At 56.4% G+C, this 55,225-nt stretch overlaps 1 protein-coding gene across 3 annotated transcripts; it reads left to right on the forward strand.

Moving 5' to 3' along the window:
- Positions 1–16,141: 16,141 nt before the first annotated feature.
- Positions 16,142–54,659, forward strand: VSTM2L (V-set and transmembrane domain containing 2 like). 3 transcript variants are annotated; one of them, XM_086702169.1, is made up of 5 exons: positions 16,142–16,519; positions 25,369–25,467; positions 41,708–41,877; positions 43,199–43,249; positions 52,787–53,232. In XM_086702169.1, the coding sequence occupies exons 1-5, from the start codon at positions 16,399–16,401 to the stop codon at positions 52,925–52,927; spliced, it is 582 nt and encodes a 193-aa protein (XP_086558295.1). In that variant the 5' UTR covers positions 16,142–16,398; the 3' UTR covers positions 52,928–53,232. The 3 variants fall into 3 exon arrangements, with proteins under 3 accessions (XP_086558295.1, XP_086558294.1, XP_025788297.1); XM_086702168.1 differs by lacking the exon at positions 52,787–53,232 and adding an exon at positions 53,244–54,659 and having other exon boundaries at positions 16,150–16,519; XM_025932512.2 differs by lacking the exons at positions 25,369–25,467; positions 52,787–53,232 and adding an exon at positions 53,244–54,659 and having other exon boundaries at positions 16,156–16,519.
- The last annotated feature ends 566 nt before the right edge of the window (positions 54,660–55,225 follow it).

Genomic DNA, 55,225 nt, shown 5'->3' on the forward strand with positions numbered 1-55,225 from the left:
GCCGTCTAGACCTGCGACAAGCTGATTCGTAGAAAGTACTTGACCAACCATTAAGTGCCGACCAGCGGTCAAACCATCATCGCTGACATCCTTATGTTTCCGTATCTTCTCATCCTTTTCTTACTAGACCGTAGGCCGATTCGTCTTTATTTATACCTTCCAGAATGAATGAGCAAACCCAGGACGGCGTCAGTCCTTCCGTCAGCACACGCCCGCACCAAGGTCCTTTAAGAGCAAAGAGTGAGCAGTGTGCCCGCATACAACAGGTGCTCGCTAAGGGACTGGGGTGTGGAACCAAAGTGCCCCGGGGTGGACCTGATCAACTGTGCAGCCACTGCTTACGGCCTCACTGATGCTCCCTCGCCCCAGGCCTCTGTCCATGTGTTCCTGCCCTGTGACCTGCCTCACTCTCCGCTCTGAGGATTCTAGCCCGGGCCCAGACGCCTCCCTCCCCCGGGGCAGGAGCACAGGTCCTGTTCTCAGGGGCTCCCAGCCTCCTGGGAGAGACAGAGGCAGATACACCCCTCGTCGACCAGAGCATGACAAGAGAGGTCCTGAGAGCCCCACGCACCCTGCCCTCAGCCGTGAGCCCCCCCCTTCCTCGTGCAGCCCCTCTCTGCACTCTCTAGGCCCCCCGTGAGGCTTCTTCTCCAGACCTGCCCTGTGAGCGGCCTGACGGTAGAGGGCTGCTTTTCCCCCATTTCTGCACTGAGTGCCTAGCACGACACCCAGTGGGGAGCCCCTGCAACATTTCCTCAGCAAATCTTTTCTGAGCACCTGCCACGTGCCCGGGCCCCACGCGCGGCTGTGGGGATAGAGAACGAGCAAGGCTCCTTGTCCTGCAAACCAGCAGGGCGGCTCCAGACGGCACTGGGAGCCATGCAGAAAATAAAAGAGAGGGACTGGAAGGAAGGGTAGCTACTCTGGTCTGGATGGCCAGGGAAGACCTTTCTGAGGAGGTAATGCTGGAGTTGAGACAGGATGGACAAGCAGAGCAGCTGCCAATGGAATGGGAATAGGATTCTAGGCAGAAGGAATAGCGAGTGCAAAGGCCCTGGGGCAGGAGTGTGATTTACATATTTAAGGAACAGCCAGGTGCCTTGTGAGTGGGGAGAAGGAGGAGATGAGTTGGCTGAGGTGGGCAGGGGGCAGGCTATTCTAGGCCTTGTTAGCCACAGTGAGGAATTTGGACTTTCTTCCACCCACAGTGGGAAGCCATTGGAGGGTTTTAAGCAGAGGAGGGAACCGATCACAGGGAGTGTGCATGGAATATAACGACTGAGTCAAGGAGGGAGGGAGGGGATGGGTGGAGACGCCACCACGGATGCAGCACGATGTGCTGTCCTTATTCTCAAGTCCCTTCTGGCCCACTGGAGGGGCCGACACCTAGCCCGGGCCCATGGTGGTCAGAGCAACAGACACAAAAGTGAGTCAGGGTGGGGAGCGGTGGTTCTGGGAGCATCTGAACTGATTTATGTCTTGGGAGTCCCTGCGGCTTCCGGGAGGAGGCGGCCACGGCCCAGGGATGAACAGACAAGCGGAACTTCACCAGGTAAGAAGATGGGAGGGACTCCCAGGAGAGGCGACCAGAGGGGCAGAGGCAGGAAAGAGCCGGGCTCTGAGCTGGGGGCCGTACAGACCCAAATCCAATCGTCACTACAACCCTGTGAAGGCCAGGCTGCCATCCCCATTTTATACACGAGAAAACCAAGGCTTGGAAACCGGAAGAGGCTGGATGGTCACACAACTATCCTGGGTAAGAGCAGAGTCTTGACCTCGAAGCCCAAGAGTGGTCAGCAAAACGTATCCCAACATTCTTGTGGGTGCCGGGAGTCCACATGGCAGACAGGAGAGAGGATACTGTCAAAGACACACACACAGACACACGTACACACACACACACACACAGGGCATTGCTGAGCAGTTCCTTCTTCCTGGGGTATCACGGAGGACATCATGGAGGAGGTGGCATTTAACTCAACCATGAAGGGTGGTGAGCTTTTGAGGGGCGGAGAGTTGGTCAGGGGAGGAGGTTGCAGAGGGAGGAGGCTGGCAAAGGCCCGGAGGGAGGAAGCACACTGAGCAAGTGCTGGGTGAGTAGGCAGGGGAGGAAGGAGAGAAGGCAGTAGAAAAAGGGGGCCGGGAGATGGGCAGGAGTCAGAGTGGGAATGCTCAAATGCCAAGGCCAAGCGTTTGTACTCTGTTTGGAAGGCCCAGAGGGGTCCCGGAAGGACTCTGAACCTTTAAGAGGCAGGTCGCACGGACGAGTCTGAAAGCCCCTCCTGTTTCGTGTGTGAAGGATGGAAGGGGGTAGGTCAGGAGGCTGCAAGGTCAGGAGCGGGGGCTGGTGCTGTGGTCCAGGCAAGCCTTGGTGGTGGCTTCAAGCAGGGCTCTGGCCTCGAGGGCGGGGAGGAGAGGGCATATTTGAATGCTATTATGGAGTCAGAGTGGGTTGGACTCGGTTGAGGAGGGGATTGCCTCCCCGGGAGGGTCAGTTAGCTTGGTCACCTTGCCTGGCCAGAGACCAAAGGCATTCCTTCACCCGTTGGTCCACCTCTGTGAGCACCTGTCCACCCACCCACCACTCATCCCTCCTCCCATCCAGCCCGCATCAGTGTCCTCCTTGGGCCGGTCCCTCTCTGTGTTTGGGTCTAGGGGATGGGAACGCCCGCCCTGGTCCCTGACTCTCTGGAGCACTTAGCGGTCTAACGTCCACTGTGGCAAGAGGCCGTCCCAACCCGGCATGCGGCACACGTGTAATCAGGGAGACAAAGCGCAGCGGAGGGGGTGGGGGGACCAGAGGGAGGATGGGGACTCAGCACAACCCAGCCCCACCTCCGGACGGTGAGTTGGCAATGTCCTCATCCCAAATAAAGGACGGCACATTATTAGCGCTATTAATTATCATTAATCTAATTAAATGGCAATTACAATTAAGAACACAGTGATAAAAATGCCACCTTGGATTGAAATGCATCCATGAATGATCTTCCACGAGCTCCGCCCACTCCCCACTGCAGGTGACCGGCCGGCCGACCCTCGGGATTCAGAGGGTTCGCAAAGTCCCACTCCCCTTGTTGTACAAATGGGAAAACTGAGGCCCGGGAAGGGGACATGACAGACGCTGGGTCACCCCCCCCAAGTCTGTAGCAAAGGCAAATTCAAGCCAAGGAGCCCAATACCAGCCCGCCTCCCAACTCACACCATCCCTAACAGCCTTTTTTTTTTCCCTAGGAAAAACAGCTGTCAGAGGCAGCCATCCTGTTACCGATTAAACAAGGCAAATTCTATCGGAACAGAATCAGAGACACCCCTGGACACCTAATTACACAGTCTGGAACGAGAAACACGGGCAGGGAAATAGGAATATGAACAAACAGTGCGGCAGGCAGCAGCGTGCCCTCCCCTTCGCCAGACGCTGTCATCTCCCTGAGGCCTCCAGACAGGAGGACAGGACGCATCTCCTGACTCTTGAGGAAGGTCCGTGCTCCTAGGATGGGGCTCCCCAGCTGTAGTGAGCCAGGCAGAGCCCCCCGCCCCCACGCGTGGCGGCCAGCCAGGGCTCCATGACAAAAGGACGTGCGGGCTGGAGCCCGTGGAGAACAGGTGTCATTCCAGGTCACCAGCCTGGCCAGGTGGCAGTTGGGGCAGTGAGATGGGGCAGGGCTGGGCTGGAGCCACACTGGGCTCCGCTTCCCCGCTGGAGGGCTGTCCCAGCAGGTCTTGTCCAGGGGCAGTGCTAGGCGCGGGGCCTGGGCCTGGCCGTCCCCCTACCGTGAGAACCTGCGATTTTAGATTCAGCAGGATGGTGAGCAGGTGAGCACAGGGTACCTCTCTGATTCGATCTCCAGGTCCCCCACGTCGACAGGCACCAGGGGAGACACGAGTGACCGGCTGAATTCAGCATTCGTTCCGCCGTGTTCATTGAGCATCCCCCCACCCGGCGTTAACTCTGGGCTCGCGGAGACAGGCATGAACAGAACAGAGATCGCTGCTCTCGAGGAACTCGTGCGTGGGGGGCCCCCGACACGGAGCAAGGCAGACCAATTAGAGGAAGAGAACTAAATGGCATCGCTTCAGACGGAAATAAGTGAGGTGACGAAAACAAACAAGGGGATGGAAGAAAGAGCAAATTAGAGAGTGGGGTGGGGGGGCTTCTTGACCTAAGATGGTTCTCCCTGGAAGGCCTCTTTCGGGGATGTTCGCGCTGAGACTTGAACAGTGAGCAGGGGCCAGCCAAGGGCAGAGCTGGAGGAACATTCCAGGTGAGTGCAAGCCGGCGGAACCAATGGCTGAGTATGTGGGCGAGGGAGTGGGAGCAGAAGGGGGTGGGCTGTGTGGAGACGAGCCTGGAGCTGGCAGCTGTCCCCTTGCTCTCCGCTGCAGGGGGCTGTGACCTGAGGGCTCACGGGCTCCTCTGAGTCCCTCCATACCACACCATGCACTCAGTGTGGGGCGTCCTTCCCGCCTGCCTGCCGACCCCTCCCCGCCCCCAGCTCCGCCCACACCACCCCCACGAGGGACCTCTTCTAAGGTGACTTTGCTCATTATTTATTGTTAGTATTATTGGTGTGCCATTAATAATCATCACCCCTCACCTTCCTCCCGGCTTTAGTCTTTCCACCACTGGTTTCCGCCCTCAGCATTGGCCAAGGAGCCAAAAACAAGTCCCTGGGCTTTCCGAGTTCCAGGTTGTCCATCTCTGAATGGAGAACGTGACACCGACCCATGACTCGGGGCTCTGCCTCTTCGAGGCCTTGGAATCTGATTCCGGCCTCCATGCCTTGCGACCTGGAATAAGCACTGCCTGCCCTGGGCCTCCTTTTCCACCCCCGGCGGGGACAGGGACAGTACCTCGTATCCCTCCACCGTGTTGCTTCCCACGCACTGGCCGCTGACTTCACACAGGCAGCCGTGCACAGCGGAGTTAGTGCAATGACCTCGACCACCCGCTTCACAGGCACAGAAACTGGGCCTAGGAGGGGTCATGTGGCTTGGCCAAGGCCACGCGGCCAGTAAGTGGTGCAGCGGGATTTAAACTCAGGGCCCGGCTGAGGTTAGACAGGAGTGGGGTTTCAACCCGAATTGGCTGCTTCCGGTGGCTGTGTTTGTGGTTATGTAAGAACATGTCTTTATTTTAGAAAATGCACCACTGAAACCTTCGCAGGTGCTGGCTTATCACATACTTGCAACTTTCCCGTAAGTTGAAGATGAGTTCAAGTTTTTAAAGATGTAAAACGTCCCAACTGTTGAAACGAAAACCAAACAAACAAAGCCTGTGATCCTTCCGCTGGCTCAGTGTAACTGATGGGGACGCTTTTTGTATTCACTGCCGCCTGCAGGGAGGGTGATGTTATTTTACCCCTGACTTTGCAAACGGAAACAGAAGCACAGAGTTGTCTAGTCATTCTCGGGGGCCACACAGCAAGTGGCAGTGTGCCTGCCCACCTAGTGGGGTGGGAAGACCAGAGACAAGGAAACATGCAGGAGGCTGGGTGGCCTGGCAGAAAGGGGTGCTAGATGGCAGGGCACTGGGCCAAGTGGCACCCCCCACCCCTGCCCTTTAAAGTCCTCAGCCCTCACTGGAAGGGGAGGGGAGGGGAGCCCGGCTCCCACCCCCGGGTCAAGGGCTGATTGATCTTCCACGGTCCCCGGAGCCAGTGCCCACGTCCGCACCTCGAGCTGCTGCGTGTTTTCTTGTCTCTGATTGTAAACAGATTTGACTAAAGAGGTAAATTAGAAGTTAATTAGAGGGAACATGATTGATGAGGCAGTTTGCCGTGATTGGGAGGCGTGGAAAGGAGGGGGCTCCCTGCACGGAGGTGAGGGAGGAGGGGTGCAGGAGGAAACAGTCACCGGCCCATGAATGTTGGGCGGGGTGGGGCACCCAGCAAGGTGAGGGGCTTGCTCAAGGCTGCCCTTTCTCTTAGGCTCCGGGGTCAAGACCAGGATGCCCCGGGCACGAGCGTCCGGGTGAGTACCCCACAGCACCCTGCCACTGGGGACCAAGCGCTTGTTGGACTCTGGGGATGAAGCAGCCAACCTGCCCTGTGTTTGGCCAGAACTTCTACCCTGGCTCGCAGGCCGGGCTGGGCAACGTGCTGGTGCTTGTCAGACACGGACGTGGCTCCAGGCCCTGCGCATCCTCTCAAAACCTTGCTCTTCCTCCGTTTTCTAGATTAAGCACCCTGAGAGATTCAGAGAGCTGAAGCAACTTGCCCGAGGTCACACAGCTAATAAGAACGGAGCTGAGACTGACCTCCGGAGCCTGTGCCTTTCTGAATTCCAGGCTGGGTGCCCAGTCATGGGTCCAGCTGCCCAGGCGGCTCCTCCCGATGGCACCCCTGCTTACACGCCTCCAGCGGTGGGGAGCTCACTTTCTCCCAAGGCAGCCTGCCGGCGGCAGGACAGCTCTGGCTGGGGGAACGTTTGTCCTTGCGTGGACCTAGTCTAACTACTTCCAGGACTCTGCCCCCTGCCTCCCTCCTTCACATCCCCACACAGAGACCCCCGGAGCAGGGGAGGGGAGCCTTCGAGGCCTCGCGCCATGCCCTCGTTCTCCTGGGGAAACTGAGGCCCAGAGGGGGACCGAAACACCAGTGACACAGGGACCTGATGTCACGGCAGGGCCCGCACTCCCCCATGTCTGAAATACAGCCATCAAGCCCCGTCGGTACCCACATCCTCTACTCCCCAGGCCACTACAGATCTTCATCCATCCATCCACTATTTCCCTCCCTTCTTCATTCAGCGAGATTTCTGTGGCCCTACTATGTGCCGGTCTTAGAGGATGTGGAAACAAGGAAGATCCGACGTTCCCCGGGAGGTGCTCACCGCCCAATCACTGTGGCTGCAAAGGAGAGGGCGAGGGGCTGGGAGAGCCCTGAGGGGGAGAGTCGGCCCCTCCAGGAACTGGCACGGAGCAGAGCTCTGGAAGAGATGCCAGCAGGTTCCAGGCGGAGGGAAGTGTGGTGAGAGGGGGCGTGGTGCATTCCAGAAACCGCCAGAAGGCCAAATGGCTGGAAGCGAGAGTGAGGGGGAGCTAGTGGGAGGCGAGGTCACATGAGGAAGCTGTTTGGATTTTATTCTAAGCAGTCGAAACCATCTAGGGCTCTGTGTGGGGGAGGATGATGGGATTTGCATTTGGAAAAGCGCTCCTTTCTGGTGGGGTGTGGGTGGGCACAGGGGACACAGGAGGCTGGTGAGAGATGGGCGCCCACCCGCGAGCATGGAGAGCTTGGATGGTGGGAGATGTTCGGTGGGCAGGGCTTAGGGACGGATTCGATCTCTGGGCGCAGGATGGGTGGGGGCTGGGGGTGGGGCACGCCTGAGACAGGGAAGCCTAGAGCAGGGCAAGACTTGAGCGGACGAGCCGAACTTTGGGGGGAGGCAGGTTGGGTGTGAGGGGCCGCTCAAGAGGAGGTGTGGCGTGGACAGGGCGACGCCTGGGTCAGGGCTGGTGAGGGCCACAACCAGATGTGTCAGTCCTCCCGATGCTGACCGTGTGCAGTCTGCAGGCCCGTCCCATCCTGATGCGCCCTTCCCTGGTCAGCGGGTCAGCGTCCCTCCTAAAAGAGGCAGAGGAGTCTGGGGCAGGGACACGGGACACTGGAGCTGGAGAGAGCAGAACAGGGCAAACCATCTCCTCCCTTGTTCTAGACTATATGCCCCTGTTCATGCTACCAGTGGGCGCACGGCCTGGCCAATGGCCTCGGCCCTACTGTTGTCAGTGGAGCTGGAAGCCTCAAGGCCCACCCTGACTCTCAACTTCCCTCACGCCTCCGACTTCTCCAGACCTGAATCGGAGTCCACCTGGGGAACATCCACTGAATCAGACCAGTCACCCAGGAAGTTGGGCTATAGCCAGAGGGTGGCAAATGATTCACTTCTGCCATTCCTGAGCCTGTGCCTGCCATGCGTCAGTGTGTGGTGGGTGTTTAACTCGTACAACAACGCTTTGGGATAAACTCGGTTTTTATTCCCATTTTACAGATGAGGACACAGAGGCTCAGAGTGGGAAGGGCTCCGGGTCACACAACCCAGAGGAGGTAGAGTCGGGATCCAAACCCAGACCACAGCATGCACTCAGGGCAGTCAGCCAGCTGCCTCTTTGACGATCAGCTGGGCCTTCCCACCTCGTGAGGTGGAGTAGGGTTGGGAGAGAGCCCCTGCTCAGAGGCAGTGGGGCCTCGCACACCCCACCCAGTTGAGGGGGAACAGGAGCACCGGAGGAAGCAATGACGACTCTAGAAACTACCTGACTAGCTCCTGGCTTTCAGACTCCAGGGACCAGGGAGGCAGGAGCAGGGAGATGCTGAGGCCAAGGCTGAGCTGGGGCCCAAAGGTCACACACACACCTGACCTTTGGCCAGAGGTGGCCTCCTTGGGGGCATAAGCCTTCCAGCTCCACCCCCGTCAACGGTGGGGCTTCTGGTTCCTCTGGCTGAGAGTGCCCAGTGGGACACAGAGTGAAGGGCTATGATGGAAGGGGTGCGGCCCCATGACCCAGGCCTATGGATGCCTGTCCCTGGGATGTGTGGCCTCCGGAGTCTGTCCTTCCCTGGGCCCCAGTTTTCCTACCTGTACCATGAACTAGTGCAGTAAGATGGGATCCATAGATTATCCTAGAGGGAGTGAAGACAATTGATGGCTAACATTTACTGAGCCTCTCCTGTGTGCCAGGGGCTGAACAAGGATCTCTCACGCATCTCTGACTTAGTTTTGTGAAACCCAGTAAGACAGGGATCGTAATCTCCACGTTAGAGGTGAGGAAACTGAAGCTCAGAATCGTTGAGTAGGTTTCCGAGGACCACACAGCAGGGATGGGGTGGGACCGGGTTCAAGCCCGCCTCTGTCCGGCTTCAAGCGAGGACAGCGATCCTTCTGCGCCGCACGGTCATGCGCACGTGCGTGAACATGGGTGCCCAGCCAGGGCCAGACCTGCCGGAGTTTGGGGCAGGCCATATTGGGGGAAAGGCATGGACAGAAGCGTGGGGAGAAAACATGCACGCAGCCCTGGAAACTCTCTTCCCTCCGAAGGGGCCTGCCATTCTTAGTCTGGTTTCTCGTGAGGGGTGGGAGAGCTTCAGCCCCAGGGTCATGGGCTTTGCTCCTGGAAGGCTGCTTTCCTTTGGGGGCTGGGGAGGCTCCGAAAGCCCCCAGATGCTGTGCTGCCTTCAGGATCACAGCTGGAGATGTTGCCGGATTAGAGAGGAATTTATCCCCTCCTTGAGCTGCCGTGGCAGGATGTACTGGCCTCGGCGAGTGTTGAAACACAACTATCCAGCATCTCCATCCAGATCTGCCCATAGATCATGAATACAAGAGACCCAGGGTGCCCGCTGGGGCTTCTACTCCAGCAGGGACCCCTGGGAAGACCCCTCTGCTCTGACCCAGGCCCAGCAGTCTGGGTCAAGTTGGTCATGTCTTGTGCTCACCTCCGTCCTTGCGTGAAATTTCACCATTCGAGTGTCATTCCTTTGGTGTAATGTTACAGTTCTGGTTTTAAAAAGAATCTGCTTCCGTGAGAACATTAGCCGGGGTCTCTGAAGATCTGTGTTGGAAACCTCGTCACCCAAATTGAGAGGTGCCGTGTACAAAATACACACCAGATTCTGATGCCTTGGTACGAAACAGGAATGGAAAATATCACACGAACCATGTTTTATGTTGATTACGTGTTGAAGTGACGGTATTTTTAGTATGTACGTGTTATTGAACTGATTTCACCTGTTTCTCTTTACCTGTGTGTGTGTGTGTGTGTGTGTGTGTGTGTGGCTACTAGAAAATTTAAAAATACACATGCAGCTTGCACTTGATTTCTATTGGAGAGGGTTGGTCTAGCTAATTAGTCACAGCCACGGAATATTTAGACTGGAGTTAACCATGCCATTAAAGTCATTTCAGGATTTTCAGAAACACTGCTACAAGCAGAGTCTTGAATTGGCAGAGTCTTGAATTGACTCTGCTGTCCTGTTGTGTTTAATAAGCACCCGGTTTGCAGGGTGAAGGGCCCGAGGAACCCCGCCTCTCTGATGCAATTAATTGCCTTTGATGGAGATTATCACTAGGCTCCTTGCTGGGACAACACAGATGCACACCACATGTACATCTTACGGGCCTTGGTAGAGCACAGTTTACAGGCTTGGGTTAAAATTTGAGGTTAAAATGCAAGGGTTCTTTGGAACTCAGAGAGGTGCCCTTAGGCAATGACGTGAAGGAAAAGACCCCTCCTGGAGTCAGGGAACCTGGGTCCTTGGCCCGGCTCTTCCATTTCCTCCCTGTGAGATCTTAGGCTTGTCACCACCCCTCTCCGGGCCTCAGTCCCCCTGTCCATATAATGGGAGCAATGCCGGTTGATCCTTAGGACCCTTCTCCATTAGAAAACGGTGTTATTTTAAATCTGGGTTTTAGAGGATGTGTTCACGCTACGCGGCTCACCCAGGCTGGAATCCAGAAGAAAAACCTCCGAGGGGCCCCGTGGGTCTTCATGAGGCTGCTCAGCCTGGCAGCGCCCGGGGCTGGCTGGCTGGCTGACCTGCCCCTGAAGGTTCTGGATCTGTGCAGCTGGGAACCTGGGTCTGCATCAGGGGTGGGGCACGTGGACAGAGGCATCAGAACCTGGAGGTTCACACGACAGGGATGTGGCCTGACTGTAGAGGCCACTCCTGGCTCCTGCTTTGCTTGTGGGGGAGTGGATTAAAGCATCGTCTGAAGAGAGGAGCACCCCAGACCTGGGTGGGAGTCGCCATTTGGCTCCCTGTGCGGCCCACCGGCTGAGAGCTGGGACAGGTGGCTTCCTCGGCCCACGAGGCTGGCTGGGCCCAATTCAAGGGACAGGAGAGGAAGAGCCCCTGTCCTTTCACCCTGCCGGAGTCCTCACTGTGGCCCACTGGGTGCCTGCATGAGACATACCAGGGTGCTTTGCAGGGGAGCAGATTCCCAGACACCTGTTCTGGGAACAGGTGGGGTGGGGCCTGGGCCTCTGCAGGCACAACCATACTCCTCAGAGATGTTAGTCCGCTAACGTCTCATAACTTTGTGTCTAGCTGGGCACTGGGATCACCTGGGGAATTTTTCAAAAGCCTAATACCTAGGCCTCACCCCCAGACCGATTGTGTCAGAATCTCTGGGGTGAGGCCTCAGCATTAATATTTTTCAGTGCTCCCCAAGTCATCCCTGCTGTGTATTCAAGGGGTACCCCAGCCCCAAATCAGTTCTAAGAGCCTCAAGATGGATGTTTAGGGAAAGGGGGCGGGGCGGGGGGGGGAACTTGTGAGGCTCAGAGAGGGGAAGTAACTTGCCCAAGGTCACACAGCAAGGTGATGGAAAAGCCAATCCTGGAACAGGCCTCTTTCCTGAGCCTGGGCCAGGGCCCATTTCTCTCCTGAGGCTCCATCCCCTTTTATAAACCAGAGCCCAGGCAGGCAGTGCTCACAGAATTTCGCTTTGATAATATTGGAACCCGGTACAGTCAGGGCCACCACAGTGAGGGGCGGGAGCTTGTGATGGCGATTAGCGGAGCCGTAAGTCTTTCTCTTTATCCAAATCTTGGGCAGTAATTTAGGAAATTTAATTAAAGGGGGAGAAATGGGGACACCTGAAGCTCCTTGCCTCCTGTTATAATGAATGAAATACACCGGGCTGTAAAAGGAAATGCTGTCTGAGACGCAGCTCCGATGTTTTATTGCCAAGTTTTATTCGCCGATGTAAACGTAATCGCTGGAAACCGGAGCTCCATTAACGCACATATTTTCACACATCCGGGGCCCCACCTGCACCCCCCTCTTCCTCTAGGTTTGTTCACCCACCTCCTAGGGTCAGCCCTGGGACTTTCTGGGCATGTCTATGCCAAGTCTGGATTTCCCCGCCGGTTTCATACCCTCCCATGGCAGATAAGAGTTTAATAGAATTCCATTGCTCCTCTGAGCTCAGTAATGCATTCTGGAAATTAGGCGACTACATACTGAAACCATTGTTCCCCCTTATAAATGGGCTCCCTCAAAGCCGGTGACCGTGGGGTCTCTGATAAGCTCTCATGAAGCCGTGCTCCACATGTTATTGGTGTGTTAAAAGGCGCAACTCCGGGCTCACCATTGCTCATTGTTAGGGGCTGATACATTTAAGTAGTTTCTCCATGAATCAGGCAGCTTAGGTATTTCCCCCCTCTTGGCATTGATAGATGAGAGAAAGGAAGCCATTTAGACGGCACTATATAGGGCCCTGGCCCACACGGTGAATGATTTCCAATGCCTGGTTTAATTTATTTTTAAATGAAATTTGTTATTGATTCTGGATTAAAAGGACAAATCTTACGGCTGTTACCACTGACAGAGCCATGGTGCACAAGTGACACCTCTCAAAGGGGAGGGAGGATGGCCTCCCTGAGTCAAAGGGAGGGTGGGGACTCTCCAGGGAGCTCGGGTCAGAGGCAGGAGGCCGTGCGAGATGTCTCGCTTCGGGGGGGGGGGGGGGGGGGGCGGGGGACCTTAAGAAGATCGTCTTGCCCACCTGCAAGACCTGACGTGATGCTCACCTTTCGAGTCTCACTTGGGTGATGGGAATAGCGGTGATATTTGCCTCCTGGCATCCACGTGACCGCTGGATGCTTGTTTAATTGCCTCCAGGGATGGGACGTTTACTCCCTCCTAGAGCATTCCCTGAGTGCTCCCACCCTAGTGAATTCCTAGAGACTATTTTCTGGCATAATCTTCAGTTACCTCCTGCCTCCACCAGGCTTTTAGCGTCCACAGTGCCCGTGCCCACAGCTGACACTGGATCCATGAAGCAGGAAAGACAATATTACACAGGGGAGGAATACGGGCTGGGGATTCTTCCCGTCACATCCAGCTCTGGCCCCGCCTCCCTGTGCAACCTTGTGCCTGTCACTTCACGTCTCTGAGCTTCCGTTTGCTTATCTCCAGAAGAAGGAAGGTGATCATGCTGGCCTCAGGGTTTGTTGCATAAATTGTACGACATCGCGGATGGGAATGTGATTTGTAAAGAGCAATTTAGGTGCTGCAGGAAGTACAAATAGGACAGTATCGTGGGAGAGCCCTGAGCTGGGAGACAGAGGACCTGGCTCTGGTTCTGTCATGGTTGGCTGTGTGACCCTGAAGGAGTCACTTACCCTCTCTGGGTCTTAGTTTCCTGAGTTGCAAAGAGGGTGGTTTAACTAGATGTGCTTCGTTATTGTGCCTAAGAGCATGGGCTCTAGAATCAAATATATCATGTCTCTACAACTGCCTTGCTGGGTGACATTGGACAAGACACTTAACCTCTCTGAGCATCTATTTTTTGCCTGTAAATAATATCAATAGATGATAATAATAGTAGCCAACATGTATTACGTATTTACTACGTTCCAGGCACTGTTCTAAGGGCTTTGTAGTGTTTTTCATTTAGCCCTCACGATAATCTTGCGATGGTGGTATTATAATCTTTATTTTACAGATGAGGAAGTTCAGGCACAGAAAGGCTAAGTAACGTGTCTAAGGTCACATGGCAAGTGGCAGGATTCAAAGCTACTATCCGTACTTACGACCACACTATTCGACTCTATGGGGCCTGGTTGTTCTGAAGATTAAGTGGGATGATTAAAGTTCTTAGCACAGTTCTGGGTACACAGTGATGGACCAACAGTGGCTTGGGGACTGACAAAAGTCTTTCCTTCCTGACTTCCTTCCCTTTCCTTCCTGAGTCCTGTGGGGGACTCAGACTGGAACTTGGTCGATGGAGGACTCTGCTAGAAAGAGGGGAAGGCATGCGGGAGGAGGGGGAAGCACCGGGAAGGGAAAGGACGTAACCAAGTTCAGGCATGTTTAGGGAGAGAACATGGTGGAAATGGTACTTGGACAGAGGGCATGTGCAGGAGGGGAGGCTGGGACCTTGAATGCAAACAAGACAAGTTGGGATTTCTGTAAGAAACAAGGCCATTGGAAGAATTTTGGACAGAACCTTTCACAGCATAAGCCTTTTCAAACTCATACGATCCCCGGAGGTCTGCTCTTGAAGGAGATTTAGAGGTCACTGTGTTTAACCCTTGTTCCAGACTAGGAGGAGAAATGTTTCCTGCAGGTCAGGCAGTGGGTTAGTGGCAGAACAGCAGAGTGCCGTTGTCCCACCCTGACCTCCTTCCTTTGCAGCCCCCAAGTGGAATCTCTTGTTTTCTCTCTTCTAATCTGCTCACTCCCTGACCCTTCCCTTTGCCTGTGACCCGCTGCCTGCAATCTGTGGGTTAAGAGGAGAAAGCCCTGGGTGTGAGCCCCAGTTCTAACACCACATTGTCTTGGACAGGCGTCAGGCTGGAACTGAAAGAGCCTGGGTTTCAGTCTTGGTGCTGCTGTGCGATCTCAAAGATTCTGTTTCTTCATCTTTATAAGAGGGGCAATGGAGTCCATTTCTTTGGAAGTGAGGCTCGAGTTAATGAATGAGAAGACGCTTTTGTAGAGTCCAAGATGCCTGGCCATCCCAGATAGCCTAAGTACCATCTCTGTGTGGGAAGGAAGTGAAAAGAAGTGAGTTAATCAGACAAAACCAACCCCTTCCACTAGTGAATGTGGGCGGAAAGGAATTGGGACGAGGGCGGGGATCTGTCCGCGGTGCTGAAGGCAGCGTCCTGCGGGGGCTGTCAAGCTGGGCTGAAACACAGCATTTGTAATTGGGGGCTTCGGGGGACTGTCCATAATTTTGAATGAACTGGATTCTTGCTAGCGACCACAGGCCCCATCCAGCGTGCTGCCCGCCATAATACTGGAAAGAGGGATGCGAGGGCAGAGTAAAGATGGGTGGGGAGCTGTCACTCTGGCTCTAATCTCATTCTCAAACTTGGGGCTCTGTCCACAATTCTGGACTCATCTGTAGTCTGTGGAAAGGGGAGTGGGCTTTCGGCAGTGCCCACTCCCATTCGGCGGGCGGCGGAGCGGGAGAGGAAACCGGAAGGTCCGTCCCCGGTGTTGAATCCTCGAATCTAAGAGCCCGCCCAGCTCTCAGGTCCTTGGGGCCAAAAAAGATGGGGGTCGGGGTTGACGCTGTCCCACCCCGTGGTGCTGAAACTGCGGCGGACAGGACCATGTCGGGAACGAGGCTTGGGGAAGGACAAGGGGTGAGAGCAGGAAGGAACCCTGCCCTGGGATCAGAGACCCTTGCCTCAGACTCTCCGTGGGACCTCGGAGAAGCTATGTCTCTGATTTAATGTGCTTCCTCTTCCTTTAAATGAGGCCACCTGTCTGCCCTCGTGTCTGTACTGAAGGTGTATCCCAACAGCCCCAGTATACCCGTCAGGGACGGAACCGGAGGATCTCCTTGGATTCCTGGTCTTGGGAATGGGAGTGGCTTTGTTACCTGCCCGCCCCTCCAACATTCCATCTAGGCCCATCGGTCCGAGGAAGGGAGACTTACAGTCCAGAAGGGGGCGATCCAATCCACCGCGTAGGGCCCAGCATCTTGGAGCTAGGAGCTCCAGCAACTGGCTCGCATCACTCCCATTAGGCAGGCAGGAAAACTGAGACACAGAGAGTAACAATAGTAATAACTATTCAGATCCTACCATGAGGACGGCATTATGCTAAGAGCTTTTACGTTCACGACTTTTCATGAATCCTCACCACGACCCCTGGAGGTAGCTACTATTCCCATTTCTCGGATGAAACCTTTGAGGCTCAGACAGGGATAGGCATCCGGACATGATCACGCAGGGAGCTAAAAAGCTGCGGCAGGGCTATCACGAGGTCCCCTGTGCCTCAGCCCAGATTCCTGCCCTACCTCACCCTCACCTCCACCCCCACCGCCACCGACCCCCTGACCCTGGCACCGCCCTGCTAGCAAAGTTGGGAGTCCCTCGGAGCGCGCTGAGTCTGGCGGCAGGTGGATGGGTTTTTCTCCTCATCCCGCAGGATAGTATTTCAGGTTTTGAAGCCAGTTGTGTTATGCTTTGCGGGAACTGGGTCCCTGGGGTGGTTGCCTCCACCCCATCCCGCCGCCCGTCTGCACTCTCGGGTGGGGGGACGTTGCGGGTACCGCTTTAAAAATCCCAGCCTGGGCAAAACTTTGATGATAAATCAAGCGGCAGATCCCTCCGCCGCCGCCTCCTCTGGGCGGGCGGGAGGGAGTGGGAGGGAGGGGGTGCGGCGGCGCCGGCGCCGAGCGGAGTGGCCTTCCGCGGAAGGGAAGAGTCCCGCAGTCGGAGGCGGCCGGCTGGGCGTGCGCTCGCTACCCGCACCCGGGGCTGGACCGGAGCCGGGCGAGGGCTGGGGCCGGGGCCCGGCCAGCTTCGGCGAGCGAGAGGCAGCGGCCGGAGCTGGGCAGCCAGGCCGCATCCGGCAGGGAACGGCGGGCGCGGGGTCTGCGGTCTCCTGAGCCCCGATGTGAGGCGGCGGCGCCCCGGCCCGAGCGCGCACCATGGGGGCCCCGCTCGCCGCGGCGCTGGGCGCCCTCCACTACCTGGCACTTTTCCTGCAACTCGGAGGCGCCACGCGGCCCGCCGGCCACGCGCCCTGGGATAACCACGTCTCCGGCCACGGTGAGTTCGGTCGCCGCCCCCGCGGACTTCCCCACCAAACCCCACCCCGGGCTGCGCCGCTCCAACTTGGCCGTCCCCGGGCTGGAACCCGCGTCGGCCCCGGCGGGAGTCCCGTGGCGCCCCCTGCCGGGTCCACGGACCCGCCCTGGCACCCCGGCCGCCCCTGCAGAGGAAGGGGCACCCCGCGTGCAACCCGGATCGATCCCGCTGTAGCCGAGAGCCCCCTCCTCCCCAGCACGCTCGCGCCGATACACACACCTCCAGGACCACACGTATTCACAGCCAGGGGCACACTCACTGTTCCCACACTCACAACTCCTGCCCTCACGCATCTCCAGCCGCCTGCTCGGATCCCCCTCCTCACTCATCACCACTCACACTTATGCCCGCTGCACACACACACCGGCACCACGGTTGGGGGACTCACACCCTGCCAGCTGGCACCCAGGCTCACGCACTCTGCACAACTCTTGCCTGCCCTTCTGCCTGCAGACACACACACACACACACGCACACACACACACACACACTTGTGAACACACTTTGCTCGCCCACTCCTCTCTGCCCATCTGCCTTTCCCTTTTGTAGGTTTAACCCTGTAGCTGCCCTCATCTCCTCTTACTCCTCATCTGCCCCTTGGATCACTGGAAAAGGTCCTGGGGACAGAAGACCCCGCGTCTTGAGAACTGGTAGACCCGAGCTGCAGCTGCCCCTGCAGGGTTGGGGTCGGAGGCTTGCTGGGAGCCCCTCAAACACACTGGAATAGTTGGGATTGCTGCTTCCAGCCACAGGCGTGGATGGGGAAGAGGGATGCTAGGTGCTTCTGTCTTGTCTCTGGGGGTGGGTGGAAAGCCCCCTGCCATCCTTCTGTAGGGCACCCCCCCATCCTCAGCCTCGGCCCTGAGGATTGAAAGGTGGGAAATCAACTCAGCCACCGCGGGAGCTGGGGAGCAAGCAAGCAACCCCACACTGGTTGCCTGAGTCTGGGAAGCTCCTTTTAGCCCCAAAGGAGCCCAAGTTGGCAGTGGAGTTGTAACATCTGAGGCTGGTAGCTGGGGGGGGGGGGGGGGGGGTTCCCCTGCCCCTGTGAGCCAGGCTCCGGAATGGGGACCGGAGCATAAATGAAAATGGAGACGCTTCTTCCATCCATCCCTTCCCAGTCCAGTGGGGGCGGCTGCAGCACCAGTGCTGGGCACTGTATGCCCAGGGCCGGTGGGGAGGTCTGCACAAAGAGCAGAGAACTGTGTGATTTATTCCGAAGGAAGGAGTGAGGCGGGGGGAGTAGGTAATCAGAGGAGGCTTTGCTGGGGCCTGATGCATGAGTGGGATTGTTCCCAGGGGCACGGGCGCTTCCAAAGCCCTTCTCAGGGTCTCTGCTTTTGGGGAACCATGATTCCCTGCACCTTCTGCCTTACCACGTTTGATAGAACTGCTCTGTGTATCATCTGCGCACCCTTCACGTCCTCCATCGAATTTCTACGGACCTGGCCGGAGCGCTGGTAAATAGGGGAAGGATTATGTTGATCCTCAGTTTACAGATGGGGAAACCAAGGCTCAGAGAGGTGAAGGGACTTGCCCAAGGTCACACAGTGAGTGAGCGGTTGAGCTGGGACTGGCCACAGGGTCTGTCGGGCAAAGACAGAGCTTCTTCCAGGATATTCATCTCCCCATCAGATCCCCTCCCATTTAAAGGAAACTGGGAATCCCTCCTTCCGCTCCCCTCCTCGCGATGCTCAGTTCCTTGGCACAGTTAGAACTTATACTAGGAGGTTTTCCAAGGAAGGGTTTTCCTGCATTTGCAGTCCCGAGAGATACGAGGACTGGGGCTCTGAGGTTTATGGTCATCCTGTCCCTGGAGCATCAGACCTCAAGGATTTGGGTGCTACTCTGTCATTCCTGAGGTCCTGAGGGTCTGCCCTTTGTGTGGTAGTCTCTTCCTGCCCCCTGGTGCCGGGCGTGCTCAGGGGCACAACTCTGCCATGCCAGCTGGAATGTCACCTCTGAACCCTGGACAGCTCCCGCTAACGCCCAGAGGAGGGGCTAGACAGAAAGGACACAGCACTGACTGCTGGGGGCCCTGGCTTCTCTCACTGACCCCCCTGTGCAGTTCTGGGCAAGTGGGTCAGCCCCCTGTGGGGCTCCTTCTGTCCCTCAAGAAACAAGGAAGCCAGGCTGCTCTGCAGGGGCCAGACTGCCTTCTCCCAACATTGCCAGGTTCAAAGTCACCAAGTAGTGGATGCCGAGGAGCCCCCATGGCGGCCCCTCTGCCGGGCCAAGTGCCCGCCACCACAGGAAGGGTTTGGAGCCACTCACTTAATCACAAAAAGAAACTGTTATTAATGATAGTGAGACGCGGCGAATAAGTGGGTCATGTCTAATAAGCCATTTGTGTTCAGGAGGAGAATACCAATTTGATAAAAGCTGTGTGTGCTGAAAAAGCCCAGAAATTGCTGTTTAGCAGATTGGAGCCTGATCGTTTCATTATTCCTGGGCTCCGCATGTCCTCGGCTGATTCAGGAAATGTGGCCGGGTTAGGGAGGGGTCTCGGTGCCTGCAGGTGGGGATGGGAGGCTGGAAGTGGGGGGCTCCTCCGGAGGAGACCACGGACCCCAACCACTTGGCGGTTGCTCCCCTCTCCAGCTCAGTCCGAGCCCAGCCCAGCCGCCAGGCTGACGCCTTCCCCCCCCACCACCCGGGACTTGTCACAGGGAGAGCCCGTGGTCAGGTGGGTCCGCAAGGACATCTGTCTCGCTTCCCATCTCCCTGCTACCTGCACTCAGCCCACTTCGCAGAGGGCCTTTTAAAGGCATGAGGATCGAATGGGGGAGTGAATGGAGCATGCCTCTTAGGGAGGCACAAGGGACTGAGAGGCTGGGAGGGTGGTGGCCAGTGTTCGCCCCTAGTAGGTATTCCGTTAGTGACAACTATTTTGAATTTTCCTTATCAGAAAGGGTTAGCTCATTGCCATAAGCACAGCAGAGGTGGCGGGTGGGGGGGGGGGGAGCGAGGAGCTAGCATTTATGAGCTGCCTACTATGTGCTGTAGGTGCTACCAAACCCCTTGCCAGTGTTCACTCACCAAGGTTGACACTATTCATGCAAGGCTGGGGTTGGAGAGAGGAGAATACTGAGGTTCAGAGAGGGCCAGTGACTCGCCCAAGGTCACTGAGCCTGTATGGGGAGCGGAAGAGCTGTGCCTGCCTCCTCCGGGACGGCCTTGAGGCAGGCTCGGCCAGTCACGTGACAGGACTTCTTCCTTCTGCATAGCTGAGCCTTCCAGCTCCCCAGAGCATTGGCAAAGCAGTGGGTTCCAGCAAGAGGAACCAGCCGCTTAGACAGGTGACTGGTAGGGTCTTGCTGAGGCCACATGCAAGTTTAGAAAAAGACAGCTGGGCTGGACTCTTTCTCCAGTCCTTGTCCCAGGTCTGGGCCAGGGCAGGGGTCCTGAAGACGGGACCTCTGTGCGCATCCTGCAGAGACCTCCTGCCTTGGAATCACCGGGGAGTTTGTTAAAATGCAGATCCCAGGGTCCCCCAGACCCATTGGCCAAAATGATTGTTGATGAGACCCTGGAATCTGCATTTTAATAAGCTCCCCCCGATGATTCCTGCGCAGCTGGAGTTTGGGAGCCACTGCCTAAAGTATTCACCCACGTGGAGGGACAGGATATTGTCTTGTCCAGGGGCTGCTGGGTTGATTTGGTTTTGCAAGAGAGGGAGAGGGCCACGCTGGAGCAGGCATGTGGACCCTGAGAGGAGACCCAGGAAGCCTGATACTGAAGCAAACATCCATTCTGCCACCCCGCCCTGCCACACACACACACACACACACACACACACACGCGCACGCACGCACACACCTAGGCCAGCACCTTCAATTATTAATACACCCCAATGCAGACACAGATCCTGGCTTGGCCCGGCGCTTTGTCCATTGAGTGATTCACCGTCCTGAGGTTCTCTCTGTTGCCAGGAGGGAGCAGCGGGGTGCTGAGGGAGGGGCGGGGGCCACCGGGCCGTTTGGCAAACGGCCTGTGCACTGGAAAATGACTCTGGCATTATCTCATTCCTTACTGAACTGTTGGTATCTCCCCATCAATAAGCTGGCTAGTTTGGTGGCTGGGAGACGGAGAAAATTGAGTGCTGTCTTCCGAAGGTTATGATGTTAAAAATGTGTTCGCATTGTCTCGGGTGTTGGTGATTATTCTATCAATTACGCCCGTAAACACTCGGCCTTGGGCTGAGGGTTCCCGGCCTCCTGTGGGGAATCGGCCCTCACAAGCGGTTTTCCCCGAGTCCTTCACACCAATTGGTTTTGACACCTTGCCTATCAGCCGCTCCGGCGGCCTTTTCCCGAAGCAACGGGAGCCGCGGGCGGCCAGCAGGACAGGAATTCGGCTCATCTCCACGGTGACACGGTGACAGCAGAAGTGTTGGGGGAAGTCTCCTTGTGATAAACGAGTGGGCAGGGACAGGGGTGAGGGACAGTGGTCAGCCGCCAGGACCGGAGACGGAGGGGAGGAACAAAGCCGTGGGCAAGGGTGCATTTGCCCAAACTGCCTGGGAGGTTAGGGTTTGGCTTGGGGGTCACCTTACCCCACGCTGTGCAAATGAAGTGAGAAATATACAGAAGGAAATGTTTACTGAGTGTCATGCCAGGGCCTTGCATGGCATTGTTCCATCTGATCCCCACAAGCACCCTAAGAAGAAGGGACCTTTTCTCTGGCCCAGTGTATTTTTGAGGAAACTGAGGCCCAGTGAGGTTAACAGCCTCGCCTGAGGTCACACACCCAGCAAGTGCTGGAGCCTGGATTTGAACCCCGGAGTGTGACTCCAGACCCCCGTGTTCACAATGCTGTTGAGTTCCAGAGGCAAAGAGTTTTTGGAGACGTCCAAGGTCTGAAATCTTAAAACTTTGGTGTATTCCAAGCTGATGTAGTTTTAAACATTCAGTTGATTTTTAATTTCGTAAGGAATCCGTGTCTTTAGAAGAAAAGTCTCCTCATCCTTACAGACCACGGCAAGGGCATCCCGGGCTGGGCAAGGCTGATGCTGCCTTGCCGTGGACGGACCCAGGCCCCGCCCCTTGGGTACATAGGAGAGGCTGCAACCCTGAGGGTCACAGGGCGCCAGGGTGTGTCCTCCTCTCCCCCGCCCCGGCGAGGCGAGACTCTTCTATCAGAAAAAGGGCCGGTGATCTCACTGGGGGAAGAAATCCACCCCTCCACCAGCTGGTGACCGTGAGGTCCCTCTGGCACCTGCCGCCGGGGGAAGGGAGGCGGAGACGGGGAGCCAGAGGGGCTATCGCCCCTTCAGGTCCCCGTCCCCGCCACGGGGCCCCCTCCCCGTGCTGGAAGCCAGCAGAGGAGTCTCTGGGACTCAGCTCCCTCCAGCTGAAACCTCTCTTCAAGGACCCTCCGCAGCCTTTGGGTCCTACCTGAGAGATGGTTTTAGGCAGCACCCGGACACAACCTCTTACATTTTAATCGTTCGCATTTATTTTAATGTGGATTGGAAAAATAAAACCGGCACATCAAAACTGTGATTTCACGGATATGATCGCTTAGGACGAGGCTAACGGGCATATGAAAAAACAGTGGGTTAGTTTATAGGAAACCAGTCAGACAGGCCAGTGAGGGTGGTCCACAGGCAGATCTGTGTGTAGGAATGACTGCACTTGGGGGTTGTTGGCCCGCGGGCTGCCTCCTCCCACCTCCTACTCGGGGCTCTCATTGGGAACCTCTGGCCTGACAGAGGCCGCTGCCGGGTATTGGAGGCTTGACCATTCACTTAGTCCCTCATTCATTCAACAAAGATCAGCCGAGCACCTGCCATGCACCAGGCTCCTTTAGCCACTGGGGACGTAGCAGTGAAGGAGACAGATAAGGTTCTAGCTCAGACAACTAAACCTATAAAACATACATAGAAGTATAAATTGTGATAGGAGTTGAGAAGCAGCGATGATGTTCAGCCCAGAAAAGGCACTCCCTCCCGGGGCAGTGAGGGGACCCCATAGTGAGCTCCCTGTCACAGAAGATATGCAAGCTGGACCCAACCATTTATTAGCTGGGGCCGTTTTGGAGGGAATCCCTGCTTTATTTCCCAAAGGAGCACAGACTGGTGAAGTCGGCAGAGAAGTCAGAACACAGTGGGTGGTTAATGACGGTCTGTCACACAGGGAGTTAGAGATGGGCCCAGGTGGGCGGGGCTGAGGATGCCCGGGCCCCACACAGGGGACGCGGCAGGGGTGAGGGCCTTTGCTGGCTCCTGTGTTGAGAGGTGCGGGCAGTGGCTCCTTTGTGACTTCATTAAAGTTAAAGTGCCAGAGTTCGGGGGTGGGAGAAGTAGACCCTGAGCTTTTAGCCAACCCTCCCGCTAACTCGGCCTTGCTGGGTAGCTTGGCAGGTCCCTGCCCTTCTCTGGGCCTCGGCACCCCCAACAATGGCAAGTTTACCTAAGCTCTAAGCCTCTGGAGTCCTTCCAGGCCCTCTCCTTTGTCCTCCAGGCAGCAGGTGAGGCTGGAGTCCACGGCAGTGAGGAACTCCGTCTAGCACGTGATGCTTCGTCTCAGTGGCCTTTGGGGGTCTGGGAACCAAGACGCCAGGCAGCGTTCATCCAGTTTTTTCCTCTGTGCCGATCATCTCCCTTACCTCCTCCTGTAGGCCTCACACGCCCCATGGGGAGGGTGCTCCCATGTTACGGACTAGGACACGGAGGCGTAGGGGGTGATGTGACCTGCCTGAGGCCACACAGCTGTTGAATGGCAAAGCCAGGCTTGAGCCCAGCTTATGGGGCTGCAGCGCTGGGGTTCTGCCCTGCTCATCTGTCCTGCTCCTGGCTGCCAAGCCCGGTGGGCGTGTGGACACTTGCTTTGTTCCGGAGCGGCACCCTGGCTTCGTCGGATTCTCTCCGGGATGCCAAAATGCTGGAAAGGCCAGGGTCTGGCTGAACAAGCTCGATCTGAGAGCCTAGGCTCCTGGATCCGAGTCCAGCACTGTCAGTGGGGGTGGTGGGACCCTGGGTGCACCTGCCTGGCTGTTCCGCAGGGAGGGGGCTGGTGGCTTTGTCTGAGCGTGTGTCTGGAATGCGTGCATTTGGGTGTTTGATCATGTGCGGTTGAGATGTGGCTGGGCGGGAAGGAGCCGGGTGGTCCCTCTAGCGTCCCAGCCTAGGGGGGCCGGGCTGTGCCCTCTGTGCCATAGCCTTGGCTTCTGAATCAGCCTCCCCGGCCCCTCCAAGCTGATGCCCTTGGGACGTGAGGCATAGAAGCTCTGGGAGCATCTGGAAGGTTAGAGCTGGAGCTGGGGCCGGGGTGGGGGGGGCTTGCTCAGAGCTATCAATTAGGGGGCTGGCAGTGGCCATCTGTGGCAAGTGCTCTGCCTGCCCCTCTCTCTGGATCTCTCTCTCCAGGTTGGACTCTCTCCCTCTGTCCTTCAGTCTCTCTCCATCTTTCTTTGTCCCTTTCCCTGTGTCTGCTGCATCCATCACCCTCCCTCTTCCCATCTCCCCACCTCACCCTGTCTGTCTTCACATGCACACACGTGCACGCACGCACACGCGCCCACACGCACACACTCCTCTCTCCAGGTCACATCTAGGATCACACACACGTGTATTCTGGGTAGCATGATGATACCCACACAGAGCGGGCACCTGAGAAATGTCAGTTGAATGACTGAAGTGAATGAATGAATGGTGATGTTACAAGGGGATGAAATGAAATGGTGATGTTACAAGGGACACTGGAGCTTGTCTAGACTAGTGGTTCCTAATTTTCTTGGAGGTCACAATCCTCTTGAGCATCTGATGAAAAATGGATCACTTCCTTAGAAAATGCCACACCATTTCTGGTTAGTTCCGGTGGGTTCGTTGAGGCCCCCAAAGCTCACCTGTGGTCCCAGGGGAAGCAGCCTTCATTTCACTGGGGAGGAAACTGAGGCCCAGAAAGGAGCCAGGGCCAGCCCCAGGATGCAGGGCAAGCCCTCAGCAGAGCCGGGAGTGGGTCCTCCTCCTCCCCCGCAGCTCTCCCATGTGACCTGGGGGTGGGGTTGGGGGGGCTCTGGAACAAGCTTGTCACTTTCCCCAGCAAGTTCTGGGTGAGTGTCTCCAGGGGGTGGGCGCGGGGGAGAGGTAACGGAGGACAGCCAGCCAGAGACGAGAGCCCTGGGAATGGCTCAGGTGGGCGAGCCATCCGGAGGGGCGGCGGCGGGGCGGGGGGGGGGGGGGGGATGGTGTCTCTGAAGGTTTCCCACCAGAGTAGTCCCCATGTCCTGGGGCAGTCAGGAAGACTTCCTGGGGGAGGTGGGCTCCTTGAATCCAGGGCTGAGGGCTGGGTTGAGGGGATTCCAGAGGCCAGGGGAGCCTCCCCTGACGTCCTGGGTCTGGCAGGGGCTTCAGTGGGAGAGTTGTGCATGTGTACTGGGCAAAGCAGGCTGCGGAGCTTGGTGTTGACCCCCACCAGCTGGAGGTTTTCGAGTGGGGAGGGTGGGGGTCTGGCGTCAGGGTAGGACCGGCCATGTGCCTGAAGTGGGGGCTCAAACAGGACTTGGAGGCTGGAGGGGGAGAGGCTGTTTCCTGGACTAGGCCCGAACTCGCAGGCTCGTAGGATGCCGGGGCCGCAGCGTCCAGGGGGCGACAGAAACGTGGGCTCGGTGGGAGATGGGAACTGGGTGTGCACGCGTGCGCGTGTGTGTGTGAGTGTGTGCGCGCACACTGGCTTCCTTTCTAATACTTGAGCACCCCAGGCTCCTCAGCACCTTCCCCCCAGTGATTTCATCTGCCTGGCAGGCTCCCCCCCCTGCCCCCCCCACCCTCCGGCTCCCTCCACCGTGCTTCGTGTACCTCCTCACAGGGGCGCGTGACCTGTCAGAGCCTCACCGTGGTCATCCCAGCGGGCACCCCAGGCACCCGTCCACACGCCATCTTGCAGAAGAGGAAACGGGCTTAAGAGGTGGGTGGGCTGGGGGCCCACACCTAGTTCAAGGCAAGGGAGCAGAGCCCCACCTTTCCCCCGCCAGCCTGGTGTGATAAGGTTGTAGGGGATGGTACGTGCCCGGGCTTTGGGGTCAGATGCTCTTGGGCTCAAGTCCCGGCCCCCTACTCAAGTTCTCTGAGCCTCACTGGCCAACTTGGGGCTGGGGGTCTTGACTGAAGCCCCTCTTCTCCCAACCCTCAGGTTTGGTTCCTGGCTGAGGGCAGGGAAGGTGAGAGCAGACGGCAGCGTGTCTGTTTTGCTTTGTGAGGTTTTAAAAAAATTATTTCCGGCCTCAGAGGCGGCAGCAATTATGGCCGGCTCACTGGGGAGCCGTTTGCCGCCTGTCATTGGCCCCAGGAAAGGGTCCCTAATGGAGGCCCGGCGGCCGGAGTGCATGGTAGTGAAAATAACGCTCCAAACAACCCTGCACTAATGGTCTCCTGGCAGGCAGACGAGAGGGAGGGGGCGGGCAGGCTGGCTGACAGCTGACGGAAGGCCTCTGGGGCAGGGGGCCCTGAGCCTCACCGGCTGGTCTCCTCATGTCCCCCAAACCCCAGCAGTGGTCCCTGAACTCCAGTTAGGCGCTGGGAGTCCTGAGCCTGGCTCTGCTGCTCTCTGTTGAATCTCCTCCCGGGCAGAGGAAAAACAGTGCAAAAGGCCTGGGGTGGGGCAGAACCCCGTCAGCTAGGGATTCTCTGGTTCTAGAACAGTCCTTGCGTTTCAGAAGGCCAGGCCAGTCTAGTCCTCTAGGGGAGGAAAAGGGAGGTGGGAGTCTTGGGGCAAGAGGAGCCGGAGCAAGGCCACCCTGTGAGAGGCGGCGTGAATGGCGGCCCGATCATCACCAACCTGATAAAGCTCCATGGAGCCCACTAGGTGCCGGATATTTACGGGGATGTGTGATCCTGTTGCGTGCCCATGATATCCGTTTTACAGATGAGGAGACTGAAGCTCAGGGCTTTGCCCACCACAAGGAAGCAGAGTTGGGGTTCACATGTGGGTCAGCCTGACTCCAGAGCTCGCACGGTTTCTGCTGCTCTGCTAGATTTCCCAAACACAGTTGGGCAGGGGCGGGAGGGGCAGGGGCAAGCACTAGGTCCCAAGGGGGGCCGCGTTGGACCACACCTCCTGGGGAGGCGGCGTGGCCGCCAGAGTCTGCCTCAGTTTCTCCCCTGCTGTCGGTCCCTGCACCTGGCGTTCAAGTGCCCTCTCCCCTTCTCTGTTCTTCACGCTCCCTGCCCCCACCCATCTCTCACTTGTCTTTCTCCCTCTCACTGGACTTGAGGGGCGCTCCTTTCTGGGCTCGGGGGCAGCCGCTCATGGCTGTGGCTGGTGCGGCCTCCCTCTGCTTCCTCCATTCACCCCCTCTCTGCCCCCGGCGGGCAGCAAGGAGGGCACACGCCCGGGCTTTGGGGTCAGACTCTTAGGCAGACTCTTAGGTCAAGTCCTGACCCCCCCCCCTCAAGCTCTGCAAGCCTGAGGAGCCATCTGTGCAATGGGCTCACCCCACTGGCCTTGCAGGATGTCCAGGCGACGGGGGTGGGAGGAAATGGCATCTGCACAAACGTCAGGATGTCTGTTTGCCATCTCGTGTCCCTGCCCCCGCATCCTGGTTCCTGTCCTGTCGCTGGCTCCCTGCACATCCCCCCCCCCCCCCCCCCGCTTGCCTCCCTCCCTCCCAAACCCTTTCACTCCCCGGGGCCCAGATGTGTGGGAAGAGGAGGCGGGAATTCCGCTGGGGAAACCTGCTCGACTCCCACAATCCTGCAAGTGCCAGAATATTTTCACTCTCCTTAAATCTCCCTAGATTTGTAATTCTACTGCTGTCTCCCTCAATCCGCGCTGCTGGCCTTGGGAGGCACCCTGCCCCCCGCCGCGGGCACCGGCACTGCCCGCCCAGCTGGGTCAGGGCTGCCTGGCGGGGGAGGGGGGGGGCAAGTCCTCCCTCTGTCCGTGCCTCAGTTTCTTCACCCATAAGAAGAGGAGAGTGACGGTGGCCACTTCCCAGGTTGTCTTGGGGATTCGGTGAGACATTTTACGTTATTAAAGAAGCATCTCTAGGGGCGCCTGGGTGGCGCAGTCGGTTAAGCGTCCGACTTCAGCCAGGTCACGATCTCGCGGTCCGTGAGTTCGAGCCCCGTGTCGGGCTCTGGGCTGATGGCTCGGAGCCTGGAGCCTGTTTCCGATTCTGTGTCTCCCTCTCTCTCTGCCCCTCCCCTGTTCATGCTCTGTCTCTCTCTGTCCCAAAAAATAAAATAAAAAACGTTGAAAAAAAAAATTAAAAAAAAAAAAAAAAGCAGCATCTCTATAAAAAGGAATGAAATCTGATATATGCTACAATGTAGAGGAACCTCGAAAACATTATGCTGAGTGAAAAAAAGCCGGTCCCCAAAGACTGTATGTGGTGTTATCGCATTGGTATGAAACATCCAGAATAGGGGAGTCCAGAGACAGAACATAGAGCGGTGACCGCCAGGGGTCACGGGGACGGCTCGTGACTGCCTCCTGGGTGCGGGGTTTCCCTTCAGGGGGATGAAAACGTCTGCGGACTAGATGCAGGGGGCGGTTGTCCAACACCGTGAATGCGCTCAGTACCACCGACTTGTTCATTTTAAAGTGGTTAATTCTGTGACCTGAATTTTGCTCCGATGACAAACTAAACACAAAGGAAACGCCCCTGGAGCCCATACTCTGCCAGATCGTCCACTGACAACAGCCTTACGACATAGGTGTTATCACCCCCATTTTACAGATGAGCAAACCGAGGCCCAGCATCACCAGGCACTTAGCGCATAGTAAGGGCTCAAAATGGTAGCTGGTTGCACTTTTATTTAGGGCAGCCCTCCTTCCCCATCAGCGGGGCTGGGCAGGGACCCCACCTGAGCGAATGGCCTTGTGTGTGTATAAAACTCAGCAGTTGAGGGGCGCCTGGGTGGCGCAGTCGGTTAAGTGTGTCCGCCGACTTCAGCCAGGTCACGATCTCGCGGTCCGTGAGTTCGAGCCCCGCGTCAGGCTCTGGGCTGATGGCTCAGAGCCTGGAGCCTGTTTCCGATTCTGTGTCTCCCTCTCTCTCTGCCCCTCCCCTGTTCATGCTCTGTCTCTCTCTGTCCCAAAAATAAATAAACGTTGAAAAAAAAAAAAAATTTAAAACTCAGCAGTTGAGTGGCTGCCACTGGGGAACAGCGGGCATTGAGGCCCTACGGTGTCCCCCACACGGACATGTCACCTGCATCAGTCCTCGAAATAAGCCTTGAAGAAGTGACACAAGTGAGGGATGCCTGGGTGGCTCAGTCGGTTAAGCATCCGAGTTCAGCTCAGGTCACGATCTCGCGGTCCGCGAGTTCGAGCCCCGCGTCGGGCTCTGGGCTGATGGCTCAGAGCCTGGAGCCTGCTTCCGATTCTGTGTCTCCCTCTCTCTCTGCCCCTCCCCCGTTCATGCTCTGTCTCTGTCTCAAAAATAAATAAAACGTTAAAAAAATTTTTTTTAAATAAATAAATAAATAAATAAATAAACTTAAAAAAAAAATGACACATGTGGGAACAAGCACTCAGGCCAGTGGGGTAACTTAGAGCCACATGGCGAGTCAGGCCAGGGGTGCAGCTGTTATCCTCACGCGTAAATCCTGGGCGTCCCTTCCCCCCCCCCACCCAGTCCCTCTGCTTCCTCCTGGTCCGCTCCCCGCTTTTGCCAACAGGTCAACAATCCCCTGCGCGGGGCAAGGCCTAAGGCTGCAGAGACAAAGGAGGCCTCTGACTGGATCGGACAGAGGCCCCTTGACTAGGGGATCAGCCCCACGCGGCGGAGTAAACAGCTCCCCACCAGGGCACCATTTCTTTGATGGTCTATTTCATTCAAAATTCATGGGTTCTGTATTCTGATCCATAATATATTCATGTTTGCTTTCATACAAAAATAATGTTCTTTCCCCATTTGGGGGGAGGGCAGTCAATGCCTCGGGAGGTGGCTTCCCCGGTTGCAGCAGCAGGGACCGTGAGGGCATCCACCGTTCGTTTCTTTGTTCGCTCACCCTGCAAGCGGGCCCTCGGGCCTCCTCGGGCCCGAAGCGGGTGTTAGTCCTCACCGCGTGCAAGACGCAGGGCGCCTGGCGCTGAATCACCCAGGAAGCTGCCCCGTCAGCCGGACTGGCGGGCTCGGTAGGGTTGTGACAGGCGAGTGGCAGAGAGGCTCCAGGTCCGGGGGCCTCTGCAAGCCGGGGCCTGGAGGTGGGGCCGAGGGACGAAAGGCGGGAGGTCAGTGGCCGAGGACGCCAGGGCCCCTGACAGTGGTGGGGGTGGCTGCCCGCTGTGTCCGGCCCTCAGCAGGCCCTGCGTCCCGAGCCCTTCTGATCGAGAAGAGTCTCTGCTTGGTGCTGCTCTGAATTTAATGCGTGACCCTCGCTGGTCTCCCCTGTTAATGCAAGAAAATGGAGACTGAGGCCCGGAGCCTTCAGCAAGCTGCTGCCTTCCCTGGCTGGAATTTACAGATGCTGTTTGGTTCTCATAGTGTTTATTTTTACAGTTACCCTCTATTTATGGCAAGTGATGCTGATTTTCCGTTTATGGCGGTAATAAAAGTCTCCTTTTAAGCTGAATTTATTTAAGTAAAAAGGGAAAGATGCTTTGAAAATAAATATTAAGTAAATAATGGTGCAGGTGCGTCAGGGATCCTGCAGAAATGGTGAAGGTAGTCCCCAAGAGGTCAGACTCGTGAGACTCTCCCTCGGGTGCGCCCTTTCCTGTTCGGAGCTCCTCCTAACTGTGCCAACTCCAACCAGCCTTCAAGTCCAAGTGTGCCCCACCACCTAGAAGCCACCCCTGAATCCAGGCAGACATGGGCCTGCCTTTATCTTCCCTCACACCGTTACCTGCATCCCAAGTTTCTGCATACAGTTGTGCTCTGCGTATCTCTGGGCTGGGGCGGGGAGGGGCCACGATTCATGGCTATGTGAATGGTGCACACCCTGAACAACGGTACATGGCGATGCAGGCTCAGTCCCAGCTGTTGTTCACACAGTAGTCACCTGTCTGTGTGTCTGCCCTTCCTGTGGACTGTGGGCCGCGTCTTGGGAAGCCCGGCACACGTAGGGGTCTATGAAGGTTGATCTCTTTCATCCCGTTTGCGGGGAGGCCTTGAGCTCACCGCATGCCCGGGTCGCCATCTTCCCGCCAAGGCACGCTGCGGTTCACTAAGCTTTTGTACAAAATGCCTTCTTCCGCTTCTTGAGAAGGGGAGAGCTTGCCCACTCCAAGATGAAACGACCCGGATCCCTCAGCCTGCCAGAGAACCCTCGAGTTCCTCCCTTGAGCCCATCCCCGAGCAGATGCTCTGCACCCACCCCCAGGGAGGAGAAGACTGGGTGTCGCCTGCTGGGCTCCTTCTACGCAGCCAGCCCTCTCAGACCCTGGGGGCCTTTCCATCCAGTTTATCTGGGTTTTCCTCTTATGGACGTGTCACATCTCCTGGTTTCGGGAGCAAGGTGGGATTCACAGATGAGCTGGGGCTCCGTTAAACACTCCCTCCGCAGCCTTTCCCCTGTTCGGCCTCCCAGCTGGGAGTTAAGGTGGCCATGGGCCTTCCTGACCCCGTGCCACACCCCTTGCAGTCCTGGCCACCAGCTGAGCTGGGCACAGAGCAGGCTGTCTGGAAACGACCCCCAAGGACAGAAGGGGAAAGGAGCTGAGTGACGGACGACCCAGGTTCTGGTTGGCAAATTCTGCAGGCAGCCTTGGGACTGAAGTCTGGCTTTGTTCCCTCATGCGGTGTGACCTCAGGCACTGACACTCCCTCTCTGAATCTTCATACCTCCCTCTGTGAAATGGGGCTGACAGTAAATAGTAGCAGCTCATCAAGTCCTTGGGAGGATGAAGTAGGCTTCTGTGTACAGGCAGCACCTAGAGGGGTGCCTGATGGCCCCCAGGTTCTCTGAGCTTTGTTTCTTAAGTTGCTGGAAAAGGCTCAGGTATGGAGGGAGGTAAGTGGTGGGGGGAGTTCCAGGGGCCCTCACGTGGACACCCCGACTTCCTATCTTCATCACTGTCGTACCAGCACCAGCAGAGGACAGGGGGAGAGTTTGGACTTGGCTCCTAAAGCCTGAGTCTGAATCCCAGCTCCTCAAAGTCCCTGAGCTGCTGGAAACCTCTGTGAGCCTCAGTTTTCCCACCTGCAGGAAAGAGCCGATGATCCCTGACCGGCAGGGCCGCTCCGAGGGATTATGTGGGGTCAGACACATCAGCTTTCTGGTGGGTTGTGGGCCTCCAGTCGGAAAGATGATCCCATGTTTGATCCCAGGCTTGTGGTGCTGGTCCCCGGGCCGCAAGGGTGCAGAGGGCCCCCCGCGAAGCAGCCACAGCCCTTTCTGGCATTGCCGGCCTTGATTTATTGTCCCGTCTCATTCTCGGTCGCACTTCCTATCCCAACTTTATGGGCCCTCTCAGGGAGCCTCCAGCCTGCCTGTCAGTTTGGCAGGACCCGCGTGGGCCAAGCCGGGCTTGGGCGGCCGGTGGTCGTGAGGGCCAGAAGGAGGGAGGGTGGGGAGGGGCCCGGCCTACTGGGGCCCAGCTAGGACCTCCCAGGTTGCTGTGTCCACATTATCCATTTGTCTGTCCCTATCCCTGCTCTTGTGGGCACGGTCCCCCCCAGAAACTCCATTCTGGCACATAGTAAGTGCCCAATAAACAAAAGATGTCTGTCTCCTTTGTTTTGTTTTGTTTTTTTCCTTACAGTTTCAAACTTAAGTCCTCTGGGTTTCTGACCTTTCTGCCTTCATTCATTCATTCATTCACTCGCCCTTTCAGCACATGCTTAACAGCACCTCCTCCCTGCTGGGCAGTGCAGGGGCCCTGTGCTGGGGGAGCTCCCAGGCTGGGGGAGACACAGACACCTTAGTATCTGTCACATGACATGCTCCGGTGGGGGCAATGACAGGACTCAGAGACCATCAGGGGCCCCGAAGAGGACTTCCGCTCCGGCCTGGGCAGGGAGGGCATCTCCAGGCACAGGGCCACCTGTGAGCTGGGATTCCAGCCCAGGGGGGGACACATGGAAGTGACAGGGAGAGGGAGGAGGGGCTACGGCCGGGGTTCAGCAGAGCCACTGCTGCGGACTTCGGATGCCCAGCCCGAGAAGCTGCCTCCAACCCTGAGTGTCCCATTGGGCACCCCGAGTGTGAGGGTTTCCTGGAGCTCCCGGGTGGCCCTGAGCCAGGCTCAGCCACTTCTGGCAGAGCCACCGTATATGTCTTGCGCGACAGCAGCCAGCGTTCACTGAACACCTACCGTGTGTCTGGTGTCATTGCGGCTGCCAGGATCCCACAGTAAACACAACAGGCTCCAGTCTCCAACCTTTGAAGGGCTTACACTCAGGTTGGGAGAGGGGCAGCGAATGAGACGCGGAAGAGACGGCATGTTAGTGTAATGGTTAGGAGAAAGCGCGAAGTCGCAAAAAGGGGACAGACAGGGTGGGGAAGACGCAGGAGGTGACACGGAAGCAAAGGTTTGAACGAGGTGGGGGGGGGTCCCGTGCGTGGGAGTGGGGAGCATTCTGGGCACAAGTCCAGGGAAATCCTCGTTGTGTGAAAACCGCTGCGGCAGGCCAGAAGCCACGGGAGGACTTAAAAAAAAACCGTGATAAAATTTATACAACATCGGATTTACCCATTTTGGCCATTTTTTACGTGTACGGTTCAGGGGCGACAAATATGTCCCGATTTTTGGGCAGCAATCCCCGCCATCCATCTCCAGAACGTTCTCATCTTCTCCAGCTGAAACTCTGCTCCCGTAAAACGCTAAGCACCGCCTCCCCCCCCCCCCCCCCCATTCTCCTCTCCCCCAGCCCGCCTCCCCTCTGCTTTCTGTCTCTAGTTTGACCGCTCTGGGTGCCTCATAAAAGTGGAATCATGCATTGTTCGTTCTTTGGCTCCTGGCTTATTTCGCTCAGCGAAATCATGTCCTCAAGGGTCATCCGTGTTGGAGCCCGTGTCAGAATTTCCTTCTCTTTAAGGCTGAATAATATTCCGTTGTATGGAGAGACATTTTGTGTACCCATTCATCACTGGAGGATTTCGAGCAGGCCCTGACACAGCAGGACGTAGCAAGAGATGGGCTGAGCGGGGACCCTCGGGGCCACAGTGGTTCTCTCCGTTCTGCCCTCCTTGCCTCCCTCTAGCTCCATTTCTGCCTTGGTTCCCCTGACAAGGAGCTGATCCTTTTACTGGTCCTCAAGGGACTCTCATTCTGGCAGAGACTGATGGGTGGCCTGGGGTCCGGTCCCTGTAGGCTTCCTGGAGGAGGCAGCCCCAAACCAGGGATCTGCAGATTAAAAGGGCAAGGAGGGCTGTGCAGAAGGAGAGAGGAGACTTGGGGCCAGAGGGTCCGGAATGGGGGATCTGGCCTCGGAGATGGAGGGAGGTGGGGAGTGGGCTGAGGCTGCCTTTGGTGAACACGTCCCCTGAGGCCTGCCTGTGTGTCGCTGGTAGGGGGCCGTGAGGAGCAAATCGAGGAAGAAGCAGGTACAGGACTGATGGATAGGAGGTTGCACGGGGGCCCAGATACGAGTGAAATACAGATGCTGCACTCACTGCATAATCTGATGAAGATACAAGGAACGTCTGTTAAATCTTTCCAGAGGTGACAGAATTTTGAGCTAGAATGTGAGAGAAGGGAGTGATGTTTGTGGAGCCCCTACTATGTGACAAACACGAGGCACATGTTGCCTTGTGTTGTCCTCCCCTCTGCGCTCTCACTCTCTGCTTGTTTCATATAACGAACTGAGGTTCAGGGGCGCCTGGGCGGCTCAGCCGGTTGAGCGTCCGACTTCGGCTCAGGTCATGATCTCACAGTTTGGTTCGTGAGTTCGAGCCCCGCGTCGGACTCTGTGCTGACAGCTCAGAGCCTGGAGCCTGTTTCAGATTCTGCGTCTCCCTCTCTCTCGGCCCCTCCCCTGCTCATGCTCTGTCTTTCTCTGTTTCTCAATAATAAATAAATGTTAAAAAAAATTTTTTTTAATTGAAAAAGAGAACCGAGGTTCAGAGAGGTAAAGGGGCTTATCCCGGTCACACAGCTGGGTAGTAGAACGAACAGGATTCAAACCCAGGCCTGCAGGCCAAGCCCTAGATGTGTTGAACCAGGGCCTGGAAGGTTAGGAAGGAGGTCAGGGCCTGGTCTTGAAGGGCAGACAAGATCTTCCAGGTGATCCTCTGCCTTTACCAGAAACCAAACGCACTGATCCAGGCCAGGGCCACAGAGCTGTTTCCTGCAGACGATGCTCTGATAAGCGGGCTGAGGGTTAATGACTGTATTGCTCCCCCAATTAAAAGCAGAAAGGAAGAAGTTGCATTCAATCAAGCCCCTTTCTCCTTCTCCTGCAGAATCCTAATTTGTGGACACCCGTTGTAATTGTCTGCCCAGCAAGCCCAGCCCTGCTCAGGCCCTGGGGCAGGAGAACACCATTGCAGCCTCTCAAAAATCTATAATTATTCCAGCCTCCCCGGGGACTGGCCATGAGGAGTTACCTGAGCAGGGAGGGAGGGCTCAGGACAGGAGGAAGTCAGAGAGGAGAAATGGATTTTCTGTCCCAAACTCAGCAGGCGTGCTAGCTGGCGAGAGGGGGTCTGGGTGCCTGGAGGAAAGGAGGTGGGGGAGAGGACTAGGAAGAGGGGCTGCAGGGGAAAGGCCGAGAAGTTACGGGCTCCGCTCTCGAGTGCTCTAGAACTGGGTTCAAATGTTCACGCTTTCTCTGTGGCTTTGGGCAAGTCCTTGACCTCTCCGGGCCGCAGCTTCCCCACCTGCACGATGGGGATGACAAGCATCACACTCCCCCACGGCAGCATGGCAGGAGCACGACCAAATGTCCGAGATGAGTATGGCACCGTGCCTGGCCCAACGCAAGTGCCCTATGTCTTAGACATTGTTACCGCATTGTCGTCACGCGGTATCCTCTCTCACGGAGTCAGGTTAGGAAGCAAGAACCTTATGCCAGTTAGAGCTGCCCACCTGCAGTAGGGGTATGAGGAGCTGGGCTCCCCGTCTCTGGAAGTGTCCAAGTGGGATGCAGAAGTAGGGAACCTGGTGGCTGACCTTTTCCTGATTCGTCCAAACCAAACCCTGATGGGGGCGGGTGGGCCCCTGGGTCTTAGTCACAACTGCTGGTCAGACCCAGGTTCAACACCCAGCTGTGTGTGAACCGTGGGCAAGTCCTGGCCCCTTTTTGAGCCTCACTTTCCTCATCTGTCAAATGGGGGTGAGCAGAGGAGAGAGTATTAGAGATAGTGCCTGCCTAGTGCTAGGCATGAGTAGATGCTTAAAAATCATATGGATTCTTTTTAAAAAACAACAAAGCTCCCTGGATTTCTTTCTCTCTTCCTTGCCTTGGCCCACACCATTCCTTTCCCCGCCCCGCCCCGCCCCCCACCCCCAGCCTCTGCTTGTCAGGATCCACCCATCTTCCGGCCTGGCTGCCACGTGCCTCCTCCCCCAAGTGGAAGTGACCCCTCCCCTTCCCAATGCCCAGGGCACCTTCTCCCTCAGATTGTCTGAGCTGGTGGGGTTCTCAGACCCCAGGACTGACCCCCGTGGCACAAAGGAGCAAACCGAGGCTCGGAGAAGGGGAGAGATGTTCCCCAGGTCCCACAGCCAGTCTGTTGGCAGAAACAGGCTCAGTTCTCCATCCCTGGTTCCAGTTCTGCATTCCGGGCACCCACCTGCACGTTGCTTCTCCTTCAGGGGCTCCTTGGGGCAGGTCTGGGGACAGACCTTCGTGTTGCTGCCCGTGACCAGGGAGACTCAGATTATGCCCTCAAATGCTCAGAACCTTGGTTTCCCCACTTGTCTTGCAGACACATTGCCCCCTTCACCACTGAGGTTGGAGCCAAACCTGAAGACAGGTCCTGGAAGGGACTGAGGGGTCGGAGAGACCCTGGGACCAGCGTCACTATGGGGGAGGAGGTGGTGGCTACACCCACAGATGACTCACCTGGTTCTATGAGTTCTGGGAGCCAGATTTCTATCCATCCTTCCACCCAAAGCCCATCCCCACTCCTGGCTCAGGACCACCTGCCCCACCTGTGGATGCGGAGGGTGGGGGGTGGGTAGGGAGCATAACACCTCCTCTGGGAAGATTGCCCTGATTGCCTCAGGCTGGCTGAAATGCCTCCCCAGCTTGTCCCGCAGAACCCATTTTAGACTACTTTTTTTTTTAAGTTTAATTATTTTTTTTTGAGAGAGAGAGAACAAGCAGGGGAGGGGCAGAGAGAGAGGGAGAGAGAGAATCCCAAGCAGGCTCCGCACTGTCAGTTTAAAGCCCAACGTGGGGCTCTGCCTCATGAGTCGTGAGATCATGACCTGAGCCGAAATCAAAAGTCAGATGCTTAACGGACTGAGCCACCCAGGTGCCCCTAGACTGTTACTTTTTAAGAAAGACCTCTGCAACCAAAGAGAATTTCCATACTCTGGGAAGAACATGGCCTTGGAAATCAGGCCTGGGTTCCAATCCAGGCTCCACTGGGTGGCCACCTGCCAGGACATCCCACACATGTGACAGCTGAGCACCGGGAATGTGGCTCGTCTAAATTGAGATGTATTGTAATCGTGTAAAGTACATGCTGGATTGCCAAGACTTAGCATAAGAAGGAATGTAAAAGATTAATAATTTCTATGACATATTGAAATAACTTTTTTGCTATCTTGGGTTAAATAAAATACATGATTAAAATTAATTTAATCTGCTCAAAAAAAAATTTTTTTTTTAACTTTTCAAATGTGGCTCCTAAAAAATTAAAAATTCTGTACCTGTCTCAGCACCAGGGCATGCGATGTTTCTGCTGGACAGCGCCTTCTAGAGGACCATTACTGGGATGGGGGAGGGGACTGGTGGCCGCGCGGCGGGGTCTTCCCCCAAGACTGTTTGGGGGTGAGGGGGCCTGGTCAAGGACTCAGGGCCTGACCTTCCTGTTCCCTGGCTGCTGTGTAACCCCATGCCAGACACCACTCTCTCTGAGCCTTGCTTCCTGGATCAGTACAAAGAGCTGGTGGGCTGGGATTGGGCTTTCAGTCAGTCTGGGGGGGTGGGGTGGGCGGGGCCTGCGGGCAGGGGAGGCTGAGCGAGTGTGGATGGAGGTCTGCCCCCGCCCCATGGAGTCCCCGCCCAAGGAGAGCCCATCTCTGCCCTTCCTGCCAATGAGACCCCCACGAACCATCTCTCCTCCGTCGACCAGACATGCTTCCTGCGCTCACGCACATCTAGGCGGAGGAGAAGCGTGGTGGCGGAGTCCCACAGGCCGGGGTTCGGGGCTGGCTCTGCCCTTCCTAGTCTGTGATCCTAGCAGCTGTGTTTCCCCATGTGCAGGAGGGAAAGGGGCCAGTACATCTGCTTCCTGTGGCTCAGCAGTGGCACCTGCAGGAGGTCACAGCTGTGTCCTCTCACTGTCTCTTAGGCAGCCGGATCCCACTGCTGGCTGCTTTGGATCCACCCCTCCTCCTTCCCAGCTTGCAAAGAATACTGGGTGTGGGTCAAGGCAAACTCCAGCTGTCCCAGGACAAGGGGCCAGGGGCTCCCCGAGGTTACCTCTCAGCCCCTCCTCACAGCTCAGGGCCACGATGGCCCCCTTCAGTCCTGCTTGAGCTGGCAGGTTGTCATCAGGGGAGGTGAGCAGGGCTGGGCCTGGCCCAGGATTCTCAGGATGGGGACCGCTTGGCTCTGGACCCTGCTCCGCTATTACCCAGTCTTGCATTCACTCAAGAAGTATTTACTGAGGGGCACCTGAGTGGCTCAGTCAGGCATCCGACTTCAGCTCAGGTCATGATCTCGTGGTTCATGGGTTCGAGCCCTACATCAGGCTCTGTGCGGATAGCTCAGAGCCTGGAGCCTGCCTTGGATTCTCTGTGTGTGTGTGTCTCTCTCTCTGCCCCTCCCCCATCCAAAAAATAAATAAGCATTTTTAATTTTTTTTAATGTTTATTTATTTTTGAGACAGAGACAAAGCATGAACGGGGAGGGTCAGAGAGAGGGAGACACAGAATCTGAAGCAGGCTCCAGGCTCTGAGCTGTCAGCACAGAGCCTGACGCGGGGCTCAAACTCACGGACCGTGAAATCATGACCTGAGCCGAAGTCGGCCGCTTAACCGACTGAGCCACCCAGGCGCCCCCAAATAAGCATTTTTTTTAAAGTATTTATTGAGCACCTACTATGTGCCAGGCACTGTTCTAGGAGCTGGGACTCCATATATCCGTGGACGAGACAGGCACAGTGCTCACCGCCAGGGAAAGCAGACAATAAACATAAAATAAGTTTATTAGCTGGGCTGTCCAATACAGTAGCCATTACCTACAAGTGGCTATTTACGTTTAAATTTAAATGAGTTAAAATGAAATAAAATGTAAAATTCAGTTCCTCGTTCGCACTAGCCACATTTCAAGTGCTGGTGGTTTCTGGGTTAGCTCAGCTATAGCACATTTTCTTCACTGCGGAAAGTCTGTCAGAAGGCACCAATCATGTGTTGGAAGGAGGAGTGATTTGAAGCACCGGGTTGGGGCAGGAGACGCAATTTAATTAAATTTTTTTTTTTAACGTTTTATTTATTTTTGAGACAGGGAGAGACAGAGCATGAATGGGGGAGGGTCAGAGAGAGAGGGAGACACAGAATCTGAAACAGGCTCCAGGCTCTGAGCTGTCAGCACAGAGCCCGACGCGGGGCTCGAACTCACGGACCGTGAGATCGTGACCTGAGCCGAAGTCGGCCGCTTAACCAACTGAGCCACCCAGGCGCCCCAGGAGACGCAATTTAAATGAGGTGGTCAGGGTACGCCTCGCTGAGGAGGTGACGCTGAGCAGAGTCCTGGAGCAGAGGAGCTTGGGAGCTCTGTGGGAGTCTACAGGCAGAGGGAATACCAAATGCAAAGGTCCTGAGGTAGGATCTCAACTGGAATGTTCAGAGAACAGCAAGGAGGCCATTGTGCCAGGAACAGAATGAGCAGGGGCCAAGCAGAAGCTGGCACCCGAGGGGACGAGCCCAAACACGGAAGGCCTGGTCTTTCACGGTAAAGGCTGCGGCTCTTGCCCTCAGTGAGGAGACACCGTGGAAAAGTTTTGAGGAAAGAACGAACCGGGATTGGTTTGTGTTTTGCCAAGATAGCCGTGGCTGACAAGTTGAAAATAATTGTCGGGGAGGATGGGGTGGCCACAGGGGCCGAGCCTGGTTTTGTCTCCTGCCCAGTGGGAATAAGGACAGTCCCAATGCACGTGAAGACACCTCACACCTCACTGGGCACGTGCAGAGTAATTGAAATACTCATTCTTTTTTTTTTAATATATATATTTTTTAAGTTTATTTAAAAAAAATTTTTTTTAATGTTTATTTATTTTTGAGAGAGCACAAGCAGGGGAGGGGCAGAGAAAGAGAGGGAGACACAGAATCTGAAGTGGGGCTCCAGTGAGCTGACAGCGCAGAGCCTCCCGCGGGGCTCGAACCCACGAACCGTGAGCTCAAGACCTGAGTCAAAATCAAGAGTCAGACGCTTAACCGAGTGAGCCACCCAGTCGCCTCCCCGAACACTCATTCTTATTAAACAGGCTTTGTTTATAGAACAGCGGCCAGTCCCTCCCAAACTTCACAGAATGTGGGAAACCTCCAGGAAGCCTCTCATAAACCTCTGACCTTGGGGATCAGGGACCTTGAAGACTATCTGAGCCCAGGTCCTGGAGTCGAGCTCCACATGGACACCCTGTGTGGAGGGCAGACAAGGCAGGGGCTTCCTGGCGGAGGTGTTTGTCAGTCCTGATGCTCCCAAAGCCCTTGGCATCTTGGGGAGGGGCAGGAGGCACGTGACCCCGAGCAGGACCCCCACCTCCCAGCCCAGGGCGCCCTCTTCCTCCTGCCCCGAGCCGCACAGGGAAGGGGACATACAGGAGGGACCACTGGGTGGTGGCACATCGCCTCCGGGGAGGGGCGTACCCGGCAGGCTGCAGCAGCCAGGTGGGCACCAGGTGGGAGGACTGACGGACACATATTCCCTGGGTGACCTGCTTGTTGCCAGGCGTCTTTCCAGGGCGAGATGATCTCTCCTGAGAAGAGGAAAGAATTCTAATTACATCTCAGGACAATATTCGTTTGGAGAGAGGAGAGACAGAACATATGGTGGGGAGGGGCACAGGCCCCATTAAATGGGCATTTGTTTTCTCGTTTACCTCGCGGCGTGGTGGGGGTGGCGGGGGGGCAGGGCTCCTGCTGGGTCAGGAGAGCTGCCCGCCCTGGGATTTTTACGGGGAGCTGGGCCTTGGGAGGGACAGGAGGCAGGTGCGGCTCTCACCGCACCCTGGGGGCCGTCAGAGGATGCAAAATGTCCAACCCATTCAGGACGCGCAGAGCGCCCGCTAGGTGCTGGGAGCTGCGTAACCAGTGGGGGTTCCACATCCCTGTTGTCCAGGAGCTCGGCACGCAGTGCCTGCCGTGGACACATATGTGACTGTGACCGCGTGGGCAGGAGGTTGGGGTGAGGTGGGATCCTACCCCGGGTGGTCAAGGAAGGCCGCTCTGAAGGGACCAAGTTTGAGCTTTGAGCGACTTGAAGGAGCCAGTTGGGCAGAGAGACCAAGGATAGAGCATTCCAGGCATTGGGTACAGTCAGGGCAAAAGTGAGGGGAGAGTGAGGCACGCTCAGAGGACAGAGAGGAGACCGAGGGGGCGGGGGAGCGAGCCCTAAACCCCACCCTGGTGGGTTCTATCTTAGTGCGGTGGGGAGCCAGGTGGGTTCTAAGCAGGGGTTTGGCTAGGTCTGACTTGGTTTTACAAGCCCGTGGTGCTGGGGTTGCGAATAACCCGGGAGGGAGACTGGCGGGGGTGACTAGAAAACTCTGGAAGAATTAACAAAAACGGCAGCTTCCTCCCAGGCCTCCTTGCTCATGTCTTCTAACCCGGCCCTTCTCTGATCCCTCACCTGGGTGGGCGTCCCGTGACCTCCACGGACTCCGGGATAGAGACCCAGCCGGCGTGGGGCATTCGGGGCCCTGGACCGGCCCCTTCATCCCCGCGTCCTGCCAGCTGCTGTTGCACACCCCTTGCCCAGCCTCAGTGAGCTCCTCCAGGGGCCCCACGTGAAGCCAGGCCGTTCGCGCTCACCGCCCGTCTGCTCCCAGTCTTGTCACCTCTCCCTGAGCCACCAGCCCTGTGCTCGCTGGCCCTGCTCTTTCCAGAGCCCCAGCCACCCCTCCCCACTTTCTCCACACAGCCCTGTTCACAGAGACGCCGCACGACATGACTGCACGGACGGGCGAGGACGTGGAGATGGCCTGCTCCTTCCGCGGCAGTGGCTCCCCCTCCTACTCGCTGGAGATCCAGTGGTGGTACGTGCGGAGCCACAGGGACTGGACCGACAAGCAGGCGTGGGCCTCGAACCAGGTACCGCCCCTGGGGTGACACCTGAGCTAGGCTGGGCGAACCCTGGCCCCGGGGGGGTAGAGCAGGAGGCACACCGAGGCTGAGCACGGGGGAAGGCCGCCGCAAGAAGGCCCCTCCAAAGAGCAGGGCCCCCCCTCCCTTCAGTGTACAGGCGGGGAAACTGAGGCCAGAGGTTACAGGGCAAGGCGGGCAAGGCGGGCAACCCGGTCCCCGCGCACGCACTCACCGGAGCAGACGCTGTGGGTGCCCTTGCACGCACCTGCCACCAGCCCGCCAACTCTGCCTGAGAGCTTTCTCTGGGCGACAGAGCCTGCTGGCCAGCGAGGCAGTCCAGCGATGACTGACGGAGCCGGAGGACGCATCCCCCAGCAACCTGGCCTGCAGCTGGGGTAACCGCAGAGCCCTGCGTTCTGTCCCTGAGGTGCCCAGCGAGAGTGGGTTCCGGCTGCCCACAGGGGTGCCGGGGGCACACTACTGACTTCCTCCCCTTTGTGGTCTCACCCACCCACTCCCCTACCGATCCAGGTTCCCTGGGATCCCCTCCCAGGTGGGCTTACTGCCCTTGAATCTTTGTCTCAAGGTCTGCTTCTGGGGTAACCCAACCTAAGACGCTTCCATTCTTACGGCTGGGTCAAGGCAAATAACATACAAGCACGTGCCTATCTGCCCACCCATTCGACATACGAACACGTAAATGTTTACGGACCTGCATGTGCACACACGGGCGTGTGCGCACATTCTCGCGTGTTCGTGAAATAGCCTCTAACATGTTCACAAATACGTATTGAACTCTGTGTCAACTCTTCAACACTTCCAGCCTGCCTCACAGGGCTCAGAGGTCTCGGTGCAGGGGTGGGGGTCAGAGGAAGCTCCTGGCCACAGATTTGCAGGTATTTGCGATTGGAAGCATCTGGGGTCAGCCTGCAGGGAATAGTATGTGGGCAGGACGCTGACAGGATCTGCCACAAACACATGACCCGGGGTGTGATACACCTGAAAATGCAAACACATCCACAGACAGAGACACAAGTGGAGAGACAGATATTCCAACAGACCATACCAGGCAGGCTGACCCACCCCTCAGATCCCCAAATCCCCACATATCTAAATGCACAGCACAGTTTAACAGACCCCCTCTTTATCTTCCTTGGCTCTGACTCACCCCCACCCCGAGGCAGCACAGAGCTGAGGGATGCCCGCTCCAGAGCCTAGAGTGTCACTTGCCCTGTAGGTACAATCTTAGCTATTGTCCCCTGCTCCTGCCCCATGATGCTAATGCCTTGTCTCTGCTCTCTCCGCCCCTCCCGCTCCCTCCCCACAGCTAAAAGCATCTCAGCAGGAAGACACAGGGAAGGACGCCACCAAAATAAGTGTGAGTTTTGGTAATGACTTCTTGCAAGGGCTCTAATGGAGGACACAGCTGTAATTTAAAAAAAAAGAAAGAAAGAAAGAAAGGGTCCAGTTCAGCTGGGAGCTTGGGCTTGAAGATGGAGGAGAAGAAAAAAAAGAAAGGGGGAAAAAATGGCCTCGTTCTGTTTTTTAAAAGACGCAGATCTTTCAAGTTCATTGAATGACAGGCACAAAAAATGACAGGGGGAGAGAAGATGCATTCTCTCCTGTCGGGGCCAAGGCTGTGTGCATCCTGGATACTTTGTGTCTGTCTCAGCAGCATTTTTTATTTGGGGAACCAACAGGATCTAATGAGACTAAGCTGGCTTTTTGCAGCCCATCATGACTGTCTGTGATGGCATGTCATGGTCACTTGGATCAGCCTGGTTCCCAGGGGTGAGGTGGGGCAGGGGGAACGATAGCCGAAAGATTTCAAGACTGGCCGTGCCTTCTTATGCATGGACTCATTTTATCAGTGCTACAACTCCGTAGGGAATGGCCGAGCATTTGCCCATTTTCCAGGTAGGATAACTGAGGCTTAGAGGGGTCAAAGATTTGCTGGTGGTCATGACGTGGTTGAGCTGCCTGTCTTCGGGGCTTGAACTCCTTGTCTCCAGACTCTGCTGGGGCCTCATCTGGGGACCCAGGGGCCTCAGGGAGTGACAGTTTTTGTGGAGAAGGGACATCCCCAGCCAGGCCTGGAAGAGGCACGCAGGACTGAGAAAGGAAGGGAAAGAGAAAAGCATGCTGAGGATGGGGACAGGCCTAGGGACATGTGTGACCATGGGGCCCGGCTGGATTGGTACATGGGGCACCAGGTCAGCCTGGCAGGAGACTAGTAAATCCACTAGAAACATTAGAAATGTAGGTGCCCACGAGGGTATAGTGTGTATGTGGGCGGGGGGGGGGGGGAGTGACCTCCAAATTCACTCTTTTCTATTGATTCTAACACCACTTTTCAAGAGTTTGTGGGGGAGCTCAGTATCCCAAGGTCAATGAGACACAGATGTGCTGAGGAGCCTTGTCCCACAGCAGAAGTCACAGTGTAAAGAGTGGGCACCAGCAGGCATGGGGGGTGCCATGCTGGACATTGAAGATGGCAGAACAGAGGCAGGGAGGCCAGGGAGGAGGGCCCCGCAGCCACTCTGACAAGAGGTGGGCATGTGAGAGAACAAGGGCCTTTAAAGCAACATTTGCGCGGTCTGCCCAGGGCCCTTCACAGCTGGGGTCTGGAAATTCAAGCCAGGTTAGGACAGCTCTAGCTCCCCCCTCCACCCGTGCCCCCCACCCTCTCCACAGGCAATGCCCCATTTCTTGCCCAGACACCCACCAGTGAAGCCTGGGCAGGTGGAGATCTGTGTATATGTTAATATACCTGCAACTCTTTCTGACTTAGAGGATTAGAATTCGTAGTGGCTAGGCCCCACGTGAGGGGAATGCGAAGCTGCTAATTAGTTAAATAAAATAAATGCGCTCAGCGTGATTGTGCAATCACTCCCCACCCCCAGCCCCTGTGATTGCTGTTCCAGCTGGGGCTCCGGGGGTCTGGTTAGGAACCTCACAGAGAGGCATAGACTACCTCCTCGTACAGACAGCGTCTCACACACGACAGTTCCTAAATACACAGGCACGGAGTTAGCCTACACCTGTGAACAGATGCACATCCTAGTTTCCCGCAGTCCAGAAGGCTCAGACTTGTCTCCATGGCCTTCAAGGCTCCGCTCGACTCACTCTTCTCACCCTCTGTGCTGTCTCATCTTGCTTGACCTGGCTCCCCTTCCTCCCAACTCTGGTTGCTTTTCTGCCTTCCCGTTTCTTCCCACCTCCTGGCTTTTGCATGGGCCGGTTCCTCTGCCCAGAAAACTCCTCTCTCTTCCTTCAGAGCTTAGCTCAGGATGCTTCCCTTGACCCTGTGGCTCAGCTGGCATCCCTTTTCCCTGCTGGCCACATTTCCATCTGCAATCACCCATGTGTGTATTTGTTTCATAGCTGTCCCCCCAACACCTGGGGCTGGGACTGTGCCTGCCTGATGAACTTGTTACATTCCCAGAGCCTAGTACAGTGCCTGGTACATAGTAGGTGCCCAATAAATAACTGAATGGTATATACAAACACACACCCAGGCCAACGGTGGTATAAACCCAGACACAGATTTTGGTGCACGGACAGGCCAGTATGATATGCATCCCTGCCTGTACATGTACAGGTGACATGAAGGCACAGAGTGGCTCCTGTGGGGCCACGGCGCCTAGAACCCAGGCCCTGTATCTGGACCAGCCAAATGAGCCAGGCAGGAACTCGGCCCGGTAGCCCCGTGCCTTCTAAAAGTCCTGATTGTGATGGGCACTTCCTGATGTTTTAAAAAGTTAATTGGTTTTTATTTTTAATTTTTTTTTAAGTTTATTTATTTTTGAGAGAAAGAGAGAGAGAACACAAGCTGGGGAGGGGCAGAGAGAGAGAGGGAGACACAGAATCCGAAGCAGGCTCCAGGCTCCGAGCTGTCAGCACAGAGCCCGACGTGGGGCTCGAACTCACAGACTGTGAGGTCATGACCTGAGCCAAAGTCAGACACTCAACCAACTGGGGCAGCTCCTGATTTTTAACTTTGGGGACCTAATCTGAAAAACACTGTGGGAGCTAAATAGCATCACGCGCTGGCTGGGCAGCGTGGGCACCGTGGGGTCTCAGGCTCTGGGGCAGGAAGTGGCATCAGCTTCCAGGGGCCTGGTGCCGGAGGGCTCGGTGACCTGTTGGGGCTGCCATGGTAACCCCGGGAAGGTTCAGGATCGACTGTGCTGAGGACGCAGTGGGGCCCACACCTGGCATCCCTGAGCCCAAACACTTTGTATAGTATGAAGTCCTAGAGATTGGCTGTGTGAATGAGTGTGGTTTGCTAGATTAAAAACCGCCCATGAATTTGTGGTCATAAGACCCCTATTCCCAGCATGCAGGGCGGTGGCTGGAGCATGAAAGGGGGCCCAGCTCCTGTGCAGGAGACAGGTGAGGTGACGAAAGAGCTGAGAATCTTGGAGGGAGGCCAGTTATGTAGGAGGACAGGCCTCTGTGAGACAACAGTAATAATAATAAAGCAGCTAACATTTAGAGAGTGCCTGCCATATGCCAGGAACCATGATGAGCACTTTGCTTCCCATCAATGATCTCATTTCACTTGGGACCTGGGGAAGGACCCCTGGCCTAAACACATCTCCCTTGGTAGCTTGCATATGCTGGGGGTTTTACCTTCAGGGCCTCATTTCTGTGGCTCAGGCAAATTCTTTTTCTTATTGGTGGTTTTCAAGTTCTGCAAGTTTTTCTTTTGACCTAACTCAAAGGGGACAGCCCTGAAGAGGCCTCAGGAAGCCACTGCAGCCTGTCTCTGGGGTCTCCATGAAATCTCCATGAATCATTGAAAGACAGTGGCCTTTGTCAGGCCAAGCTGCCGGGTGGGCCAAGCCCCTGCGAAAGCCACCCAGCTGCTCCACAGGTGTGGTGCACATGTGGACACTGGGTGTTTCCGGTGGAGGGCTGGAACAGCTGGAGCAGTGCATGACGTCTGCCTCCTTCCCAAAGAATTAACAGGCCAAGTGGTGGCTCGTGGTTGACTGCGATTTTTATTTTCTGCTGTAGACGTTTCTATCTTAAATCCCTGCAGTGATCCACAATATACATAAGGGCATTAAGTCCTGAGGTCCTCCAGGGAGGCCAGATTCACATGGAGCCAGAATCACTCCATTCATCTCAGTAATGTCCGAAACATCCGTAGAGCGGTGGGGGCCTCGAAGATGCATGGTCACACGCACCCAATCCCTGTCCTCGGGTGCTCCCGGGCCAGTGTGGGAGATGGATGTTAATCCAATCATCACACGTGAGAAAAATAAAATTACAACTGTGACCATCAAAATGAGGACAGCTGCCTGGGAGGGGTCTGAGCCAGTAACAGAGGACTTGGCCTAGTCTGGAGGTTCTGGAGGGCTTCCTGGAGGGGGTGCTATTTGAAGTAAGCACTGAAGTATAGAGGTGTTGATGACTAGGAGCGGGGATCTTGGCTGGGTGTGTAGGTTGAGGACTGCAGGAGGCTGGTGTGGCCAAGGGGCAGGTGGGGATGAGACCCCAAGGGGCCTGGGCAAGTACTGCCAGGAGCTATGGATGGAAGGGCCCTGAGTTGGGGACATTGTGTAAAGATCTGTCTGGCTGTCATGGAGAACAGATTAGGAGGGGCCACAGTGGCTCTGGGGAGACCTGGGAGGAGGCTGGGATGATGACCAGGTGAGAGAAGCTGGGACCCTGGCCAGTGCAAGGGGGCTGGACTCTGGAGAGAAGGGGAGGGGCCCAGTGATGTTCAGAGCGAAGATCGGTGGGATTCTGGGATTGACTGTGCCAGAGTGCAGAAGAAGCAAAGGCAGTGATGACGTGGGAGGGTCTGGCTGGAGCAGGTGAGGCCTTCTGGGGTCGAGATTCGGAGAGACCGGGTTGGATTCTGAACAAGCCAAGGGGCTGATGAAAGCGGCACGGGAGTGGCAGAGCTCAGAGCAGGCCCTGGCGTGGGGTAGGGACCATCTGATGCCCCATCCCCACCCCAGCACCTTCCCGGGGCCACCCTGTCACTCTCAGGCTCAGCCATGAGGCTGCAGGTAGGAGAGGTCTGGCACCATGGACACATATCAGCACCTTTCATTCTTCCCGGTGTGGCTCTGGAGAAAGATCCCAGCCCTGAGGGCCCAGGGGTGCCCCTGCCAGGCCCAGAAAGGCCTGGGCCATGGGTGAGCAGGGAGGAGCTGAGCCTGGTCATGGCATGGACTCGCCTTGTCTCTTTCAGCATAATTAGGTGCTTAATTGCACTGCTAAGGCCTGTCGATGCTTGTGCTGAGGTGATTATGATTTACAGCCAGGCTGCCGTGCGGGGGTCTCCTCTCCTCCTGGCCTCTCCGGTGTCGCTGGAGGGCTGAGCCATAGGGTTTTCTGCCCAGTTTGTGAATGAGGAAATCCAACAGGCTGCTTCCTCCGCCCCCAAGAAGCTGGAGCAGGATGGTGGACCCCCTCCCATACGATATACCTCTGAGGATGGGCCGGGCTCCCTCAAGACAAGGAAGGCTGGGGACCTAGGGAAGGAGGTAGGAAAGGGTGAAAGGTACACCTGTGGTGTACTGGTCACGGGAGGCTCACCGGAGATGTGGTTAAGGCCTGGTCTCTGTCACCAGCTGGATGGCCTTGGGCAAATCACCTTACCTCTCTGAGCCTCAGTTTCCTGACCCATGCAGTGGGTATCCTGGCAGGGCCTACATCACGGGGTTATCGCGAGGCTCAGAAATGATGCATGAGGCTTTTAGCACATCGCCTCATAGTGATCAAGTGCTCTGTAAACACTGGCTGCGAGCCCTACTCTTACTGCTGTTATGGTTTTTATTATTTGCCTTCTCCAGATGGTGCTTAAAAGGGTAGACACCAGGGCCGGAGAGAGCCATGTCTCATGTGGCACTCTTCCTGAGGTGCGGGGTTCGGTGTGGGGTCTGGGCTCTCGGTGAGCCCGTGCAGCATTGCTGGGGTCTGGCTGCTTCCCAGCTGTGACCCCAGCACCCAGTTCATAGTGCGTTCTTGCCAAATGTCCACCAAAGGCACGATGAATCCAGCCCAAGAGCCTGGGTGCTGGTGGCTTGCTGGGGTCAGACCCGGCCTCCCAGCACCCTGGCAGTGCTCCCGGACTCCCTCCTCCTCTCTGAGAGGCCTCTGTTCTGCTGGCAGAAGGGGCGACAGGGTTGGGGGGGGGGGGTGGCGCAGAGCAGACTGCCTGGGGAGGGCTGGTCCAGGCCTCGCCTTGCGTCTGGGGGCGGGAGGGGTGGGCTGCGGCTGGTGCTCCCTCCCTAGGAGCGGCTGCTCCCAGTGCTTCGCATTATTACTCCATTAGCGCCTTGTAGGGTTGACAAATGAAGGATAATTAATATCCGTGAGGGAAACAGATGTTGAGGTAATTCGCTCCCCGCTGCGCATTTGCAACAGCATCTCCTAACTCGCCTGAGAGCATGGCAGGGCCACAGGGCCTCCCTGTGCCCTTGGTCAGAGGTGATGGAATCAGCAGGGCCGGTGGCCTCCAGCTGGGCCCAGCCTGGAGCTGGGCAGGGGAGGCTGGTCCTCAGCCCCACACCAAGAGGGGTGCCTGGGAGAGCCTCACCGTCTCGCTACTGGGAGTCCTGCCTGTGTCCCATCTCGTGCCTCCTACTCTACCAGAAGCCCATGTTTTCCTGCTTTGTGGGGGTGACGGCCAGCCAGCCGGAAGGCTCAGAACCAGAGAAGATGGGCCAGGCTCCTTGGCTGTCCACCCAACCACCCCTCTTCTTCCCTCCTGGAGCCTGGGAAGCACCCCTGTGGCCCTGCCGCTGCTGGGTGACCCCTGATGGGCCTGTCACACCATTTGGAGGGGTAGCATGCATGCATGGAGTCAGGCCTGGGTTTAGTTCCCAGCTCTGCCCTTCGCTGACTCAGTGCCCACAGGAAGCCCCTTTTCTTTTCTGAGCCTTCATTTCACCATCTGTAGGGTGGGTATAGTCATGTGTAACGTGACCTCAAATTAGAAAGCATGATATCTGGGTACCACTTCCCTTGAAGAAAGAAGGACCTAGCCTGAGTCCACTCATTCAACAAATGTTGGTTGTTGCTTACAGAGGACAAGGCCCTGGATGGTCACTAAGATGAACAAAATAAGTATCATCCCTGTCTTCATGGTGTTTTTAGTTTGGCCAGGGAAAGAAACCAAAATCAAGTCAACGAAGAAATGGTTCTCAAACTGTAATAACTGCTGTGAAGGAAATGAACGGGGGGTTGTGATCGAGGGCGTCTTGGAGGAGGTGCTGTTGAAAATGAACGGGGGTCAAGCAGGTGAAGAGAGGTGGGGGAACAGCATCCAGGCAGAGAGACCAGCGTGTGCAAAGGCCGTGATGTCAGAGAGACAGCTTGGCATTTGGAGGAGACGAAGGGGGCCCAGGGGCCCGAGCAGGTCAGTGGGATGAGTGTAAGCCACACGTGCGTGTGCCCAGCACAGGCCCAGGCACGTCTGCAGTGAACGCGCCCCTGCGGAGAGGGCCCTCTTTTGCGTCTTGGCCTCCTCACTGCAAGGGCGGCCGGCGGGGGCCTCCCGGCTCCACGAGCTGGGGCTTGGCAAGAACATGACAGCTGGTTTTCCGCACCCCCCCCCCCCGCTGGTCCCCACCCCAGGGGAGAGGGACCAGTAGGGTTCAGGGCTGGGGCTGCAGGTCTGAAGCCCGCTCAGCTCCCGCCTGGCCTGGCGAGCCCGTAGTGATGCCAGCAGGTGGTGAGGTCAGCGAGAAGGGGCCGGGGACCGCTCTCCCCCGTTCTGTCTAGACAGGGTGGGGGCTGCACGGGGCAGGGCAGGCAAGTAAGAAGGGGACCGGGAAGGATGGGAGCCCCTCCCACCTGTCCTCTCCAGGCCCAGCTCCCCCTACCCTTTTTTTTTTTTATATATATGTTTTTTTCAACGTTTATTTATTTTTGGGACAGAGAGAGACAGAGCATGAACGGGGGAGGGGCAGAGAGAGAGGGAGACACAGAATCGGAAACAGGCTCCAGGCTCCGAGCCATCAGCCCAGAGCCTGATGCGGGGCTCGAACTCACGGACCGCGAGATCGTGACCTGGCTGAAGTCGGACGCTTAACCGACTGCGCCACCCAGGCGCCCCTCCCCCTACCCTTTTTAACTTCTTATGGTGAACTGTGCATTCACAGAAAGGGGCAGTAATAGATCAGAGAGTCCGCTTGCCTTTCACCCAGCTTCCCCAGTGACAACCTTTTCTCTTCTCGTTGGCAAAAATTCTTAGTAGCTCTATATTCGCTGCGGGTTTATTCATAAGAGCCCTAATCTGGAAACTCCCCACCTGTCCATCAACTGGTGGCTGGATAAACCAATTGTGGTGTGGTCCTGTGATGGAATACTACTCAGCGATGCAAAAGGACAAACTGAGTCTTGCAACAACATGAAGCAGTCTCACTGACACTCTCTTGTGTGGAAGAAGCCACACCCGAAAAGAGTTCAAGGACAGACAAAACTAATCAATAGTGACAAAAGTCAGAGTAGGTGGGGGTGAGTATTGATGAGGAAGGACCGCAAGGGTGTGCCCTAGAGGGTTATAAGTGTCCCATGCCTCGCTCTGGGTGGTGGCCACACAGGCATACATGAGTTCAATTTCATCAAACTGTATGCACTTTACCGCATACAAGTTATATTTCAATTTTATTTTATTTTATTATTTTTAACATTTACTCATTTCTTTTTTTTAAATTTTTTTAATGCTTATTTAATTTTGAGAGAGAGAGAGACAGAGCATGAGTGGGAGAGGGGCAGAGAGAGAGAAGGAGACAGAGAATCTGAAGCAGGCTCTAGGCTCTGAGCTGAAAGCTCAGATGTGGGGCTTGAACTCCTGAACTGGGAGAGCATGACCTGAGCCAAAGTCGGATGTTCAACCAACTGAGCCACCCAGGTGCCCCACATTTATTCATTTCTGAGAGACAAAGAGACAGAGCATGAGATGGGGAGAGGCAGACAGAGAAGGAGGCACAGAATCCAAAGCAGGCTCCAAGGCTCTGGGCTGTCAGCACAGAGCCCGACACGGGGCTCGAACCCATGGACCATGAGATCATGACCTGAGCTGACGTGAGACGCTTAACCGACTGAGCCACCCAGGTGCCCCATATTTCAATTTTAAAATAAAACATTTTAAACCCAGGGAGCCTGGGTGGCTCAGTCGGTTAAGCGTCCGACGTCAGCTCAGGTCATGATCTCATGGTCCATGGGTTCGAACCCCACGTCGGGCTCTGTGCTGACAGCCCAGAGCCTGGAGCCTGCTTTGGATTCTGTGTCTCTCTCTCTTTGCCCCTGCCCCACTCGCACTCTGTCTCTCTCAAAAATAAATAAACATTAAAAAAAAATTTAGGGGCACCTGGGTGGCTCAGTCGGTTGGGCGTCCGACTTCGGCTCAGGTCATGATCTCACGGTCTGTGAGTTCGAGCCCCGTGTCGGGCTCTGTGCTGACAGCTCAGAGCCTGGAGCCTGTTTTAGATTCTGTGTCTCCCTCTCTCTCTGACCCTCCCCCGTTCATGCTCTGTCTCTGTCTCAAAAATAAATAAACATTAAAAAAAAATTTTTTTTTTAATTTAAACCCAATCAAATAAGCACGGAGCCAAAGTACAAAGACAAATATTACAGATATTTTTTTTTTAATGTTTTATTTATTTATTTATTTATTTTTTTAATGTTTTATTTATTTTTTCGAGAGAGAGTACTAGTGGGGAAAGGGCAGAGAAAGAGGGAGACAGAATCTGAAGAAGGCTCCAGGCTCCGGGCTGTCCGCACAGAGCCTGACGCGGGGCTCAAACTCGTGAACCGTGCGATCATGACCTGAGCCGAACTCTGTCTGAGCCACCCAGGCGACCCCTCCCCCTGCCCCGCCCTGCCCTGCCTTTTTTTTTTTAAAGAAGTAGAACATTTCACACTAAGCGAAGACTTCACTTTGCAGTCTATCCCAGGTTCACGGACCTCCCCTGGGCTCCAGCCCAGAGACGACCACTGCATCCCCTCCCGTCTGCTTTCACACTTGCACACACGTTGTCTCCAAAGCCAGGATGGAGTGTTTTTATGCGTTTATTTACAGAAATGACGTGGCCCTGAGGGGCTCGGCAATGAGCTCTCCCTCCCTGAAGGTCCCTGAGCCCAATTCTAGCTCAGGCTTTTTAACTGCTGTGCGGTATTCCGTCAGATCAACTGACTACCGCCTACTTATTCGTTCTGTTGATGGACACTGAAGTCATTTCTACTTTTTTGCTATTTAACTCACTCTCCTGCAAGCCTCCCACTGCCCTTGTGGGAGTGTCTCTGGGGCCCCATGCTACAAGCGTGCTCCTGGTTCCAGCGCTCCCCGTCTTCCCAGCTCCCACCTGATGGCCAGGTCATGGTCTCTCTGTCCCCTTCCCCAGGTGGTCAAGGTGGTAGGCAGCAACATCTCCCACAAACTGCGTCTGTCAAGGGTGAAGCCCACGGACGAAGGCACCTACGAGTGCCGTGTCATCGACTTCAGCGACGGCAAGGCCCGGCACCACAAGGTCAAGGCCTACCTTCGGGTGCAGCCGGGGGAGAACTCGGTCCTGCACCTGCCCGAAGCCCCGCCCGCTGCGCCCGCCCCACCCCCCCCAAAGCCGGGCAAGGAGCTGCGGAAGCGTTCGTTGGATGAGGAGGCCTGCAGCCTCTAGACTGATGCCCACCTGGCCGCCCACCCACCCCGCGCCCCTACAGCTGTACAGAGTGCATGAGGAGCCGCTGGACCCCTGGGGACGGGACCGCCTGGGTCCAGCCGCCTCCCCATCCCCAAGACTGCCTGTGGCCACCACGTCGGCCCTCTGCCCACCACTCCCTTGCTCAGCATGTAAGCCCTGCCCGACCCTCCCTTTTCAGACCCCTGCAGTGACCTGGCTCAGAGAAGGTGGCCCCGGGCACTAAGGGGACGACCGCCCCGAACGCCGGGGTGGGCACCATGCCAGGGCCAGGTTGCCTCTCTGTCACCAGCTTCAGTGGAGTCCAGTGTTTTGCTTTGCTTGCTTGTTCCCCATCCTGTCCCAAGCCAGGGCCTCCCAGCTTTATTCTCCCTCCTTCCCCATCATCCCCCGCTTGAACCTGGGGGTGTGGACAGTGACCCCTCCCTGAACTTGGACTTGAATCTTCTGAGCAGAACTAGGGCCTCTCCCTTGGCGACAGAGCCCCCAGGGGAGCCTTGCTCTGAGCCCGTGGCCTGTAAACAGGGTCACTCGGGCCCTGGGAGGAGAGGGAGACACCTCACTGCCTCCTGGTGGGTCCTTCCTGTCCAGCTTCCTTATACCTAAGAAACAGCTCCCTGTCCCACCTTCTGCAGAGGTGGGGGGACCAGGAATCTGCCCGTTTATGTGGCGAGTCCAAAGGAGGGCCTTTTCCCCTCTGACCCAGTGGCCCAATGCAGAGTTTTGCACCAGCAGGACCCCTTTGAGGGTCTTCGAGGCTCTCCCAGGAGCCCCCCTCTGCCAGCTCCCAACGTCCCAGCCCCCTTCTGGGGCCCATGCCACGCCCACTCAAGGGCCTGGGGCTGTTGGGAGCCCAAAGCCCCCCAGTACCAACCTCCTCACAATTCCTAATCAGGGGGGACACCCGCCCCCTGGTGATTTGTAAATATTTCTATTGGGCCCAACACCCCCTGGGAACTGGCTCAAACCTCTGGCCACCCCTTAGTGACGGGAGTTGGGATATGGGAGAGGCCGAGGGCTCTGCCCGGGGGATGTGTGTGGGTAACCCTGTACACATGATCCAATCCGTGACTAACCAGCCAACCTGAATAAAGCGGTTTAAAAAAAACAAAACAAACCCTCGGGCAGTGTCCTTCTGGGGCATTTGTGTCTGGAGCAGTGCGGCAGGAGAGGCACAGGTGGGGACGGCTTGGCCAGCAACTTCTCGCTTCCGCTCTCTGTCCCCCAAGAGCAGAACGTGAGCTGGCTGGGGCACGAGGGGAGGGCCAAGGGAAGCCAGCCTTCGTCCAGCTCCAGTCCCGTCACCAGGCACTTGAGTTATTCTTAGATTCTGAGGCAATCACACATACAGAAGAGTGCATAAAACACGTTTACGCTGTTTTGTCAATAAAGACATTATAAAGCAAATGCAGGCGAGCCACCACCTACCAAACCACAGCAGTCCAGAACAGAAGCCCCCAGCCCAGCCGGTCCTGATCATACCCACTTGCCTCCCTCTTAGAGAGTAACCACCGCCCTGACTTTTAAGTTGGGCACGTTTTTCATGTTCTTTTCATAGCTTTACTGCCCTTATGTATGTCATCGTAAGCCATACAGTGGGGTCTGGTCTCTCACTTAGAACTAAATGCACAGAATCATATCATTTCTGTCCTTGCATGTACTGCTCTGTGAGCGTCATTTGTGTGTTC

The sequence above is a fragment of the Puma concolor genome, chromosome A3, assembly GCF_028749965.1.
Source record: "Puma concolor isolate L17-30 chromosome A3, mPumCon1.1.hap2, whole genome shotgun sequence".
Classification (NCBI taxonomy): domain Eukaryota; kingdom Metazoa; phylum Chordata; class Mammalia; order Carnivora; family Felidae; genus Puma; species Puma concolor.

Coding starts and splice junctions, on each gene's coding strand:
- VSTM2L (XM_086702168.1), top strand. CDS start 16,399: ATGGGGGCCCCGCTCGCCGCGGCGCTGGGCGCCCTCCACTACCTGGCA. Junction 41,878..43,198: donor AGGCGTGGGCCTCGAACCAG/GTACCGCCCCTG, acceptor CCCTCCCCACAG/CTAAAAGCATCTCAGCAGGA. Junction 43,250..53,243: donor AGGACGCCACCAAAATAAGT/GTGAGTTTTGGT, acceptor CCCCTTCCCCAG/GTGGTCAAGGTGGTAGGCAG.